The sequence below is a fragment of the Ambystoma mexicanum genome, chromosome 6q (genome assembly GCF_040938575.1).
Source record: "Ambystoma mexicanum isolate Mex_15411 chromosome 6q, UKY_AmexF1_1, whole genome shotgun sequence".
NCBI classification, from domain to species: Eukaryota; Metazoa; Chordata; class Amphibia; order Caudata; family Ambystomatidae; genus Ambystoma; species Ambystoma mexicanum.
In genome coordinates, this window is record NC_090937.1 from 235239322 (window position 1) to 235311410 (window position 72089).

Sequence of the window (72089 nt, forward strand, 5' to 3'; positions counted from 1 at the left end):
CTTGTCTTTAGAATGTATGAGAGTGGGAAAACTCGCTATCGTGTTCTGGGACTCCAAGTTCGAACTCTATTTTCATCCTTGGCCCACCTGACAGGAGAGCAAGATTTGGTCAATTTTGCAGGTTTAAAAATGCTTTAAATGAATTAAACTTGACACTCTTGGCACTCTTGGTGTTCTTTCTTTGCGCCTTAACGAGGCATGATTAATTCTTCTCACATTTGCTCCTTTGCAGAATAGACAGCTGACCATGGCTGCTTCAGTTTTCACTCCAGGCCAGACAACCTCGCCGTGCAGCTCCACAGTTCTACTTATTCTTGCTGTGACACAGTTTTCCCTTCCCTCTTCATCGGTCATGGCTTACTTAATTCATGATACCAATGTCCAGCTTGTATACAGTGGCGGCTTTCGCCCGCATTTTATTCACAACATATAGCCAGCTTCTATGATGACTTAGTCTATCCTGCGTTTCAGCATCTGTACAATTATTGAACAGTTTATTTTCTGCAGCACTTTGTGCATGTGTAATCTTCTTTTTCATATTTAAAAGATTCTTTACTTTGTAATGTCACTGTTTATTACACGGCACATGGATTAGGCCCACAAACCGTCTCAGACCCAACTTCCACAAACACAGTGCCACAATGGACTAGGAACCAGGCCGGTGTGTATCAAGAATACATTTATTAATGTATTATTCAATGTAAAGGAGTATAATCAAAATACAGCGGCCACCAAAGTTATGACAACACAAAATACAATAATCTCTACAACACAACCAGTTTAAGATATACTTTCACAGTTAATTGAGTTTTTTTATTGACCGAACAGAAAAAGAACAATCTACCAGCAGTTAAGCACTCCCACCTGCAACAATGGAAAAATGGGTTTTCAATGGTTCAATACTATTGCTATGGGACAGCACACAAGGGGACTTTGGGCTGCTTACACTAGAGGACAAATCTTGCTTCAAAACAGGGAATGGAATTCAGAATCCGTGATCAGGGTATGATAGAGGAAGAAGGATAGAGTAGGAGAAACGATATTTCAAAGGTGAAAAGAAAGAATTAGGAAAAACGAAAAGGCAAATCACATTAACTTTTGCTGGAGCTGGAAATGACAGGCAAGCCGAAAACCATAAAAATGAAGGCAAGGGAATGCCAAATCCGAGATCAGAGCATAATAGAGGAAGGGGAATACTCTTGGAAAATCGCTTTTAAAATGATGAATAGGAATTTTTGGAAAAACGAAAAGAGGGATCACCTTAATTTTACTGAGCCTTGAAAATGACACACACGCTTTCAACAATGAGAAAAGCACATAGGAAAATCAATTTTTAGTTAAAATGACGGGGGCAACTAACAGGCTTTGGGCAAGGGGATTACACACAATGGGAACAATGGTTTGGGTTTAATAGGATAGATGCAAATAGGAATGACACTGGCAAAGGAAAATTCGCTTAGCCGGGCATAATTTAGACACGGGGACAAATTTGGTTGTTATCTCACAATGGGAATAATTCTTTTGAGGCAACACTTTAATGACTATAACAATTAAATAAAAACACTAGACAAGGATGGTTGGTTTAGAATTTCAACAATCATGATCCGTGAAATTCAATGGGGGAATTAATTGATTTAGTTACAAAAATACTAAGGATTTACACAGTCACATTAGGGGTTTTTCAAAGGAGATATGCTAACATACACAGACAAACAAGGGATTCTTCTATGGGGAGATGACTGAACTACACGGGCAATTGGGTTTTTCAATGGGTACAAATGAAATGCACTGCTACCAAAATTGAAGGGCTAATGCAATTTAGAGCTGGGGTTATTGCTACTTACATAGCAAGCCTTTGTTTAAGATTCAGGAAAGCCAGCTGGATCTCAGGACACTCTGGAAAGATCGGGCAAGGGTCTGGTCACTGCACTCTCAAAGATGGTAAGGTTAAGCAGCCTTCTCTCTGTCCTCTTTTTTCTGTCTTCCCCGGTTGTCGTCTGTCTCCCCTGAGTCCTAGTACAGTCCCCCTTATATAGCAGATATGACCACTAATTTTACAATCTATGGGAAGTACCCTTCAATAATCCCTGCCACCAGGATTGGACAGTTTCTCTTTCTCTCTCTCTCCGCCCCAGTCAGGATTGGATTAGGAATTTTGGAGCACCATATGTCTTTTCCACTTTATTACCATCCTTTGTTCTCATTATAACTTTTTTGCAAAAACTAGTTATGTATCATAACTTCATAATTGTACTAGCCACTGCCAAATGAAATATATATTCGGTTTTAGTTGATCATGGGGAATTAGATAAGATGACCGCCAACTCCGTACGATGTAGTATGGCCATGTGTCACATTTTTGTCATTTTCATAAAATGTACAACACTTATGAATATGCAAGTCATCAAGCATATTCCCAATTTCATTTTCCACCTTTTCACCCACTTTTACATTTGTCACTTGTCAGATCAGCCAGAAACCTAGTCTAACTGGCCATTACAGTTCCCAGAGTCCCAGGTAAATCCAATTTATATTCCCAAAACCGCCTGGAAATTACATGAACAATGGCATAAAATTGAGATCAATTCTCAGTCTGATGGCTGCGCAAAATGCCTAAAACGAAAACAGTCTTTTTTATCACAATGAGTGTTTCGGTCAGCAAATGGGATGGCCCCTTTAGCCCTCACAGCCATCTGTTCCCCTGGGCTCAGCCTGTGACCAGAGATTTTTATGAGTCCCTTTGTAATTAGTGTGGGCTCTTTGAAGTGGGTGCAGCAAGGGTTCACACCTTTTTGTCATGCCTTAGCCAAGGATTGCCTTCTTTTGAAATCTCTGCTCTCCTGCCGGCCAGTCTGGAGAATAGGGAACTTTGACGCCTCCAACAGCATCACATTTTATTGCAGGGTTGTTAGCTGGGAAGTGTGCCATCCAGCTGGAAGCGGAGCATTTCATTGTGAAGTTTAAAACTCAGCTAGAACAGGTTTTTCCTGAAGTAAGTGTCTCTTCACAAGTTTATAGGAGTTTTGTGGGTGAAACATAACATACATTTGCTTTGGTCACCCCGACACATAATGTTTTGCTTTCCTGACATTTTTCTGTGAGCAGTGGTTTCTTTTTCCATTGTGGCTTTTTAAAGCTGTTTTTATTTGCAAATGCCTGTGCAGGCCATTTTTGTTTTTAATGTTTAAAAATCCTGTTTTCCATATAACAGGATTCTTTGATTACTCCTTCTTGGCTGAATTACGTTTGCTGCTGGTCCATTGATAATGACAGGTAGGCCCCTTTCCCCATGGTTCTTTAATTTTAAATGAACAAAATAAAAGCCAGGCCGTTTTTTGTTTGTGTTTAAATTGTTACCACTCATCTGACAGGGAAAGCATAGCAGGGCCATTTTTGGTTGCACTGTTTAAATGCTTGCCACTCATGTGACAGGGAAAGCAAAGCAGGGCCGTTTAAGGTTGCAGTGTTTAAATGCTGCTGTTCAGGTGAAAGGGACCTCTGTTTGGGGCCTTTTAATGCACCACACATGCCCCCCTGCTTTTCCATGACTCTTTGTTGAGGAAGAGTGGGGCAGAGTGGGGTTTCCTTCAACATAATTTTCCTTTATCAGGGAGTGGACACTCCAGTATCCCCTTCGTCTCTGGGTTGGGGATATGGCATGGCACACCCTTTTCTTCTGTCTTTTGGGAGTGGGCACTCCAGCCTCCCCTTCCATCTTTGGGTTGGAGGGTGTGGCACAGCATCTTTTTCTTCCTTGCCTTTCAGGTCCCCGGGGGTCTCCTCGGGCTCTGCTCTCCTCTCCAGGCTGGAATTTAAGGAGGTTAGTCTCTAATAGAAAAATTAAAAAAAACAAGTTTCAGTACTTTTTGCACACATTTTTCCCAGAAGATTTACAAGAATTTACAATGACAACAACCTCTAGTTATGCATAATCTTCTAATTTCATAAACAATTATCTTTCTTTTTTTTCTTTATTTGTACAATAACACCAAGTAAATTACTCCCTGTTTCATATATATATATATATATATATATATATATATATATATATATATATATATATATATATATATATATATATATATTTCGTCTGATCATTTGGCTCATCAATCAGTCGCTTAGCATGTATGGGATGTCCGCTTTTCAACTGATTGATGTGGAAACGTTTTTCTTCTGTCATTTCTCCTTTAGGGATGTAGATCTTATAGGCAACAGGTGAGATTTTAACTACAATTTCAAAGGCGCCACGCAAGGAGCGGAGGAACTTCCTCTCTTTGGTCAGGTTTCTTTGAAAATTGTACAAGGAAACCCTGTCTCCTACTTGATATTCTTTTTGAGTGGTCTTTAAATCGTTGTGGGTTTTCATCCCCTCTGCTGATTTTCCCAGATTCCGTTGAGCGTACACAAAAGCATGCTGAAGGTGTTTTCTCAGATTCTCAATATATTCATGTGTTGTGGACGCGTTAATCAGGGTCTGCTCTTGTGTTCTGTAAAGCAGGTAATGAGGTAGCACCATTTTTCGTCCAGTCATTGGCTCGAATGGCGACATTTTAGTCGCAGAAGATGGTTTCGACCTGATGGCCATCAGGACAAGCGGCAGTCGGATGTCCCAACTGTGCCCAGAGTCTGCCACAAACTTCTTTAGGATGCTCACAATCATTTTATTATATCTCTCAACTCCTGCCACTAGAAGCTAGGCGATAAGCAATGTAGAGTTTTCTCTTTACCCCAAGTATCTCCCACATCTTTGTCATCACCTCGTTGGTGAAGTGACTACCTTGGTCTGCCTCAATCCTTTGGGGAAGGCCGAAGCGTGAGAAGATGTGGTTGATCATTAGGGTAGCTGCTGTTTCTGCCTTGCAATTTGGGGCCAGGAGACATTCCATCCATTTGGTAAACAAGCAACTTACTGTTAACATTTACTTGTTTCCTCTAGAGCAGCGAATCACGGGCCCGATGAAATCTGCTTGTAAATCTTACCAGGGCAGTTTTATCCCCCTTTTCTGGAGGGGAGCACGGGGTGTGAGTGAGCTTGGCTGAAATTGTGCACACACAAGACACACCGTCAAGTATTGGTCGAGGTCCTGACTCATGTGTGGCCAGTATGCGACCTCTCGCAAGATTTCCAAAGTAGTATGAAACCCCCAATGACCGGCTGTGGCCGCGTCATGGCCGTTACTTAGGATCAGGCTTCGGAATGAGGTAGGTACCACCCACTGGTCACATCCAGAGATAGATCGCCGTACCAACAAACCGTCTTGGATTCAGAACATTTTGGGAAACTTCATCAACACCCAGAGATACTCTTTCCTGATGTAATCGGTTTCGGTCAGAGGAAAATTCACAAGGTCTTCAATGTGTTGCTAAAATTTCCCAATGATCGGATCCCCTTTTTGTGCCGTGATCAAATCAGCATCTGGTTTCTCACTCCACTGGGCAGTTGAGAGTTAATTTTGAGCAAATGTTTGGGACCAAGTGACAGCCGCAACCTGGATTTGAACTGTTTTTGTATGATTTTATTGATTCTATTAATTCATTGTTAATATTTGTGACAACTTGTAAAAAAAGAATGTGTAAAAAGTCAAGATTTTGTTTTGGCTAAGACACAATAAAAAAAGAAAATTTTCCTCAACAGGTACTCGATCTCAAGGAGCTACCCATGGATGGCTCCGGTTTTGGCTAACTGGTCAGCCAGGTCATTTCTGCATTTGTCTCGTCCCTCTATTCTGGAATGACTCTTGATCTTCTTCCAGTAGATGGTCATCTCATTACAGGTGACCAGATCACCAATGGATTGTATTAGTTTGCCATGCTTGAGTGGTTTATTGTTTGCACACAGCATGCCTCTGGTTTTCCAATTGATCAGGTGTTCCACAAACCCATTTCTGACATAATCTGAATAAGTGATTATTACTTGTTCGTGGAGTTGGTGTTGCACATCGGTGAGGATGGCCTGGTGAACTGCCATCAACTATGCCACCTGACTACTTTGGGGACCCATCTTGTACCCAGCGGAGGGCTCCGGGGCATCATTCACCCAGGCATTCCCAACACCTGCTACCAGTTCCTTTTCCCAGTTGTGATCAACATGGTAGGAGCACCCATCCACATAAACGGTGGGCATCCCCTGGCACATGTCTTCCTCATAGATTTTGTATGGGGAAGTCAGGTACGCCTCCATGTTATCTTGTGTTTTGAGACTTTCGTCCCTGAGACAGTTTTCTCGAGCACAATCATGCAAGTCAGCCAAACCTTGCACGAGGGGACTCTTCTTGTTTTGGTCATATCTGACCTTCACAGGAAAGCCTTGCATGGACAGAATCCAGGAAGTAATTCTGGAATTACTCACATTCCCCACCCAGATTCTGTCACTTCGGAGATACTGGAAAGGCTGGTAAGGAGTCTCCACGACGATGTGCACCCCCTGGATGAATGGGCGGTAATTTTTCAATGCCCACACTGTTGCTAGGAGCACCTTCTCACAATCGATAAATATTTCCTCCACTGAGTATAAAGTTTTACTCGCATAGGAGATGACCTTATTGACCTTGTCATGCTTCTGGTATAATAGTGCTGTTAAGCATGTATTTGAGAACCCTGTCTCCAAGAACAACTCCTTGTTTTCAGTGGGGCTAGCTAGACAAGGTGCTTGTGAGAGTCTTCTCTTCAGTTGTTTCACTGCCTCGGCTCGTTCTGGTCCCCAATCCCACTTGACCCCAGCCTTTAGTAAATGGACCAAGGGTCTTGTGACCTCTACACAGTCTTCTATGAACTTTCTACTGTAATTAGTCCGTCCAAGAAGGCTTCTTAGTGCACGCAGAGCTGTGGGGTCTTTTAATTTTAGTAATGCTTCTACCTTTTTTCAGCTGGGGACAGAGACCCTGTGGGGTGATTTAATGCCCTAAGAAGTTCACGCAGGTCTTACACCACTGCACCTTCTATAAGGACAGTTTTGCTCCGGCTTCCTTCCACTGGGTCAGAACATAGCGGATTTCCGCGATATGTTCCTCCACAGTTGAGCTTTTAATTAGAACATCATCCACGTAGGCCAGGTTTCCCCTTTTACCCAGGCCAGGCATGGCCTTGTGCAGAAAAATGTTTAATTAATTGCCAGAGTTTATATATTCAAAGGGGGTTCGGGACCACGTGTACTGCTGATCCCCGAAGGTAAAGGCCAGCTTGCACTGGTCTTCCCAACTCATGGGTGTTGTGGCTGAATAGAACATTAAATGAGGCAAGGGAAGCCTGGAGAATGGAATGGAGAATGAAGGGCTGGTGACAGCTTCAAGGCAGCTAGTGATAGACATTAAAAGAAGTAAGACTTACTTAATGTCTCAGAGTCATCATTGATATTATGAAGTATATATATGGAATTAGGGCCACAACAACTGGCGACGAGGAGATGACTGACCCATGCATCTGAAGAAAAAAAAAGGAGTAAAGCCCAAGGAGGGGGCCAACGAAAATATTGCCCAGGGAGGGAGCTGAAAAAAGAAACTAATAATCAGCCTATGGAGGTGGCTGAAAGGAAAATAATGAGCCTATCTAGATGTCTAAAGGTAATAATGATCGGCCTATGGAGGTGGCCAGAAGACACCTATGGAGGAGGTCGCAAAAAAACAAACAAGATAAAGAAAAACAGCCTGAGGTGGCTGTTTGAAAATTAGGAAAAGGACAAGTGGATCGAGTGACCTGTGGAGCAGGTCATAAAAAAAGGGATTGAGTGACCTGAGGAGGAGGTCATGAAAAAAGGATTGAGTGACCTGAGGAGGAGGTTGTGGAAAGTGACATAAACAAGGAGAAATCAAAATTGTGTATGAATTATGATAGCGAAGTAAGCAAAACAAAGGTAGCGTGTCGAAAACTGAAAGAGACACTAGTCAAGAAAGAAACTGCAGCATAGCTAATCAACAGAGACTTATAAATACATGAAGGCGGAGGACCTTACGGAATAGTGACTGTGAGCGCTAAATAGCGGGAAGGTATTGTGTCTGATAAAGGATCCAACCGATGTACAAGTGAGACTGACTTTGGATATGCCTTCAAAGAAGTAAGTGATGTGGGTATTTAAGTAACAGACTGTAGATTGGATTAAGCTGCGCGTATCTTTATAACTGATATCAAATTTGAAACTAAGATCCGCCTAACCACACCTACAAACATAGTGTAGAAATAATTAAGTGCATACAGAACGGAACTGTGAAACAAAGCATGCGATTGCAATGAGGAGTTTTGATAGGTATAATTGCGCACCATGAATTTTCAAGAACAGCACTATACAAAGTATTGGATGAATAAAGTTATAAACATTTGTAATTAAACAAAAACAAACAAACTCACATGGGCGAGCGGCTTTAGAATCATAACAAACTCCCATCTCCACATTGAAGCTACGACGCTACGTGGGGTTAGAGGCAAGTATCTCTCAATGTTCAGAAATGTGCTGCCATTTTGTTTTCTATAACAACCAACAGTACTGTATCTAATTGAAACACCATAGTCATAACTTATTCATTTCTGCAGCATATGGAAACATTAGCAGCAAAGAAATATGTACAAGCTCAATCTTATATTGAGAGAAAAATTGATCTTACATAAAGGATACGCATACAAGGAAATGAGTGGGAGGCAAAGATAAACAATCGATTTTATGTTTATTATGAAGTTAACTCAACGGTATGTGGGAACATTGCCGTTAATTTTCATGCTACATTTCATTACACTACTGAGAAAAGTTTTATTACGTGGAAGTATATTTTAAACACACATATACCGCAGTATAACTAGTGAAAAATATAGATAAACAGGGACGACTCCAAGATGGCGGCGGGTGTGTGAAGACGCATCGTCCCAAGCGCCCGCTGCGCAACTCTTAAAAAGCACGCAGAAACGGAGTTGAAGGTGAAATTGCCCTCCCCGGGAAACGAAGCGGAGAAGCCTGCTAGAGAGCGGGCGACCGCTGAATCAGCCCTGCCGGGACCGTCGCACTACGCGGTGAAACAGAGTTCCCCGGGGCCTGCCGCCCGGGATTATGGAGGCGGGCGATATGCTGAGAGGCGGCCGTGGGCCAAGGAGGGTCCGGCGGCCTCGGGTGTGAAAACAAAATCAAAATATCGAAGCTGAGCACCCCAAAAGGAAATACACCGAACACGGGTAACAAAGGAACATACAAAGTACTTTATTTTATACTGAATCCAGTTACAAAAACAGAGCAAAATCAGATAGCTATCGGCCCTCAGTACAACACAACGAACTCCAGCGTGGTTCAGTGTGTTCAGTGAGAAACGCTGTACATTAGAATGCATTGGCTTTTTATACACTTTGTGAGCACGATGTCCAGCCCCACTTCGGGTTAATATTCCACTTACTACATCACCGATCTGGGGTTCATGCCAAGTCTCGAACAACCGCATATACCTGGTTCGCTTGTAATACATGTATCAACAAGCCTATACAGCAACTGTGTAATCTGGGATTTTCCATGTTAGTCTTCTTAAACATGAATACAATGTGGTTAAACAAGTGTTCTATGTTCAGTATTTGAATACATTGTTTTTATAGTATACTCGTGAATTAGTTTCTTTACACGAGTAATCCCTTACACACAAGTCAACGAAGGACAAGGTCTCAGTTCACGACCTCAACAAGTGGCCTGCAGGCAAGTTACATATTAGCTATGTACAGAGGTCAAGACGGCCATGTTGTATTTTGGAATGACATCGTCCACCATTTTAACTCACAGGGTGACTTTTTACAAAGCAAATCCTAAAAATGGCAGATTGGCCTAAAATGGCGGCTTACACTGATTTAAGGTCAGGACCTTGCAACACGGATTCTTTCGCAAGCGACTTTCAAGCAGCTTAGCGTAGGCCAATATACATATATTTATTGCAATAGGAGGCACGATATAATTTCTCTTTTCACAAACCCTCCTTTTGACCTATGCCAAGTGCTAAAACTACTTTGGATCTCCTTGCAAATAACTCCATGCATCATCGTCCATGCACCCCGAATCACTGTCGGTAAATATCTATTGCTATTAGGTCATTTGCTAAAATTTCTTTCAACACATATTCTTTGGAAGTTTTATCTGGGGCATACACTTTATGTCCTATCGAACCTATCGCTTGTGCGCAACATCCCCCTAGCATCGAACACATACCAGGTAGACACTGAATACAGCAACAAAGAAACAACAGGATTCCCAAAATAATTAGCAGGACCGAAAGTACCTTCCAACCCCAAGATCGCAAGAAGTCCCAGAACCAAGCGCTTAGATCCCAGTTTCCCTCGGGAACATGCACTTCGGAATGAAGGACGTGCAGATTCTGTATTGCCTTGAAAATAGTTGGGGAGGAATCTAGTACGAAAACACAGCAACCGGACCCCACTAATTTACACACTCCACCACGCTCAGCCAGAATGACATCTAATGCCATCCGGTTTTGAAGCGCTACTAATCTTATCGCCTTCTGTTCTAACGTCATATTATAGAGTATGTCCGGGGTCCGGTTGATGGTTCTCTCCAGTACTCTGGCTAGTTTTCTGATATCTTCTGAATTTGCTATCTGGCCCCAAAATGGCACAACTGATTTAGCTATATCTCCCAAGATTTGTGCTGGGGTGTCACCATTCTCGTCCCACCGTGGACGAGCCTTTGAAACTTCTCTTGCACTATCTATAAACACCCCAGGTAACAGGATCCCTAAATAACAGGTTCCCTGCCAATCCCTGGGCAACCATGGGAATGCTGCATTACCGCAGACAAAGTAGACAGGTTCGCCTACATACAAAGTTCTGTTTTCCCCAGTGAAATTTGCAACGTTGGCACAACCTAGAAAATTTCCCATTGACTGAGTTCCATTCCTCGGTATGCAAAAGGAAACTGAATCGGGGCTATGATTAACAGTGTAAGAAGGAGGCATGGCATCCTTATTGCCTATCAGAGCCATCTTAAAGGAAATCAAAGATTGGAAGGGACTAGACAGTCTGTCAGAAGGCCCAATAGAAGTAACGTTAGGTTTACTCCTGTTTGCAAAAAGCGAGCATCCCAGGGGAGTCAAAACACGTTTCTCAAAACCATTCAAATTGGTGCCATCAAAGTTCCCCGAGATGCTATCATTCCATCGGCCAAAGAACAGTGCTCTAAGAGAAGCATTGCAAGCAGTCGTCAAAGGTAAAGGATGAATATACCAACCTAGCCCCTTATCCCCGTGTTGCGGTAAATGTGAACAGACCCAACAGGTAAACTTATTAAAAATTGCATGCGTAGCATTCATGATGAGCAGTAGAGTGTTATTGTGGTACCTTTCTCTATGCTGAGAGTCCCTAGGGGAAAGAGTATGCAAATGTACAAAGGGAGTAGGAACAATAGGTATACTTTCAGTAGGTATCAAAAGTTCTAAAGAATGAGTTTCCTCAAGGTACCACAATCCTAAGACAGCGACTATTGAAAACCCAAATATCATTATAAAAATACAGCAATACATTTTCGGGGCCCAGGCATTTTGTCAATTGTGCCGGTTGGTCACCCCCTTATTTACAAGTCCCATACCAGCGGTAGCGGTAGCAGGCTTTGTATTATTCAAACGGATACCCCAATGTTTGTTGCTGGCGACCTCCCGGTCGAGCGACTTCTTAGACCTTCCAGAACCCTAGCCAACAGAATCCCCTTTCTCAAATTTGGGCAAAAACAAGCCCTCGATGATCCTTTTCTTCTTCAAATGCACAGCCGCACCTCCCAGTCGAGCGACTTCTTAGTCCTACCAGAACCCTAGCCAACAGAATCCCCATTCTCAAATTTGGGCAAAAACAAGCCCTCGATGTTCCTTTTCTTCTTCAAATGCACAGCCGAACCGTGCCGTAAGTCTATTTTCTTGGACGCAAATTGTACCTTACTTTTCCCGGTACTGATTGATCCGGAAACAGCATGTCTTCACTTCCTGCTGGAAGCAACGTGTCGGAAACAAGTGAAGATGCCGAATTTGAAATAGCAGTTTCCGGATGCAAAACTTTTGGAGAGTGTGGAGACAAAATGGCAGCTTCCCCAAGCCTCGCGGGCTCAGAGAGAGTCTCCGACACACTCTTAGTACTACTTACTGCTTTGGGATTGTTGGTAGCAGTATCAGCGAGGGATTCTGTTTCTTCTGTAACGTGTGGCACAGGGTGAGGAAGTTTCTTGATGTGAGACACGTGGATCCAGTTCTTTCTCCCACAGACCTGCACTGCTGTCTTGGTGACCAACAGGACTTGGAACGTCCCACGCCAGCGAGGCGCAAGGCAGGAAGAGCGCTCAAATGCTTTGACGAGCACCCAGCTTCCAGGCCGTATGCTGTGGCCCGGGCCCTCGTATCGCACAGGTAAAGCTTCTTGTACCTGGTGATAAATCAAATACAGGTTTTTAGTCAACTGGCTGTAATAATCTGAAAGTAATACATTTTCAACATTTCTCAATGAATTGCATTTAGGAAGGTTCAAAATATTGGCAGGTCTCCCCATTACCACCTCAAATGGAGAGAGCCCAGTCTTAGTTTGAGGGGTTGTACACATGGATAACAACACCATCGGTAAGGCGTCCGGCCATTTTAGTTTGGTGCCAGCACACGTCTTAGCGAGCTTGTTCTTAATGATACCGTTGTGTCTTTCTACTAGTCCGGCGCTCTGAGCATGTCTGGTCGAATGGAACCGTTTGTCAATTCGTAATACCGTACATATCTGCAGAATTACAGCAGCGACAAAATGTGGACCATTGTCCGACCAGATAACTCTTGGTAGCCCGAACTGCAGGAAGTATTCCCTTAACATGATTTTTGCAGTAGTCATGGCTGTAGCATCTTTAACAGGGAAAGCCTCAACCCATTTACTTAAAGCGCAGATAACCACCAGCACATATTTTTTGTTCTCACATCGTTCTATTTCAATAAAGTCAAAGTGGATCACTTCGAAGGGGACAGAGGGTGGCCCAAAACTTCCCCTTGGAGTTACTGTCCCGTTTCCCACATTGTGTTGTAGGCAAATCATGCAATCCTGGACGTAGCGCTGGGCAATTTTTTTGAAATTTTGTCATTCATCCAAACTTTCTCTAACATTTTTGTCATATTCTGGGCACATACATGCGTAGGACTATGGGCCATGATGACCATCATCATTATATACGCGTCAGGGAGTAGCCATTTCCCTTCAGCCATATCACCCAACACCCGTCATCATCAAGTTTCCCCAAGCCTTCAGCCCACCTTTTAGATTCTTCTAACATGGCATCAGCTTGGATATCCCATACAGACCCAACACCCTCATCCATTGCATAAGCATTTACAGTCTCCCTTGAAACGTACATCTCCGTAAGAAGATCGGTAGCAGTTTGTTTAGCTATTTGATCAGCGAAAGCATTCCTTTTCCCTATATCACCTGTAACCTTTCGATGTGCTGCACATTTCATAACTGCTAACTGAGTAGGGAGCGCAAGCGCTGAGAGTAGTTGTACTATTAGGGAGCCATGTTGGATTCTGGTGCCATGTGAAGTTAGGAATCCTCTCTCTGACCAAAGTCTCCCAAAGTTGTGAACCACCCCAAAGGCATACTGACTATCAGTATATATATTTACTGCAAGCATTTCGGAAAGTTCACAAGCTCGGGTCAATGCTATAATCTCGGCGGCCTGCGCAGAATTATGCGTGATTTTCTTAGTTTCCACAACCGTGCTTAATGTAGTGATTGCATAAGCAGCTGTTGATGTACCATCCGGAAGTTTGAAGCAGGAGCCATCACAAAACAGTTCTTGCGGATTATCCAAAGGAGTGTCTTTCAAATCAATTCTACCCTTTGTCTCTTGTTCGGTCGTATACAAACAATCATGTGGCTCTTCATCGCCGCAAGTAGTATCTTGCGGGAAAGGTAGGAGTTCAGCCGGATTAAGAACACAACACCTCTTAATTTGAATGTGAGGAGCAAACAAGATCAATTCATATCTTGTCAACCGTGCTGAAGTGAGGTGTTGCGTTTGAGTTCGGTTCAGTAGAACATCTACAGAGTGAGGCACCATCAGGGCTAGATCATGGCCTAGGACCATTCCCTCACTCTATTTTACAGACGCAGCAGCAGCAGCGACAGCTCACAAACATCTTGGCAAACCGCATGCTACAGGATCAAGGGCCGAAGAAAATTAAGCGCACGGCCAATTCTTCCTTCCATGTTCCTGCGTTAATACAGCCAAAGCGCATCCATCACGTTCATGCACAAACAACACAAAGGCCTTTTCATAGTTTGGTGTGCCCAAAACTGGTGCAGAGCATAATGCAGTCTTAAGAAAGTCAAACGATTGCTGGTGTTACGTGTTCCATGGCAATGGCGAAGAAATGCCCTTCTTCGTCAAAGCCAACATCGGTTTGATCACTAGTGAAAAATGTGGGATCCACAACCTACAGTAAGAAGCCATACCTATCAAGGCTCTAACTTCCTTCTGTGTATTTGGGACAGACATGCCAGAAATGTGTTTTATTCTTTCAGGTGTCAATCCTCTTCCCTCCTTTGACAGGAGATAGCCTAAATAGGTGACCTCATGGCAACAATATTGACATTTTTTGAGGAAAGCTTTGTGACCATGCTTAGCTAGATGGATAAGCAATAACACAGTGCCCTCCTTACAGGCGCTCTCAGAGTCAGCAGCTAAAAGCAAGTCATCAACGTACTGAAGCAATGTACAGATAGAGGGCAATTCAAGGGTATCAAGTTGTTCTTTCAAAGCCCTACTTTAAATGCTAGGACTCTCTGTGTACCCTTGAGGTGCACGAGTAAATGTGAACGAGCGTCCTCCTAAGGTGAACGCGACAAGTATCTACTATCCTTGTGTATAGGAATACTAAAGAAAGCATTCTTTAGATCCACCACACTAAAGTAAGTAGCTGTAGCTGGAATCATGGTTAGGATTGTCATTACATCAGGCACAATTGGAAATTGTGGAGCCACGACTTTATTAATGGCACGTAAATCAATTATGAAACGGAATGGAATTGCATTATCGCATTTCTTGTACACGGGTAAAATCGGACTATTACACAAACTTCCTGAAATTTCTTCAATCACCCCGCGATGCACAAAATCGGAAACAATGCATTTTAAAGCTCGCTCGCCCTCAAATTAAATCTTATACTGGGGAATGCGTGGCAGCTCAATTCCAAGTTTCAAAACTATCTTAACAGGCTCAATCTGTAAAACACCAACATCATTGTCGTCAACAGCCCACAAGCTCTCTGGTATATTAATGAATTCTGGCAGCAAAGGTCTAGTCAAGAATTGCGAGACAGAAAATTGCTGTGGTGAAATCGTCAAACGTACTCCATCAGAAGAACAATAAATCACTGCATTTAATTCTTTTAGCAGATTCAACCCCAGCAAGTTCTCTCCACAATTCAAAGTCAATAGAAATGGACAGTGGTCCTTAAAGGGACCCAAAGAAATAGGTAGGGCTGTACCGAACTTCGGCTTCGAGTCCCTATTCTGCCGAAGTTCGGCTGAAATACAGCTATCCGGCTTCGGCAGAATAGTTTCTGTTTAGGGACTCGAAGCCGAAGTCCACTTTCTATGATTAGCTGCCCTCTCCCTGTTTGGGAGATGATAGCCAATCATAGAAAGTTTGACAGTGTTCAGGCTGCAGAAGCCAAACAAGCTGTTTGCCTATTGGCTTCTGCAGTCTGACCACAGAGGAACCAGCCTAACGTGTTGAAATAGGAAGCGAGGGAAGGGAACAGTTCTTCCCTTCCCTCGCTTCCTATGCCAACAGACGGGCTCCAGCAGATGCCAGCACCCGGACCCAGAGAAATCACCAGGTAAGTGACCCCCCCCGCCATCCCACCTCATCACGGTGAGGCCGCGGGGGTGCCCTGCACCCCCGCGGTCTCACCGCAGTAATTGCAGGTATGCTGGTCGGGCCACCAGTGCAAAGCCGGTGGCCCGACATTTATTTTGCATTGGGGGGCCGCTCCTACAGGAGCGGCCCCCCCAGACTCATGAGGCTGCCGGGGCACTTTGCCGACCCCGGCGGCCTCGCTGTGAAATGTGCCCCCCCTCGCCCCTTGAGCACGGTGAGGCCGCGGGGCCACAGGGAACCCCCATGGCCTCACCGCAATAATGCTTTGTTTATCGGGCCACCGGGCCAAAGCCGGTGGCCCGACATTGTATTGCATAGGGGGGCCGCGGCCCCCCCCAGAGTTATGAGGCAGCCGGGGCACTTTGCCGACCCCGGCGGCCTCGATTTCTAATGTGCCCCCCATCTCCCCTCACCACGGTGAGGACGCGGGGGTGCCCTGCACCCCCACGGTCTCACCGCAGTAATTGCAGGTATGCTGGTCGGGCCACGGTGCAAAGCCGGTGGCCCGACATTTATTTTGCATTGGGGGGCCGCTCCTAATGGAGCGGCCCCCCCAGACTCATGAGGCCGCCGGGGCACTTTGCCGACCCCGGCGGCCTCGCTGTGAAATGTGCCCCCCCTCGCCCCTTGAGCACGGTGAGGCCGCGGGGCCACAGGGAACCCCCGTGGCCTCACCGCAATAATGTTGTGTTTGTCGGGCCACCGGGCCAAAGCCGGTAGCCCGACATTTGTTTTGCATTGGGGGGCCGCTCCTACAGGAGCGCCCCCCCCAGACTCATGAAGCCGCCGGGGCACTGAAGCCACCCCGGCGGCCTCGCTGTGAGATGTGCCCCCCCTCGCCCCTTGAGCATGGTGAGGCCGTGGGGCCACAGGGAACCCCCGCGGCCTCACCGCAATAATGTTGTGTTTGTCGGGCCACCGGGCAAAGCCGGTGGCCCGACATTGTATTGCATAGGGGGGCCGTGGCCCCCCCAGAGCTATGAGGCCGCTGGGGCACTTTGCCGACCCCGGCGGCCTCGATTTCTAATGTGCCCCCCATGCTCCCTCACCACGGTGAGGCCGCGGGGGTGCCCTGCACCCCCACGGTCTCACCGCAGTAATTGCAGGTATGCTGGTCGGGCCACCGGTGCAAAGCCGGTGGCCCGACATTTATTTTGCATTGGGGGGCCGTTCCTACAGGAGCACCCCCCCCAGACTCATGAGGCCGCCGGGGCACTGAAGCCACCCCGGCGGCCTCACTTTGAAATGTTCCCCCTCATCACGGTGAGGCATCAGGGGTGCCATGTGCCCCCCCCACCCGCAATGTTCTCCAATGTTCCCCCACCCCCACAGTTGTCCAGCAATGTACTCCCATTTACCCCCACCCCTCAATTGTCCCATGATGATCTCCCATGTTCCCGCCCACCCCCACTGTTGTCCCGCAATGTTCTGCCATTTACCCCCACCCCCACTGTTGTCCCGCAATGTTCTCCCATGTTCCCCCACCCCCACATTTGTCCCGCAATGTACTCCCATTTACCCCCACCCCTCTGTCCCATGATGATCTCCCATGTTCCCGCCCACCCCCACTGTTGTCCCGCAATGTTCTGCCATTTACCCCCACCCCCACTGTTGTCCCGCAATGTTCTCCCATGTTCCCCCACCCCCACATTTGTCCCGCAATGTACTCCCATTTACCCCCACCCCTCAATTGTCCCATGATGATCTCCCATGTTCCCGCCCACCCCCACTGTTGTCCCGCAATGTTCTGCCATTTACCCCCACCCCCACTGTTGTCCCGCAATGTTCTCCCATGTTCCCCCACCCCCTCCATTGTGCCATGATGTTCCTGCTGGAGCAGCCCCCAGGGTTGCTTTAAGCCTTGCCCTCCATAGAGTTCTGTGTCTGAAATATTTTATGAGTGGATCTCAGTCCCGCTGGCTGTGATGGGACTTCTGCGTCCCAAAGAGTCTCATAGTTTGTTCCTTTTAGGCCATAGTTTCTTGATCTTATGATCCAGTTGTCCTGGGCCATGTATTTGTTCTTGTAGACTTGTTGTGACAAAATGTGATGAGTAGAAAAATTGTGCATTTTCTTAATCCTGCAACACTTGTCTAGCAGTAACATCGTCCTTTTCTTTACTTTAGTTATACCACTGCCCAGAAAAGACACAGCACCTACCAAGGAAGCTCACCCCTGAGACGGACTTACACCACCTTGATGCAGATGCCTGCTTAGTGCCTACAATCCTGGTGAGTACTATGGGGGTTTTACTATTCAGGGGAAGCTTGCGGTGGGAGGTTAACACTCATATGCCTGATTAAATGAAAGACTGCTATATTATGCTTGCTGCCGTCAATGGATGTACATAATGACACCAACTCCTGGCAATTTCAAGTGAGGTTTTTGTCGTTCATATTTCGTTTTTTTACATAGTTATTTTTGATAAAAGGTTTTTTCAAAAACTTTTTTAAAGGGAACCCTGATACCACTTCAGAGCCCAGAGCCATCATGCAGTACTGCCCTGCCAAAAAACTAAGTTTGACTTTTGCTTTACATTTGTTTGTCCCCAGTACGAGCTTCTGATTTACCTAAAGGCCCACAAGCAACAGCTAGGAGACGTGCCCAGCAGAAACCCTATCCCTCAGAGCTGCAGAACCCCCTTCGTTGTCGGCATGAGTAGCACCAAGGAGAAAACCAGCCCTGTGTGGGATTACTTTACCATAAAAATGGACGATAACTCCAAGGCAGTGTGTTCTGTGTGCCTTGCGGTTTTGTCTCGTGGATCTGCAAACTCGAGACAGTGCAGCACATCAGCACTGACCAACCATCTGCGGTCCAAACATCACAATGAATATGTCCAATATGAAAGGAAAAAAGAGGCAGTTGTTGGGAGAATCAATAGCAATGTGTCTCCCGCAAAGTGCAAGAGGGCATTGTCACAGCTGTTCATTAAAGATTGTCTGGACAAAAAACAAGCGTGGCCTCTGGACAGCCCTTCCGCACATGCAGTGCATCGCAGTATTGGCGAAATGATAGCGCTAGACTTGCAACCATTTTCTGTTGTTGAGGATGTCGGTTTTGTGCGTTTACTCCATAAATTGGAGCCTAGGTACAAGGTTCCATCACGTAAATATTTTTCAACATGCATCATCCCCGACCTGTATGAGAAAGTGAGCCAGTTTATTGCTTCAGAGGTTCAGAGGGCTGAGAAAATTGCATTTACTGTGGACATTTGGACATCTGATAACACTGTAAAATCTTTTATGAGCTTAACAGGGCATTGGCTGGCCAGCAACATGAAAAGGCATGGAGTTTTGTTGCAGTGCGAGGCTTTTGGCAGAAGCCATACTGGTGCCAAAATAGGATTAGCATTTCAAGAAATGCTAGAAAGGTGGCAAATTAGCCATTCCAAAGTGCACGTCATTCTTCGGGATAATGCCGCTAACTTGTGCAAGGCCTTCAGAGAAGCAGACCTAGCTAGTGTGGGGTGTTTTGCTCACACCCTACAGCTTTGCATACATGATGGCCTTTTTGTGCAAAGATCTGTGTCAGACATGATGGCACATGCAAGGAAACTTGTAGGCCACTTCAAACATTCTAGTTCAGCCACGTCCCGCCTGCACGCACTGCAAAAAGATCTAGGGCTGCCTGAATTGCAGTTGATTCAAGATGTATCTACATGGTGGAACTCGTCCTTTTTGATGCTGGGGCGACTGGTGGGGCAGAGGCGGCCAATAAGTTTGTACTGTGCGGAGGACGATAAAGTGTCAAATCTTTCTGCCTGCCAGTGGCTTTTGGCAGAAAATGTTTTTCTTTGTTGGCACCCTTTGCAGAGCTCACAAAGGAGATTTGCTCTCATGCATCAAGTATCTCCTTGGTTGTTCCTGCTGTGAAAGCTTTAAGGGCCTACCTGAGCTCTGGCGAGGTTAGGGACACTGGTGTGAAGCTAGTGAAAGCAGAGGTATTGAAGGCTGTAGAGGCAAGATTCAAAGACATTGAGGCTATATCTATCTACTGTGTGGCAACAGGCATCGATCCGCGGTTCAAATTAACATTTTTCAGCAATGATGTTGTGGCCAACAATGTGAAATGTTCTATGCACTCTACTGCCTTAGCTCTCTGTGAGCAGTCCTCCCCTCCTGAGGGGCAACCTGCAGACCCTGACCCACAAGAGGATGAGCCACCACCCAAGAAGAGCGTTCCACCATGTGGCTTATGGGCATTCTGGGACAGTGTTGTTGAGCAGTCCACGGCTGGTGTGAGTCAGTCCATAAGTTCCCTGGACACTGAGCTCGCTGTCTTTTTGAGAGAGCCGCTGCTCCCTAAAACTGCAAACCCGCTGGAGTGGTGGGACATGAACAGTGTTCGGTTTCCAGGGTTGGCAAAAGTTGTGCGTGTGTACTTGGCACCTCCTCCTAGCAGTGTGGACAGCAAGAGAGTGTTCAGTTCAGCTGGAGATATTTATTCCGAACACAGAAGTAGCCTCTTAGCTGAAAATGTTGAAAGGCTTGTTTTCCTAAAATACAACCTTCCCCTTACAGGTTACTCTTACTAAGAGTGAGGGCTTTTCCCATAACTTTTGTTTTTTTTCTTTGTCTTTTGTCATAAGCTTACAGAGATGTGTCCAATTAATAAATATGTACCCATGCAATAGAATGCCTCCTTAGTTTATTCATTGAAATGCTGATTTTTTATGCCCTAGAATATGTTTGCCTAAAAAAAAAACTTTTCGGCTCACTATTCGGCTCCGGCCGAATAGTTGACAAACTATTCGGTATCCGGCCGAATACTAAATATGCTATTCGGTACAGCCCTAGAAATAGGTACCAGCAAAGAAACCGGACAAACAACTGGTGTGCCAGAAAACCCTACAGAAACATTGTTTGCCCTGACAGTGGAATGTTTGGAACCCGTGAATGATCAATGGAACACGTCTGTGCTCCAGTGTCTATCAAAAACTGATGTTTTTGATAGACACAGGCCGCCCACAAACAGATTCAACTATACCTTGAATCGAACGCAATCCTAGGTAAAAGACAATCCGGGTTCCGCAAGGGACATGGTACTGAAACCGCCCTTCTAGACTTAAAAAACGAAATTACCTACATCCTAGACAAAGGCAAGCCCACCCTCCTCCTTCTTCTTGACCTTTCAGCGGCGTTTGATCTGGTAGACCCCACTACTCTTACCAGTCACCTGACACACGCTGCACACTTCTCAAAGGACGCAGCATCCTGGGTAACATCATTCTTAGAGGGAAGAGCGATGAAAGTGTTCTCTAACACAGCACATGCAGCACCCTCCATCATCCACTGTGGGGTACCACAAGGTTCCTGTACTGCCCCCACGCTCTATAACCTCTTTACCAAGCCACTATTTGATAAACTAGACGCGCTGGGGATCCCTTACACAAACTATGCCGACGACACGCAGGTTCTCCTCCCCCTGACAGGGAATTATCACCAAGACGCCTCTACCCTACAGCAAATCTACTCTACCATACAAGCATGGATGGCTACTAACGGCCTCTGCTTGAATGGGGACAAGACCGAAATCCTCATTCTAGGACAGAAATCCACCCTCTCCAACCTCAACCCACTGTACATAAATTTCAACATAGACAATTGTATCATCCCAGTCCTATCCTCAGTCAAAACACTGGGGGTTCACATAGACGCAACACTATCCATGGACAAACAAGTCAGCGCCATAGTCTCGGCCTCAGCACTGAGTACTAAACTCATTAACGCAATAAAACCATTCCTAACCAAGGATAGCTGACTCTCCATCGCCCGAGCAAGTATAGGAGCCAAACTAGACTATTGTAATGCGCTCCTAGCCGGCACCTCCCAAAAAAACTTATCTAGGCTCCAAACAACCCAAAACAACGCTCTCAGAGCAGCCCTCAGCATACCAAAAAGAGAACACATCACACAAGCCAGAATGGCAGCTCATTGGCTCCCAGTCAAAGACCGTATCTCCTTCAAAATTCTCACAACCACCCATAAATGCATCAACCTTACAGCTCCCTCTTATTTATCTGACACGATAGGTAGATATCAATCCACAAGACCTAGAAGAGCACAATACACGAACCAACTAGCAATACCTCGCATCAACAGAACCAAAGCAGGAGGCATAGGCTTCCCCTTCCTCGCACCTAAACTCTGGAATTCCCTTCCTACTGACCTCAGAGCTGATACATCTCTTTTCTCCTTCCGAAAAAAGCTCAAAACTGCCCTTTTCAACTAAACCCGTTTTCATGTACTCCTGCTGCTCTTGCATATCTGTAAAAAAAAAAAAAAAGTATATCTCGTCCAATGTAACCTTACGGACATGAACTGTATGTAACTAAGTATAAGCAACACTGTAACTAGCGCCACGATGCCTTCGGTCTGATGTGCGCTCAACAAATGCGAATAAATAAAAAAATGTTTCCTATTTCCCACCATCATTTCAATGTAGGGACCTTTCTGATTGACGGGAATAGGTGTAGGTCCCAAACCCTGCTTCGGGCAATCCTAACGAAACAAAATGTCATCAAAAGGAAGCTCTTCAGATAAATATGCAGCGGAGGGATGATCAAATATGTTCCTGGTGTCCACACTCGAAATCTGATTATCCTGTGAGAAAGGTTGCTGAGGATCCTGTGTAAACTGACCTCTACCAGGGCTCCCTACAACCGGGCGACCTCTGGATCGTCTAACCATATTTCCGAATGTATTATTTGACCTTTGTTGAAGGACGGGGCATTGTGCTCGCCAATGACCCTCTTGATGACAATAAGCGCACTGGTTAATGTTCACAGGACCCAAGGGCACATTCCCTTGTGGGACATACTGACCTCTAATCTGAGAACTACCCCCTCTGGGGCCTCTAACAATTTGCTGCAATAGGACTTTAGTTTTCAAATCGCCTTTTTGTTTTTCAACCCTATCTTTTTCATTATTGACATGGTTCTCATAGTACTGAGCCATGTGCAGTACTTCTGATTGCGATTTCGCCTGTTAAGCACTCTCAGAAGACATAATTTGTGACTGGATGTCAGGCAGCAATCCACGCACAAATTTGTCCACAAACAACCTTTTCCCAGACTTTAAGCCTAGGTCTTGTCCACTGAAATCCGAGAATACCTGTTCGAACCGATTAAAGAACTCGGTAGCACCCTCAGACTTTCCTTGGACACAGGCCATAAGTTTGTCCCATATAATTCTTTTCTCTAGAATTATGGTTTTCAATTTTGCAATGATTCTATCAGGCAAAGTTAGTATCACCTGGGGCGGTCTTCCACCAGCTGGCCTTTCTCCATCGAGTCTATTTATATTTACCCATGTATCTCCAACCCTGGCACGTCATTTATAGTTCTAACTTGCTTTCACAAATCTACGGGCAGGAGTACAGGGAATAACAAATCGATATCACCCAAGGTGAACACTGAGGATTGCAAGACAGACTCTATTTCTTTATAGAATCCTGTCGGATTTTTCCTAATATCAGGAATAGATTGCCTAATAGTATTCACTTCCTGTCTTGAGAACGGGACGTGAACGAACTGTGATACATAATGTGCAGGAATGTTCACAGCGACTATATTTCGTGCAGCATCGGCCACAATCTCAACCTTCAGGACAAATGTCGGAGGAACCTCTCTCATAGGCAACTGAGAAGTAGGTGACTCCGAACGCTTACTAAGCAACAGAGCTAAATCGAGCGCTAAAGCAGTCGAAAAAGTGTCAAGTGAAAAAGCTCTCTTTTAAATACTCAATAACTCTGTGGGACAACTAATCTTTCTTTTTACACAATCATCCTGTAGGTACTCTATCATTACCTGTATCACTTTCCTCTGCATTTCTGGCGTATACGGACTATATGTGTCATATACTTCAACTGGAGTTATTGACATATCCGAAATCCATCTAAGCGCGTCCTTCGTACAAATTCGTGCTTCCTCATATATCGATTTACGACAAGGAAGGAGCCGTTTCTGTACATACATACTTTCCTCCTCGTCGTCCTCATTCTGCAACTTTTCTAACTCCTTTCTACACCCAAATAACCTCTCGACATGCTCATTTACTTTCTCCACAGTGTCTCTAGAAAACGCTAAAGTATTTAGATCCCTTAACCCTTGCGGGAGATCTATATTATTTAATTTTCCCCACATTACACATAACTGAATCCCTAAACCTTCAATAAAAACATTTTTCTCAGGAAAATTATCCATATTACAAAGTGTGTCAAAAACATTAGCTTGATCATCCCTCTCCATACAATGCTTAGCCCATGCAATTAACTCACGTTTCTTCTCCGGTGGTACAGTATTGCGAGTGACAACCTTTGACCCTGCACCTCGATCGATTACAAGCGGCTTAGGACCACTTGGAAGAGAGGGAGCAGGCAAATTCAATGGAGGTACTGTAACTGGTGTGATAAGAAGAGGTGGAGGAGCTGGAGGAAGGGGAACATTAGGAGGAGCAGGAACAACGGTAACAACAGAAGGTGGAGCAGGAATAACAAGAGGGAGAGGCAAAGCAGCAGGAAGAGGAACATACAGAGGTGGCGCAGAGGCACCAGGCCTTCGTTCATTTAACAATTTATCTATAAATTCATCGGAAGCATGGAGGACTTTGGACGGATATATTTTTTGAATTCCAAGTGAGAAAGCCCTATCCATATTCCTGGTCGATTCAGAATGTTTATCTTGGTCATACAATAATGCTTTTTCGGCATTCGTCTTATGACGGCGCACATGCTTTTCTCTACTTTTAAGTTATTGCAACGCTTCTTTTTTCCAATTCTGCAAAACATCAAATGCTGCAGGTCTAGCCTTTTTCTTTAATAGAATTGACTCTGAATACTCAATACGAGGGATTTCGAAACTACCATTGATTGTCCACTGAAGTTTGGAGGCATGTCTGGTTTGTCTCTGCCAAATGTCATTAAATACTATACTTCCAATGGCATGCTTACAGTACATAGTACATGCCGGCGACCCCTCCTGTGGTGCCGGACGGCTAAATTCCAAAGATTGTCTATCGCTGCGGAACAATGCCCTGAAGCATGTAGACAATTTCCCAGGCAGATCAAATTATTGGTGTTATCTGGTCAATAATTGTGTCTGCAGATACAATGCGCCAAATTCAAATTTCCAGGGTCGAATTAAGAGTCGGGTCACGACTCACCTGAACAAACCTAAGGAGGTCCGATCGATTTCAAAGAATCTTACCTAACTAATCTTACCTCGTGTATGGTGATTTTGGCAAATCTGCCCGCCTCGATAAGTGGACCCTCGTCAAGATGCCATCTCGGACCACAAGCTAATCGTCCAGGGATCGGGTCGTGCAGCGCTGCTTAGGTGTTGCGTCTCGTTCAGTGGGGCCCCTTTTTGTCACACCGTCTGATCCCGGTCCGATAGCGTGTGTCAAACTTCAACAATCCGGCATCAATCTTGAGGGTCCCTATTCGGGCGCTAACTGTGAAAACAAAATCAAAATATCGAGGCTGAGCACCCCAAAAGGAAATACACTGAACACGGGTTACAAAGGAACATACAAAGTACTTTATTTTATACTGAATCCAGTTTCAAAAACAGCAAAATCAGATAGCTATCAGCCCTCAGTACAACACAACGAACTCCAGCGTGGTTCAGTGTGTTCAGTGAGAGACGCTGTACATTAGAATGCATTGGCTTTTTATACACTTTGTAAGCACGATGTCCAGCCCCACTTCGGGTTAATATTCCACTTAATACATCACTGATCTAGGGTTCATGCCAAGTCTCGAACAACCGCATATAACTGGTTCGCTTTTAATACATGTATCAACAAGCCTACACAGCAACTGTGTAATCTGGGATTTTCCATGTTGGTCTTCTTGAACATTAATAAAATGTGGTTAAACAAGTGTTCTATGTTCAGTATTTGAATACATTGTTTTATAGTATACTCGTGAATTAGTTTCTGCACACAAGTAATCCCTTACACACAAGTCAACGAAGGACAAGGTCTCAGTTCACGACCTCAACAAGTGGCCTGCAGGCAAGTTTCATATTAGCTATGCACAGAGGTCAAGATGGCCATGTTGTATTTTGGAGTGACATCGTCCACCATTTTAACTCACAGGGTGACTTTTTACAAAGCGAATCCTAAAATGGCGGATTGGCCTAAAATGGCGGCTTACAATGATTTAAGGTCAGGACCTTGCAACACGGATTCTTTCGTAAGCGACTTTCAAGCAGCTTGGTGTAGGCCAATATACATATATTTATTGCAGTAGGAGGCACAATATAATTTCTCTTTTGACAGGGGGAGCTGCGGCCATCGCTCGGGGAGATAGGTGGTGCCGGCCCAGGGTGCCGCTGCTGTTAATCACCGGGCCGTGGCACCCCCCGCGGACCAGGAGGTGCTGCCGGGACCCCATTGCGTTCAGAGACAGGAGGGCGGGTTGCTCGGCGGGCGGCTTCAGGACCGCAGCTCTCAATGTGAGGAGGGGCCGGCACCACGGGGGTGCTGCAGCAGCCCGCCTGCTGAGGAGACTGAGGACTCGCATTGGAGGAGACCGGCAGGCGGCACAGAAATAGAAGATACCTACCGCCGGACTGGTGCCTCCAGCTGGATATTTAAGTAAATGGGGGTGTTGGCGGGGGGCCGCGGACGAGTGGTGCTGAAGACAGGGCCCCCTGCACGCCCCCTCCCCCTAGCAGCTGGGACAATCAGGAGCCCGAATAATGTGTGAAGAAGTACTCCCCCTACCTGGGACAGGGGGACCGGGCGGAGGTCCCTGGGATCCAGCAACTTACCCCCAAAGTCGGAGCTAAACACCACAGGGCTGCCTCAGGCTAATGGACCCAGAAATTAACCCCAAGAAGAGGTTACCTTCAACCTAAGGCGGGCCTACATGGAAGACTGTGGGAGTGGGGCAGGGCCCCGATTTCCTGGCGCACCAATAGGCTGCTCGCCAGAAGCAACCGCCCTGAGATAAAAGAGGGGTGGCCCTGGTCACAAAAAGTAACGCCGGAATCCATATTGCAGAGCTGTGAAGAGCGGTGCCCTCTCGGGGGGTCTCCCTAGCCGCGGCAGGATGTCCAGAAGCAAGTCCAAGGACACACCAGCTTCCTCCAAGATGATATGATATGATATGGCATTTATAACGCGCCTATACACAAGTGTTTCAAGGCGCGACGAGGCAAGGGAGGGGGAAACAGGGGAAGACAGACAACGATCGTACTAGGCTAGGTGTCATTCAGATTGTGCAAGTGCAAGGGAGGGGATGGAGGAGAAGTGTGGGGGGGAGTGGAAGAGGAAAGTGCAGTACATGGGATAAAGAACAAAAAATAACAATAAGTAAACAATAATGAAGTACTGCCAGCAGGTGGCAAGTGAAAGAGGTAAGTGCAGATGTCATGTACGGGCGTGCGTGCAATATGAAAACACGGGGGCGTACACCTTAAAGGACTCTGCAGCCAGGTGCCTGGAAGTCCTTCCTTCATCCGACGCCAAACAACGCGCAGCGTTGTTACATGACCGGTCCTTCTTAAGCACCACCCTCATTGTTTCCGGTGCTTCTGATTGTTAATTAGTGGCGCTACGAAAGTTTCGTACTGTGTTTACCTTGCACCTTGTATTCCCTGTTGCTGTTCCCTTTCCCTCTTCAACCCCCGTGTCATCTTGAACCTTCTTGCCTCCTCGACCCGGACCGCTACCTGGAACTGCATATGGAACGCTTTGCTTTGGTTTTTGCCCAGCTCGTGTATGGACCTGGGATTGCCATCGGATCTTCTTTTGCCTACGCCCATTGAACTACGCCACTATCCACCTTCGGCTGCTTTCTGACCCCGTTCGTCTGCTGTACCTCTTCCTTTGACTCCTTGGGACTGCTTTTGGATTCGTGTTTTGGATCGTGTGTGAATCTTTTGGATTTTTGCAACTTTGGAACTTGGGACTTCCTTGTTTGTTCATTACACGGACTAGAGACTTCCAGTGTGTACAAGGCGCCCTAGTGGCGTCGGGATAGGCTGCTGGTTTTCCTACTTGGATTGTTGGATTTTGAGTTCCTGTTTCCCCCCCTACTTGGATTCTGCCTTGGCTGAGACAAGGACAAAAAATACGGTAAGCCATTACTGTGTTCATTAAGACAACGTGTATGCAAAGGGGAGGAGGGGCCTATTACTAAACTTTGATAATCCAAGAAATAGGGGAACGCACAAACGTTTGACTGCCCTTTTTACTTTGGCTGATCATGGGCTCTTGATCTTGTCTAGAAGTGGGGTTGACCTTACATTTCATGTTGTGTTAACCGCTCACTTCACTTGCAGGTCCAGCGCCTACCCTATACCAATTGTGTTTTCATCCGGTTTTCGCCTGTACCTGCTCCTGCGGCATCTGTCATCGTCTGCAGTACCTGTGTCTCCATTGGCATCCTTTCTTTTTTCTGATTGACCGCTCTGGTTGCTTGTTTCTTGAACCAGAGGGGTACACCAGGAAGAAGAATTCATCGGCTACACTACGTGGGCAACTAGCATCTGACAGAATCGGAAGCCTACAATGGATGCCAATGAGACATTGGCCACCATCTTGTAATTGGTGGCCGAATTGCGAATTGATATGACTGCAGCCCATTCAGCCACGCAACGGTGCATTGATGACTTGCAGGCAGGCCTGAAACCTCTGGGGGCAGAGGCGCCTCCTTTGGCGAGCGTCTCTGGGGCAGGTTCTGTCCCTCCTCAACAGGGTACTGGACCAGTCTACATGACTGCCCAGTTTCCATTGGCCCTGCCGGAACGGTTCAATGGAGACCCCAAGACTTATAGGACCTTCTTGAACCAGTGTAGGCTGCACTTTCTATGTCGTCCAGCCACCTTTCCAGATTCCACTACTAATGCAGCATTTTTGTTGTCCCACTTAGGGGGTACCGCGGCTGCATGGGCCAATCCGTTGTTGGAAGAAGGCAGTCATCTTCTTTACAATCGTGATGCTTTAATTGACGCCATGAGTCATGTGTTTGGCACACGTTATGCCATACAAGCCACTGATTTAGAACTCCTCTGCCTTCAGCAGGGCAATCTTCCCCTCTTGTCTTATCTGGCCAAGTTCAATCAGTTAGTGGCAGAGACTGGCTGGCCCGAAGAAAAGAAGGCTTCTCTCTTCTATAAGGGGTTATCAGACACCCTGAAAGACACCCTTGCTACAGTCCCAGTGATACCCAAGGCCTTTTCAGAACTATTGGATTTGGGTCTCCAAATCGATTCCTGGCAGGCAGCAAGGAAAGGCGAAAAAAGAACGGCTCCTCTGGTTGCCATTGCCTGATCATTCTCAGTGTATGCCCAGCAGTAAACCTTCGACACACGATGCAATTCACCATAAACAGTGCAACGTGTTCCAGAAAATTAGGAATAAACCAGTCTTCTGCAATATTGGCAGCACAACTTTCTCTACTTAAATGCTTGGGGGTAATGCAGCTGTTCAAGCGCAATCTTTTATAAAGTTATTGGCATCACTGGCTTTCCAGTGCTGTCCTGTCACCATAAAGTTTCAGTGGGGGATAAAGAACATCCCCTTCATTTCCACAGTTCTTGCTCTTCCTGTGGTGCGTTTCCCTGAATCTCTATTAATTGGGTTATCAACAGCATGTTAAACCCTTCCTGTAGCAACATGGTTGTAGCTGAATTTTCTTTAATATCTTCAGTATCAAAACTTAAAATTTCTGGAGAATATGCAACTCTTTTGGCTTCTACATCTGGGGATTATTTCCCACAAGAGATAAAATCTGTTTGTTTTATTATGCCCTGCACATTTTATGCCTGCTATGGCTGCTGGGAGTTGTAATGCCTTAATGAGTCTCTCCAATAAGGATGCATACTGCACTGGATAGCCGTCTGCGCGGAGGTAGCCCCTCCTCTTCCAACGTGCCAATCCTGCATGTACGGTTGATGTCACATAGGCGGAGTCACTGTACACCGTCACTTCCTGTCCTTCATGTTTTTCATGTGCGACAATAAGCGCTACTAATTCCGCTGCTTTCACTGAAAAATGAGACGGTAGCCTTGCACTTGCTACCACCTCGAATTCCCCATTTAATCTGTGTCTTACTAGTGTGGAGCCTGAATGCCTTTCCCGACTAGTCTGATAAATTTTTGAAGAACCATCAATAAAAAGAATCTCCCTTACCCCTAATGCATTCTCCTTCACACGGGATATATCATCGTAAAACTCAACATAATTGGTACAGTTATGCACACAATTACCTTCTTCTACTTGCTCAGCTATAAACATGGCTGGGTTCAATATTTTACATTTTACAATCTTAATCGCTGGGTTAGAAATCATTATCTCATAAGATGAAGCTCTTTGGGATGGCAATGTGCCCTTGGGTTTCTCTAGATTGGCAAATAGAGCATGCTCTACGTAAAGGGTAACAGAGCTGCCCATAACAATATTTGTTGACTTCTCAATTGCAAATGTAGCAGCTGCCGAAGATTGTTCGCAAGGGAAGTGTCCTCTCATAACTGGGTCTAAAATCTCACTGTAATATGCCAAAGGTTCTTTTGTTCTTTGTGTAGGCACTGCTTTAATTACTGACCCATTCATGTGCAAACAAAAAAAAAATCCTTGCCATAATTGGGAATTCCTAAAACTGGGGCTGTACAAATTGCTTTTTTCAATTCCTCAAATCCTTCCTCCATTTCTTCGGTCCATTCGAGTTTTGTTTGACCAACTTGTCCTTTCTTTAATGCTTGCAGGAGTGGCCTTGTGTATATGCTATAATCAAACACCCAGGCTTTATTGTAATTGCATAAACCCAGAAACTGTAGCATCTGTCTCACTGTGTTTGGTTTAGATGTTTTCATGATTGCCTCAGCTCTCTGTGTCACTTTCTTTCCTTCATGCGAAATCAACTGACCTATGGATAACACCTCTTCTTGACAGTACTGTAACTTCTCCTTGTCTACCTTATATTCCTTACCTGCTAAAATAGCAATTAATCAGACAGAGTCATGTCTGCACTCATCCTCTGTTTTACTGCAAAGCAATAGGTCATCTACGTACTGTATCACCGCACTTTCTAGATTGATATTGTCTACATCCATCTGTAGGACTCTGTTAAAGATTGATGGGGACTCACAGTACCCTTGAGGCAAATGAGCATGTTTTAGTCTTTTTTGGTGTAACGTTAATGAAGTCAAGTCTTGGGAGTCCTTATGCAATGGGATTGAGAAAAACACATTTTTCAAATCGATCACCGTGAAGTATCAAGCTTCTACTGGGATACTACACAATATTGTCGCTGGATTTGGAACTAAAGGAAACTCAGCATTTACAATCTGGATAATAGGTCTCAAATCCTGGATAAATCCCCCGATTCTGCAGTGCTGAAATAGTATGAAATATACCTTCATCAGCTTCTCGAGAAATGGGGCACTGTTTTGCTCGGGGTAAAATTGCTCATGGCTTAAGCTTTATTTGAACCTCCCCTATCTCCTTCAATAAACCTATGTCATAGGGGCCTGTGGTCCATAGGGCACTTGCCACCTTTTCAAGATCCTCCTGAAAAAATGCTGGTTGCTGCCGTATTATCACCATTCTTTGTGGAACTTCCCTTTTCTCTATCCTTATCCAGTATGTAATGCTCATGAAGAACACTACTTCGTCATTGCTTCGGTCTTCCCTGAACATATCATCATCTGTTATATCAGTCAATCTGTACCCTTCCTGAAGAGCTATCACTGTTCTCCACGGTCTACCCTAATTGTCTATTCCTTCGAGCATTGCCATTTCTTTCGTAGTATAGCTGCTTCCAACTCTATAGCAATAATCTGTCCACCCTCCTAGGTATTTGTGGTCTAAATAAAAACTCACAGGTATCCTCACAATCTCACAATCAGTAAAATGCTTACCACATATAGAAAAATCACTGGATCTACTGGAACGCCTCACAGAGCCACTTGCCCTGTGAACGCCAGTATAAACTCTCTCACGTTTAAATAGTGTATTCCTGGAGTGGAGCACCCTATTCCTTGATAAGTAAATGAAATTGTCATGTTAAGTTTTGTCATTAAATCTCTTCCTAAAATGTTAAGATGGTGTCTGTCGTGAATATAACAGAGGAACGGACATGTCACATTCTACTATGGAGACTAGTAATTTATCAGTAAAAGTAACCTGACTCATAGCTCCAGAGAACCCTTGAGCATTCATGGCAATACCTGACATTGTATATTTTCCCTCTCGTATACAGGAACAAGTTGCTCCAGTGTCTACAAGAAAAGAAAAGGATTTGCCTCCTATTGTCACATCGACCTTTGGTTCCTCTTGGAGGTCTGGTGTCTCCTTTTTCATTCTATTTCTTCATCTACTTCCCTTTGCTTTTTTGTATCCCTTCTAACTCTTTCTTCCTCTTGCCTTTGTTCTTTTCTCCTTACTCCTTCCCTTCTTTCCTCTTCTTCCCTCTGCTTCTGTAACCTTTTGTCTTTTAATCTTTATGCTTCTTCCTCCTCTCTCTCTCTTTCTTTCCTTTCTGTCTCTTTCTTCTATCGCTCATTGTCTATTTACAGCCATTAAGGATGGGACCCGCAAAGGGACCTTGGAGGTAATTACGATACCGCAATTTGTGGTACCGTAATTACCGCCTTCCCCATTCCCATTGAGCCCTATGGGGGCAAAAATAGAATGGGGAAGTGCCATGGTGAATGGGGAATTACCGCCCCCACACACCTTGGAATAGGGCGTTAATTCTGCCATTCACCATGGGGGACTCGGTAAAATACCGGCGGCAACCATGGCGCTAATGTCGCCATGGTTACCGCCGTCCGTGTAATGAGGCCCTAAGTCTCTGTAACAAAAAAGACCACATCGCCCTAGCTCCCTTTTCCCATAGTGAAACCTTTGCCCAAGTTCCCGGAAACCCACCATTCTCCCCTCCATCAAAATGTCCCCCACCCTCAACACTCCCTCATGATCCAGCTATGCCAGAACAAGCATACCTTAACCACAGACACTGGTAATTTTCCAGCAATCAAGCAACCAGTGCTGCACTGGTAGCAAATACAGTAGGTAACATAGCAATTACAGTAGTTAACGTATTCTTCACAGATGGCAACTTCCCCATTGAGTACAAATTACCAAGGTCATATGGCCTGCACGCATCTCTCTCCATTCTCAACCAGAGTGGACATGCGCCTCTGTCTAATGTGAAATAATAAATATGAACCCTTTGTGGTATTTTTCAAGGTCTGGGTAATCAAAGCCCCCCTCCTTGACACTGCAGAGCATAATGAATTGTGGAAACTCTGGACGTTTCCCAATATGCCACAAAACATTCTGAAACCGCCTATCAACTTTCCACAGCAGTGACTTTGGAACCTGCAGTGGCAGTGATTGCTTGACATACAATATCTTCGGCAATAGCAGCATTTTAATTGCATTCACCTTGGTCCATATACCCATGGTCAACCTCTCCCACTTCCTAATATCAAACACAATTTTTTCTCCCACCTTATTCACATTGAGTTCCATTATTTTTTTTAAGTCTCATATAACATGTACTCGCTGATGATGCCCAACAAGGCTGAAACAGGTGTATGGGGTTGCTGTTGGTACTCTTGTTCAGAGAGGAATTGCCGTAGCATTTTGGTGCTGGACTGCCCATGTGGGCGGGACAAAGACTGATATGCAAATGGATATTTCCCATCTGTGAAAGGTACAGTGAGCAAAAAGCAGATGGCTGCGAACTCTCAATGTGGTTAACAACCACTGAACAGGTTATCATGCCTTGTTCTTCCGAGAGAGGGGCGCCTGCTACCTTTGTTGAATTCTTTGAAGGAACTTGGGGTTGGTCACCCTAGGTTACCTGGGGCCAACCAGACATGGACTCCCTGCTCACTGTGCTTACAGAGGCTCAGCTTTACCTCACTGATGATGCCCAACAAGGCTGAAACACGAGTATGTGGTTGCTGTTGGTACTCTTGTTCAGAGAGGAATTGTCATAGCATTTCGGTGCTGGACTGCCCATGTGGGTGGGACAAAGACTGATATGCAAATGGATATTTCCCATCTGTGAAAGGGACAGTGAGCAAAAAGCATATGGCTGCGAACTCTCAATGTGTTTAACAACCACTGAGCAGGTTATCATGCCTTGTTCTTCCGAGAGAGGGGCACCTGCTACCTTTGTTGAAGCTACATAACATAACATCTTCTATAAATATGAAAATTTACATCAGTCAGTCCTGACTTTGCTGTGCGTTTTCATACGTATAGTAGTGTACATGTATGAAAGGTGCATAAAAGATGAACATTAATTTTGTGCACACATGATATAGAGATAAATATTAAAAAGTGAATGTCTGGAAATTGGCAAGTTTGATGTTTAATTTTTTTCAGTTAATCAGTTCATGATAAGATATAGGTGTATGTCAAAGCTCTTAAAAATGAAAGTAGACGATTTTGAGATAATTGGGCTGAAATTCTTTTCTCACGTATGAAAATTCCATTCCAAAGTTTTTCGAAATGCAATCAATTGTTTTCTTTTTTTCAAATATGAAGCCGTCCATGAAACATTCTGAAAAGTTCCATGCCTGGATTGCTGCCTCAAAAATTTACTGTGGAATATTTTCTGATTTTTTCATGAGATATTAAGAAAAGTTATTTTCTGAAACGCTATAGGCAATCATAGTTAACCTTAACTATGCCATGCGCTAGCGTAATGGCATAATATATTTGACATTTGTTTTGAAGGACACATGTTTTCCTTTGGCAGTAAATCCATTCAGATTTACAACTTAAATTTGTTTAATTAAGAGGTCACAGGAAGATTACTCTGACTTCTCTATCTGTTTCCAGGAGGTGAGCCTCTGTTAGAAAAGAACCAAAGAAAGGCATTACACAGTCTTCCGTTTAGATCATGCCAGGGCATGTCCTGATATGCCATTCCAATCCTTGGCCAAATTGTAAACCTTTTATAACTTGTTAGCAATGGAAGTGTTATTATTATATTGTAAGTAACAACCATCAAAACCCACTATTCCACATTCTTGGGATTCCTAAATTATCTCAGAGAAACTGGCACACATTTATTGAAGGTATACATCCTTGTCCGTTGTCTGCAAAACTCTCAAACAAAGGTGTCTTGTGTGGAAATATTGTGGGGTAATTATGAAATTCCTTGTCTTCGATAATATGTAAACCTACAGTATTTAGCAAGTAACTCATATATTGATCAGTATAGGCCACTAAGCACACTCAAATCCAAAAATTGCTGCAGTCATTGATTGTCAGGGGTGGATTGGGAACTAAAAGAGGCCCTGGCTATACTTTTCAAGTTAGCATCATATCACACATTTTCGTCAAGCCCAACCCTTTCCCTATGGGAACATTTGGAAATAAAGTAGGTTAACCCACAAAAGAGTCCCAGGGTGCAGAGGTTTACCAGGAAATCTGCAGACTTCTCTATAGGCCATTGCAGCCCGGATCATTGTTACTTTGCTAGATCTGGCTGTACATCTGCTGTTCATAGAGACCCACACGATTTCCCAACAACGCTGCATTTAAAATCCAATCAAAAGCAGTTTGCTTCACTTCAAAAGTATTATAAAATGTTCACAAATGAATAATGCATTCTTACAAGTTTGCAATGCATCTTGCACATAGAAATACCGCAAATGGTTGCTCATGGCATTCACCCATTATGTAAACTCATAGAGGCCAATTTCAAAATTTGGAATCGTTAATTTATATATTCTTATTGGCTGGACTAAGCTGTTGCAAATGTGTCTAGAATACCGAAAATGCAAAATATTAAAATCCCAGACACACGGACATGTTTCATCTTGTGCAAATAAAAATAAACAGTGTAGGGATCCATAGAGGAAGGAGCAGCGGGATTGCGATTAGAGCGGATTATCAGCAGTTGACAACCGTAGCCATAAAAGCTTGTTAAAAAAGATAAGATACACAAACCTTGCAGAAGATTATATATATAATTCTGTTAGAGTGATCCACAAAGTAAAGTAATGTCATCTCATACTCACAGCAAGGAATGCCATCAGTTCACCCGACGCACTTATTACAAACACAAAAAGGTTTACAAATGACTGGGAATTACTGAAGGACCCATATGATGGCCTTATTTTTATAATTATCCTGTTGGGACTCAATTTCTTATGGGAGGCCTCAGGCCTCAAACAAACAAACAGCCCCATGCTTTTTTAAATTTCCTGTCCAGGCCCCTGCCGCCCCCCACCCCTGCACTGTTTGAACTAAAATATCTTTAGTTTGGGGTGAGGAATTCTCTCAGATTTCATTTTAGTATAAATAAAACAAGATCGGGTTAAAAAAAAAATTGGTAGACCAACCATCACAAGGGCAAGAAAGGATTTTGTGATACTTATTTCTCCCCAACGTGGACATTAATTGGTGAAACCAAGCTTTAGCTATTAGTCCACTTTTTTTGAAGACCAGGTGTATCAAGTTAGCGTTCTCTGCCAAGCAATGGCTTGTAGGGAGGTTGTCTGCAGTTTGCCTGCATTGTCTAGAGGGATGCTGGGTTACCAGTTCCACTCAAGTACTTATGGCCTGCTCCAGATCGGCTTTGAGTTTTGCTTATCTTGGCCCTTTTTTCAAAGATGTATTTCTAACCAATGTCCACTCAAAGTGTTTTTTTCGTAAACCAATCAAGGATTTTTTGTTCCTAAATTTGAGTTCTGATTTCACCCAGAGGCCGCCATCTTCTGCCTGGATCCACATGTCAGAGAATTCTTCCTCTGCTTGTGAAGAGTCTGATCCCCTGTCCTCCCCTTCCTCCTCACCTCTGATCTTTCGATGTGAAGCAAGCTTCGGATTGTCTTGTGTGCGATTCTTTCCCTTTTTTTTTTTGCAGGGAAGGACGACCGTGAAAGGACGCCACAGTGACACCCAATGGGTGAACTGTGGCTACCCTCCTCAGCCGTAATACGGTGGGGAAAAAGCCGGCGGCATAAAAAACCCCAGAAAGGAATGTTTCAACTGAAGAGATGAGTGAACTCGGAATCTCTGGATCAACCAGGGTAGGTCCAGTACAGGAAAAGGCAGGCAGTCCGTAGGCAAGCAGGAGTCGGTGCACAGGAAGAGCAACAAAGTCACTGGGATAAGGCAAGGCAGTCCGTTACACAGAATGTGGTCGATACACGGGTAAACTCGTAGGTAAGACTGGAAGGAGGAAATGGAGGGAGGTAAGCTGAAGAAAAGGAACACCAGACGGGAGGACGGGACTGGAGGAAGAAGGGAGCGGAAGGTAGAAGGATAAGGGTAAGGAACGGGAGGAAAGCGAGGCGAGAAAGATAGGGCAAAACTCTGAAGAGCGAGTACAAGGAGTACGAAAGCGCAGGCGATCAGGAAAACTGTTCGTTGCAACGCATCCGACCCCGGAAGTGAGCGGCTTATAAACGGGCGTCGGAATGCGTAAAAAAGACTAGACTCGTACTCTGCGTTTCGTTGTACGTAAAGGAACCAGTAATGGAGGACGCAGCTTCCATTTAGTCCACAGCCGCCAGGTTCCTTGAGGTATGACAGTATGCCCCCTTCTAAGGTCCACGCCTCCTGGCTTGCTCGGATTATTGCGATGGAACTTGAACAACAGCAAGGGGGTATTCAAATGTGATCTAGGTTCCCAGGTGTTTTCTGAAATAGGGTATCCTTTCCAACGAATCAAGTATTCTAAGCGTCCTCTATGATACCGGGAGTCACATATCTGGGCCACCTCATAGATATCATTAGAAGGGTCGTTGGGTACAGAGTTGCGGCTTGTCTTTCGGGTCCATCTATCTTCAACAAAAGATTTTAGTTGAGAAGCGTGAAATACCGGATGAACGCGGCGTAAGCTTGATGGTAGCTGAAGACGAAAGGCCACAGGGTTTATAACCCGAGAGATTTTGTAGGGCCCAATATATCTCGGGGATAGTTTTGAAGGATGTACCCAACGTGGTAGGAATTTGGTTGACAGGAGTACTTTAGAACCAACACCCCATTCTGGAACTGGTCTGCGGCGTTTATCTGCTTGGGTCCTGTTTCTTTCTTGGGCCTCCCTCAATCCCAGCCTAGCTTGGTTATGTGCCTCTCGGATAGTTGCCAATGAGACCTCGGCCGAAGGAACAGAACCCTCTATGTCAACTAATGGAAGTAAGGTGCGGGGATGGTAACCATAAGTGCAGAAAAAAGGGCTGATTCCGAGGGCAGAGTGTTTGGCGTGATTATAGGAAAATTCTGCCATAGGAAGTATCTGGACCCAATTGTCTTGCTGTTGGTTAACGAAACACCGGAGATACTGTTCTAATGTCCCGTTAAGGCGTTCTGTCTGTCCGTTGGATTGTGGATGGAATCCCGAGGTGAGGGCCCTCTCTATACCCAAACCTTTACAGAGAGCGGACCAGAAATGGGATGTATACTGGCTGCCTCTGTCCGAAATGATCTTAGTGGGTAGACCATGTAACCTGAATATGTCCTTCAGGAATATTTCCGCCATACTGGAGGCAGAAGGTACTTTGGGCAAGGGTGAGAAATGTGCCAACTTTGTGAAAGAATCAATCACCACCATGATACAGGTACAACCTTGTGACTCTGGTAAGTCAACGATGAAATCAGTAGATATAGTGGACCAAGGACCCGTAGGAATGGCACAGGGTTCCAATAATCCCAGGGGTCGTTGCGTGGTGGATTTGTTCCGAAGGCAGGTGGTACAAGACTGTACATATTGTTTGGTATCTTCTCTCATGTTGGGCCAGAAGAAGTGTCGTATTAGAAAATCCTGTGTACAACGAATACCACGATGTCCGGCAAACTTTGAGTCATGACACCAGGATAACGCCGTCTTCCTTAATGCTGGCGTGGGTACGTACAATTTATCTTTTACCAGATAAAGTCTGTCTTTAACGACATACTCCGACCGGTTGTCATGCATTTCATCCTCGAATCTTCCTCTTGAATTGTCCCTGACACGTTGTAAAAAGGTAGAAACAACTCCAATTCTTTGTGTTCTAGGAAACATCAACTCCTTTGTGGATTCCGATTCAGACAGATAATCACTGCGCCGGGACAGGGCATCAGCTACCAGGTTTTGTTCACCTGGGATATAGGTGATCTCGAAGTCAAACTGGGCAAAGAAATGCGCCCATCTTGCCTGCCTAGTGTTATAGCACTCAAATTGACGTAACACTTGCAGATTTTTGTGATCAGTCCGAAGGGTAAAAGGATGTTCCCCACCTTGGAGGAGGTGACGCCATTCAGCACAGGCTAGTTTCATTGCGAGTAACTCTCGCTCTATAACTGAGTAATTCCGTTGACTGATGTTCAGGGTTTTGGAGAAATAGGACACCGGGTGTTCCTTACCATGGTGTTCTTGTAGTAAGACCGCTCCTACAGCGGCTGAAGAGGCGTCAGTCTCCACGATGAAAGGACTGTGCTGATCGGGTTGTCTCAGGACAGGAGCTGAACAAAAGGTCTGTTTTAGTTGTTGAAAACTCCTCTCCGCCTGAGGAGACCATTGAAACGGAGAGGAGGATTTCTTCAGAAGAGTGGTCATAGGAAGTACCTGTAGAGAGAAATTTGGGATGAATTTTCGATAGAAGTTAGAAAGGCCAAGAAATCTCTGAATGTCCTTAACCGTCTTAGGGGATGGCCAGTCAAGGATGGAATTGACTTTTTGAGGGTCCATTGCAATGCCCTCTGAGGAAAGGATGTAACCTAAGTAGGAAATGGATTTCGCCGAAAAGACACATTTTTCAAGTTTAACTGAAAGATGGTTTTTTTGCAACCTGTGGAATACCTCCAGGACGTGGGCGACATGTTCTTCTTGTGTGCGAGAGAAAACAAGGATATCATCTAGGTAGATGAGTACTGAATGACCCAAGAGATCAGAAAAAAGTCTGTCCATGAAGCGTTGGAAAATGGAAGGGGCATTGACAAGGCCAAATGGCATTACTTGATATTCATAAAGTCCAAAGGGGGTCCTAAACGCAGTCTTCCACTCATCTCCAGAGTGAATACGAAGCAAATGATATGCGTTCCGTAAATCTAGTTTAGTAAATATGGTGGCCGACTGAACGGCGTGAATGATTTCTGAGATGAGAGGCATGGGATACCTGTCTTTTGTAGTTACCTTGTTTAGTCCCCTGTAATCGATACACGGACGCAGTTCTAGTGTGTCTTTCTTGGGAATAAAAAATAAAGAGGCACCAGCAGGAGATCTAGAAGACCTGATCAGGTCATTGGCCAGATTCTTATCAAGGTATTCTCGCAGATATCTTCTTTCTTGGAGTGTCAAAGAAAACATACGACAAAAAGGGACCAAAGCCCCCGGATGCAGATCAATTTTGCAATCTTCAGGTCTGTGAGGAGGAAGCTCAAGAGGTATCTTCTCTGTAACTACATCAGTGTATTCATTGAGAAAGGAAGGTAAACAATGTATTGTCTTAGATTCTGTACCGTTGGTGGTTTGGATAGTAGTAAAGGTAGGTTTGGGCAGACAGTTCTTTTTACAGAAGGTGGAGTGAAAACTTAAAAGGTTACTGGTCCAATCTATAGAAGGGTTGTGTCGACGGAGCCAACCTATGCCCAGAATGAGAGGGAAGTGTGCTGCTCGGATAATGTCAAAGGATAGACGTTCAGAATGTCCCATGATGCACACAGTGAGGATCTCTGTGGAATGAGTAATCAGGCCTGAGCTTAAAGGTTCTCCATCAACACCTTCCACTTTCTGATCTTCGGTCTTGGCTACTCGGATGAGTCCGTGGCTTTCTGCCCACTGAGTGTCTATGAAATTGCCAGCGGCCCCACAATCCAGAAGAGCCTGGGTCTGAATGGAGGTCTTGCCGATAAGTAGGGTAACTGCCATCACCATGAGTCGGTCATCATTACTTCCTTCCAATGTAGTGATTGAAAGGGTCACAAAGGGACTAGGACTCATCCCTCGGTAGTGAGTCCCCAAACTTACCGAGGGTGCCCGTTTCCCGAGCGTCTCGGGGGTACATCTGGGCAGTCTCGAAGTAAATGCGTCGAAGATCCACAGTACATACACAGACTTCCTTCCCTTCTTCTTCTGCGTTCTTCCACCGTGAGAGGGGCACGAGTCGTGCCTATCTGCATAGGTTCTTCTCGCGTGGAGCGTGTCGAGGAAGGTGATGTCAGAGGGAGGGAAACAGGAGGTATAGGGATTCCCATCTTTGTCTTTCGACGCTCTGCTCGTCGTTCGGTTAATCGGAAATCAATCCGCAATGTAGCTGTGACGAGATCTGTAAAGGTGAGAGGTCTTTCTATGCGTGCTAGTTCGTCTTTGAGTTCTTCTCGCAGACCTCTCCGGAATATGGCGTATTGTGCCTGTTCTTGCCAGCCCGCCTCAGCGGCTATCTGTTTGAACAACGTGATGTAGGACATTAAGTCGGAGTTCCCTTGTCTAATGTCCAACAGGTCCTCCGAGGCCAAATACGTACTCTCAGTACGTAGGAAGGTCTGCTTCATCAATGTCTTGAAAGCTTCATAGTCTTGTAACACGGGATCTGCTCTGTTGACCAGTGGTGTAGCCCAGGCCAGAGCATTGCCTGACATGTGAGTAATCATGAATCCGACCTTAGCGTGTCCGGAAGCAAATGCATGGGAACGGAATGAAAAATGTAAGTTACAAGCATCCAAGAACTCTTTCAAATTCTTGGGCGTCCCTTCAAACTTCCCCGAGACTAAGGGCAAGGGAGGAAGATCCGAGGTAGGTGGGTCCCGTTCCGCCATCCTCTGCTGTAAGGCGGCATTAGCGCCCTTAAGATTTTGAACTTCTAAGTTCAGGCTCTGGACCGCTGCCACTAACTCCTGCACCTGTTGTGGAGTAGCCATAGGGATTTGCGGGCGTTGCAATCTGTCAGAGAATTCTTCCTCTGCTTGTGAAGAGTCTGATCCCCTGTCCTCCCCTTCCTCCTCACCTCTGATCTTTCGATGTGAAGCAAGCTTCGGATTGTCTTGTGTGCGATTCTTTCCCTTTTTTTTTTGCAGGGAAGGACGACCGTGAAAGGACGCCACAGTGACACCCAATGGGTGAACTGTGGCTACCCTCCTCAGCCGTAATACGGTGGGGAAAAAGCCGGCGGCATAAAAAACCCCAGAAAGGAATGTTTCAACTGAAGAGATGAGTGAACTCGGAATCTCTGGATCAACCAGGGTAGGTCCAGTACAGGAAAAGGCAGGCAGTCCGTAGGCAAGCAGGAGTCGGTGCACAGGAAGAGCAACAAAGTCACTGGGATAAGGCAAGGCAGTCCGTTACACAGAATGTGGTCGATACACGGGTAAACTCGTAGGTAAGACTGGAAGGAGGAAATGGAGGGAGGTAAGCTGAAGAAAAGGAACACCAGACGGGAGGACGGGACTGGAGGAAGAAGGGAGCGGAAGGTAGAAGGATAAGGGTAAGGAACGGGAGGAAAGCGAGGCGAGAAAGATAGGGCAAAACTCTGAAGAGCGAGTACAAGGAGTACGAAAGCGCAGGCGATCAGGAAAACTGTTCGTTGCAACGCATCCGACCCCGGAAGTGAGCGGCTTATAAACGGGCGTCGGAATGCGTAAAAAAGACTAGACTCGTACTCTGCGTTTCGTTGTACGTAAAGGAACCAGTAATGGAGGACGCAGCTTCCATTTAGTCCACAGCCGCCAGGTTCCTTGAGGTATGACACCACACCACTCACGCCGATCAGATGGGGATGATCTTCTGAGCCCAACATGACTGGCCACAGGGCGTGCCAGCGCTCCTTGCAGGCAACCTCTCCTGCCCTGGGCTGCACCAGTTGCATGGCCCAGGATGCCGCCCTCTTCCCCAGACTGCGCCACACATGCATCTCAGGCGCATTCTTCACCCAGACTACACCAGGCATGGAGTCCTGGCTCCAGCTTTGGCTTGGCTGCCACTGGCAGACATGTCCAGCTTAACAATGGCTGACGCACTGTTCTCTTGCTCCTCTCCTGGCAGGCCAGTCCCCTGTCGCTGAGAAGGTGGGGCCTGCCCATTGATCTCTGCATCTGAAAGTTCCATGTGTTCCCTGTAATGAGGACTCTTACAGTCTGTATTCCAGGTAAGCATTGCAGTATAAAACATCAATATACCTACACTAGATACACTTTGATGACTAAACCCCTAGCGTCTGTGTGTGTTTATTAGTATTCCTTCCCTATCGTGTTAATATGTAAATATAACCCATATCTAGCCGGGCCCAGTTTGAGCCAGGGGTAACATTTGCGTATTGCTTTTGTCTCTCCGGCTTGCAGTTGGATGCAGTGCGTTTGACGTAACACTGTGCTCCCTGACTCTGCTTGGCTAGTACAGTTGTACTGCTCCCTGCCTTCTTCTACCCCACCAATTAAAACCTGCTCACTAACCACGAGCTTCTTCTCTTGCCCTTTATTGGTGCCATATCCAGAATCACCTGACTGATTTCCAGGAACTGCAACACCATTCGCTATCCTCAAGGTTGCACTTCCAAACAGGCCAGGAAGAATACGCAGAAACGTACACAATCACGGTATGCCTGTAGATGACACCTATACTAAGGTAGCACCTAGTGAAACAGTGAAGAGTACTCTTATGTCAATCCTGACCCAGATGCCTGGAAGCCATTCATGTTCAGGGGCAACGTGCTCGCCCTAGGAACAAGACGAAACGGAGCAACACAGGTTTGATCCCCAGGTCCGCGCTTAGAAACCTCTGGGTAATAAGCCCATTATAAATAACCTGTTACAATTACATTACAAAAAGATGAGTAGGGCAATTCAGTGCCGCCATCTAATACAGCTCAAAGTTGGGGGCTGCAAACCCTCCCCTGTTGAATGGTCGTGTTAGTATGTCCCACTTCAATTGTACCGCCCCAGAGTGCCATACGAATTTGCAGATCTTGCTCTCCAGTTCCAGGAAAAATGGCCACCTGGGTATATTAAGGAAGAAGTATAGCAGTTTCGGAAGGACTGACATTTTAAGGAGCGCAATTTTGCCTGCTATTGTTATGGGGAGGTAAGCCCAGCTCATACGCTTAGCTCGCAGCTGAGTCATATATGTATTATAATTGCATTCATTCAGTGTGGGTCCATGCTTAGTTACCGTCATGCCCAAATAGCGTATAGATGCCGGGCCCCACTGGAACCCCTGTAGGTCTGCGGGTTGGCGAGTGGTATCTGTTAATGGGAAGAGCTCAGATTTGCTACAATTCACTCAGAGCCCTGATATTTCTCCAAAATGTAGGATATCATCCATAATGGGCTGTAAATGTTCCTGGGGATTCGGAATGTATATTAATGCATCATCTGCATATAGGGAGATCATTTGCTGATTAGTTGCCATCCGTATCCCGCGGTGTCTGTGCTTGAGTCTTCTTAAGTCTGCCAGGGGTTCAATTATGATGGCAAATATAAGAGGTGACAGGGGGCAGCCTTGATGGGTGCCTTGGCCTATCAGAAATGGTGAGGAAAGTAGCCCATTCATATTGACCCTGGCCACTGGGGCAGTATAAAGGAGGTGTAAGGCTGCGAGTAACCCCTGACTGAACCGCACCATGTCAATACGGCGTACATGAATTGCCACGAGACAGAGTCGAATGCCTTTTGAATGTCTAATGTGGCTGCTACCGCGTGGGCCTCAGGGTCGATCTGCGCCAGTATATTAAAGAGGCGCCAGAGGTTAATTGCTGTCTACCTGCCAGGGTGAACAATGTACGGTATAACCGTCATCAACCGAATAGCTAGTATCTTCGTGAATATTTTCACATCAGTATTGATTAGGGACAGGCGGCAATTTGACCTGCACTGGTCTGCAGGGTTACCCTGTTTCAGCAAGACCGTGATAAATGCCTCGCCTGGAAGTGATTGGGACTCAAGAGACTCACGCCCAGACCTGGAGGAGGTATGGTATTTCAGAATTCAGCGGTTGGGCCATCCGAACCTAGAGCCTTTTCAGTTGGCAGATGTTCAATTGCCTGGGTGATGTTGACTATCGAGATTGGAAGTTCCAGTAGGGCCTTAGTCAAATATCACAAGGCACCAAGTGGGAGTGTGTCAAAAAACCTGTCAATCTCTTCTCACGTACATGTGTCTTTATTGGTATAAAGGTCCTGATAGAACCCTGTGAATACCCCGTTGATGACTGCAGGCGTGTGGACCACGTCACCTGATGTGTCCCGTACTAGCGGGATACATCCACTACCATTCTCCTGCTGTGCCATACAAGCAAGCAGCCTGCCGGGCCTATCCCCTTCTTCATATTTCCTTTCAGAGATCAGAGTATTAAAAGATTTTACTTTGCGTTCTGCATGGGCCTGAAAGGAGTCTACAGCCTCTTTAATCTGTGCAAGTATAGCTGTGGGGTGGTCGCAGGTCAATTGCCATTCCTGTTTGTGCAGTCTATCCTCGCATTGTGTGATGCTATATCAGATTGCCTTGAGGACACTGCACTCTGCCGACATCGCGATCCCCGAATGTAAACCTTAAAGGCTTCCCAGAGTGTACTGGATGAGGGCACCAAGCCTACATTCCTTTCAAAAAACGAATGTACGTGATAATCAATAGTGGAAGCAAATGCAGCATCTTGCAGAGCCAGTGATTTGAAGGCCAAGGTGCTGCGAGGCCTGAAGAGCATGGGCAGGATCAAGGATATGCTAACTGGAGAATGGTCAGAGTAGGTGGGAGGAAACATGGTGACATCTGTCATCCCCCCTGAGCAGTGTGCTAGAAATGATTCACATGTCAATACGGGAGAGGGAGTCATGGACATTGGAGTAGAAAGTGTATGAGCGGACGTCAGTATGCAGTATGCCCGCACTCATACTTTTTTTGACGGTGGAGGCGGCTCAGAAGAGGGCTCTGTGAACATGGGTGGATCTGTCTAATTCCAGACTTAGGATGGTGTTAAAATCTATCCCCCATAAATAGGAACCAATGGGTACCGAGCAAGATCATGCAAGATATCTGCATAAAATTGGGGATCATCCACATTGGGGCTGTATACATTCATCAGCAGCACCTCCCTGCCCGCAAATGTTCCATATACAAAGACGTATCTTCCTAATGGGTCTGCTCCCGCATGATTGCATTGAAATGGGAGAGACATGTGAATCAAAATCATAACCACCCTCGACTGTGATGAGTAGGATGTGTAAAATCGGTTCTTCCCCCAGTTTTTGGCAAATCCTTCACAGATCGCTGAGAGGGCATTTGTCTCTTGTAAGTATAGAATCTGAACCTTACGTCTTTCGACATACAAGTGCATTTTCATCATTTAATTGGGTTACCTAGGCTTGGACATTCCAACTAAGGCAGGTTATCTCTCCCATCTGGATGCGAGGTGATTAACGTTGTCCACCTTCGTAGTGTCCAGGTCTAGCCATTCCCCCGCTGCCAGCCATCCACTCCCGCTCATCTTTCCATTGTCTGTGAGTGTCATGCTTGCCAAGTGCAATTTTAACAACTTTAATAATCCCAACCACTCCTTGCCACCCTCCCTCATCCCCCTAGAAACATGGGAGATGCATCCCACAAATACCACCCCAATTTATGAACGCAACATTGCATGGGGGAAGCCGCCACTCGGACCAGCTGGGCCAACTCAGCACTTAGATACAGATAGAAGGATAAATGTTTGCATGCTTCTTATAATAGTAACCCCAATCGGGGTAACCTACTTATTATCGGCTGGAATTAAGCAAACAGAAAAGAGCGTGCTTGCAACATCCCCAGGGACACCAACATGAAACAGGAAGTGTGGAACATTTTGTCACATAGTTCGAACCACAGGGCGTGCAAGTAGGAAGGATAGTCAGGCGCATCTACAGGGTCCAATCTCGGGTTGCATTTTCGGTGGTCATTGTGTCGGCAAGGCCTCATCAAGGAACTTCATAGCCTTGGCGGCAATATAAAAAAAGAAAGTCTTGCTGTTCCATTCGATACGCAGTTTCACCAGGTATAGCATTGCATATTTTAAGTTGCCCCTAGAAGTCGCTTCTTGGCCGCCAGGAAGGATTTCCTCTCTTGCTGGATGGCCACCGAAGAGTTACGGTAGATGTGTATCCTGTTCGAGCCCAGCATCAAGTCTCCCTGTTCACGAGTCGCACGAGTGAGCGCCTCACGATCCCAGTAATTGAGGATGTGGGCGATGATGGGTCGTGGAAGTGCACCGTGTCTGGGTTTAGTGCCAGGGACCTGTGTGCCTGCTCAATTGCAAATTGCGGCAATAATGTTGAATTCCCCAGCAGTGGGAGTAGAGTGGACTCCACCCACTGCTCCAGTGACGTTTCGGCGTTACTCTCGGGGACACCTATGATACAGATATTATTGCGGCGAGAGCGAGACTCCATGTCGTCGTTCCTCTTCTCCACCTACAGCACCTGCCTGGACAGAGTGATAAGTTCATTGCTCATGGTGGACACATTGTCTTCTACAGTGCCCATCCGCACCTCAGCCAGCTGCGGGTCGGTTTGCAAATACACATTTTTGTGGAATAAATGGTGCTGGTCGGTGTCCAGTTAAAGGATCGACAGTCAGAGGATCGAAAGACAAAGGATCGACTACAAAGGGCCGAAAACAAAAGGATCAATGTATTTTTTAAATTATATATATTTTTTTGGGTTTTCGTTTAGGGGAAAAAAAGTGGTTTTTACCACAAAAACGAGTTTTGGGGGGGGACACCCCCCCACCAAAAAAAAAAAGGTAATAAAAATAACATTTTTCGATCCTTTTGTTTTCGGTCCTTTTGTGTCGATCCTTTGACCATTCGATCCTTTGTAGTCGATCCTTTGACCTACAACCATGCTGGTCATATCATTGAGTTTGCTGTGCACTTTGGTGAACCTCTCCTGCATGTACGTCATCATGCGTTGAGTCTCAGTGGGTTCCGCAGGGAATGCTGCCACATCCACAACTGCAGATGGTTGGCCAGTTGTCAATGGTTGGGAGCAGATTTGGAATATTTGTTAGTGGAGCATTGATTTCTTGCACTCCCTTTAGTGATATTGTACAGAGTTCAGAACAACAGCCCGTGGGTCGGGGCCTCGCCCGGGGTGGTAGGTGTCACAGGCCAGTTACTGCTCACCTGTGTCACGGGCTCCGTCCACAGGGTCTTGTACCACCCCGCAGCAGTGATGTGAGGGAGGTGAAGTCAGTCGGGGAAGAGTCTGATTGCCCCCACAAGGCCGAACAGAGTGGGAACAGGTCCAAACCCCCCAAACCAGAATGAGCCACTGTGCCGCCTGCAATGAGACAGCTGTCGAGATCTCAGAACCTGAGCTGGGCTGTGTCGCCGATGTAGCATATTGCAGCAGAGTAGCAGTAGTGGCCCATTCGCTGTTCGCCAGTGTAAACAGGCCAGTATCTTTTTGGTGGGGGCCTGCACAGTGTGGTAGACCAAGGTCCTAGGGTGGCAAAGGTTCATGTAGGCCCAGAGTGAAGTGATGTTCCTCAATGGTGAGTTCCAATGGTGGGTTGCCACACTGTGATTGCTTTCAGGGAACCAGCTGGATTGTGTGGCCAGCATAGTGCATGGCGCCTAATCGGCGATGCTGGCTCAGAGGGGACCGGGTGGACAAGTTGGGACAGCCCATTGAGCAGGGAACTTTCCCAAGGCAGTAGATGTTCCAGTTATTGGCCCACCACTCTAAGCATGGGGTAGGCCGGAGCCGTGAGGAGGTAATGGGCTGGGGTGTGCTACCTTAGAGTGACGTTTTCAGGTCTGGCGAAGTTAGGAGGCAGATGGTGTCCAAAAATCAAGCATAGGGCTGGGGAGAGCCTGTTACAAAAATGATTGCTGGGAGCTGAGCGGGACAACGTTCTCGACTACCATGGAGTTACACCCACCTCTGCCCGCTCCAGGAGCTCCCTGTCTCCGCCGGCCTCGCCTGTTCAGGTGCTGCATGGCAGTAGGAGGTAACGGTCAGGCCGGTGCATAGAGGTCAAGGCATCCCGCATCCAGTCTCCAGTAGCGGCAGCAGGGAACGCAGTAGTCCCAGGCAGCAGATCTTTGGAGGTGCGCCTCGGGCGTGAAGAAAACACTGCAGTGGGCAGCCCGAACCAGATCTTGTGGCTCGGTGACTGGGAGCGCCTATCAGCCGACGGGCAGTGCGCCAGGAGTCCAGGCGTAACGCCGAATCTGTTGGTCCCCAAGGAGGGAGAGGGGGGCAGGAAGGCCTCAGCGGGCCTCAGCGGATTGCACCAGGTATAAGGACCGAGTCAGCTGGTCTCCGCGGCTTGCCAGTGTATAGCCATTACGAAATGCGTGCTGTCCCTCACACGCGCCGGGACACCAACACTCACCACTGCGGCCTCCGATCAAGATCGGGAGTGGACCGATATGTCCCTGAAGCAGTCCGCAACACAATTCTTGCTCTGAGGTTTTGCAGGATTAATAAAAGCAGGAACATTTTCAGGAACGGCTTCTGGAGCTCTAAGCAAGAGCCGCCATCTTGGTTGCGGTGCAGCGGCACCCTCCTCAAACGCCTTATATGAATAGAAGGATTATGATCATGTTTGCTGTTTCAAGGTACGCAGATTGCAAGGCATAAATTGGCTGGCAGTGGTGCCAATAGATCAATATTATTCTTAATAGTCCATGGAGAGACCCTCGGGGCCTGGAGCTTTTTGAGGACTTTCTTCTCTCTGTAAAGAACTCAATCTGTATAGTATTTGGCAGCACACATAAATGCCTAATACGGGCCTGCTCTGCATTGTATAGAGATCTACATTTGTTCACCCTGTTTCCTCTAGACATCAACGGCAATAACAAGGTTTTACTTTTCTCCTTGTCCAGATTGCAGGCTACCGGTGTCCAAATTTGTTTGAAGTCTTTTATTTGGCAAGCTATTTTTAGTGCCTTCAAGACATTAGTAGCAACACTGATTTTGTGCACTGATTACATAATATATGTTGCACCGTCCTCCATTATTGCTTTGTCATCTCTGCCTGGCTTTTGTAGGGAAGCCAGAATTTGATTTATTTTGTTTCTGGCAATTCCTAGAAAAACAGTTAATGCATTTCCTTGCAGAGTATGCAGTATGTTTTGGCCTAGGACAGGATAGCCAATCTATGATGTTTAGGTGACCCTGTATCCAATGCCAAATAGTTATGAGTCAAACAGATAATTTCATTACTGGCTTCGGATAAAATGTTATCATGGAAAATCTCTTTTTCCACTACGACCCAGGTGAGTCTTGTACTAATATCAATAATTTTAGGAGGCATTACATATGATTGGAGGGTTGCCTCTGCAGTTGGCCAAGGTGCTCTCATTAATATTGTTCACGGGTCATTTCTACTCTTGTCTCTTTTTATCATCTGTATGGGGCTCATTACGTGGTTGTCAGTAAAACCCGCTGGTAGGTGGCAGATTACCGGCAACCCCATTACACCCTTACCGCCGCCTGACATCCCGGGGCAGTGGCAGTAATGGTAAATCTCCCTTTCCATGGAAATGGTGTCACTGAAGCACCAGCACAGTTGCTAACATGCCAGTGCTTCAGTGACAACCATGACGGCAGGGGCCTGAAAACCCGGCAGGTCAGTCCTGCCGGGGGTTCCATAGTGCCTACCGCCATTGTTGCAGTATCGCGGTCCAGAAAGGGTGGCGGTAGGTTGCTACCGGCACCTTTATTTCCAGACCGCCATACTTCTAATGAGGGCCTATGTCTTTTATAAGATGTCAGTTTTACTTATTGATATGATAATAGTTTATATGAGTTTCAGAAGAGGCTTTAGAAAGCATACTTACTTCTGGTGAACGTCAGAGAGTTTGTCCATTTACAATTCATAAATTGAACTTGGCTTTGATGTCTAGCAATTTAAACCCCATATGGTCTGACTTTGATGTGGGGGAATTCCCCTCGTATCATCTTACTGCCAATGAAGGGACACAGGGCTACAACTTTCCCTCTAGTGTCACAAACCTCACATATTGCCAGTGGTGGTCTACCTTGGTGTTCGCTTATGCCATCACTTTGCAGTTAGCACATATAACTCTCCACTTCACCCTCTGCATCATCCACAAGGCTTTCTAGGGCCTATGACCACGCTATCTCCAACATTCTCTCCCTAGATACTTCCCTGCTAGAGCCCTCTGCTTCTCTACCACCAATTCTCTGTTTGGCAAACGCTTCTCCAAGCAGTGAGTGGGGGGCAGGTCTCGCTCCTCAACTGGTGCCTCTCTTTGGAACAGCCTCCCTGCCCCTCTCAGACATGAGCCGGGCCTCCTTAAATTCAAGAAACTTCTCAAAATTCTGCTTTTCTCTACCGCCTTCCCTCTTTGCCATCCCTGCTAATCACCCCACTGCTGCTGTGACTGGCGGCCTGGCCCTTCATGAATCTCACTGGTTACCAGACCCTCTGCCCAGTAAACACCAGCACTCTCCCCCCTCAGTGCTGCCTTTGTGGGCCCTCTGACTGGTGGCTGTGCATCACACTCCTGGGATCCCCCCACCCTATCACTTAGCCAGTGGCCTCATCCCCTGGAACCCCTTGGCCCTTCCCTCCTGGGCTCTCACCAGCACTTGCCCATACCTTGCTCCCCCCAGCCCCTCTCTACCTCTTGCAACTCTCTTCACTGCACTTGCACATCCGAATGTCACAAGGCCGGGTAGAACCATGATTGTATATTTATTGTTTTTTTCCATTGCTATTTACTCCCCTTGTCCCTTCCCTACTTTGTCTTGTGGTGCTTGGAAACACCATATTGTTGTATAGGCAACTGAGAAATGCTCAATAAATAAATACATAAAGATGCACTCCAGAGATCAAAGTGTTAGTTATAAATATTGACCAAATTCAGACCTAACACAACAGACATGGCAACCTATAAACCTCTGGTGTTCCCCCCCTTTTTCCGATCATTTTGCTCCACATTATGGGCCTTCTAGTAAACACCATTTATGCTCCCAGGTGACCTGAAAAAAATAGCAGGCCACAAGATTCAATAAATGCACCCCAATCTAAATCCTATTCTTTTTTGACACACCTGTCAAATTATAAGCACCACAATGGTGCGCTTCTGATGTTCGTTCTCCTCTGTAGTATTAAATGTTCACCCATCATTGATGCTTGAGTATTATCCGTTTGTACATCTATTACATCAAGTCTGTCTCCTGCAACCAGGGGGGTAAATGTGTTCAATGTCTCAATTGGGGTTCTGAAGGAACCCTTTCTTGCTTGCTGGGTCAGAGAGTGATGGTTTAAAAAGCATGGCGAGAGTGCAACACCTAAACTCTGATCAGATAAGATAAGGGTTCACCGGCTCTGTGACTGGTACATGCTCTAGTGTGTTCTATGCCCTCAGTTTAAACCATTACGCAGTTTCTCAATATTTTAGGACCATTTCAGAGACATCTGTGGATATAGAGATGTACAGGCATTTTGCTGTAGGCTTCAATATCCCTGATTCATGAAGATGGACTTGGGTGTGAATAAGTGGCTGGTTGTAGGTGCAAAGAACTCCCAACCAGCCACTCTATTCATCTTCAAGTGTCAGGCTTGATTCCAAAACTTAAACATGCATTGAATCATTGAACCAGGTGGGCTCAGTTCCCAACCCACGTGAGGTCGGTGTGTGTATTTGCAGTGGCAGCCTGAAATAGCCAATCACTATAAATCTATTTTTAGTTTTGGCTAAAAGGTGAGCAGAGGCGTAACTAGATATGCCCACCGCTGTGACATTAACATCTGTAAATGCTGACACAGCACTGCTGAGTGGGCATTTACAGAGTTTGAGTGGGCGTTGCCCTCTTAGGCCCTACCTTGTCTACGCCTCTGAAGGTGACAAAGCCATCTGTGGCCAACATTTGTCTGTAGCGTATGTCTTGGATTACGGTAAGGGTACAGCTGTGCTTTGGCAGACTGTTTTCTTCCGGTTGAGTATTTATCCAGGCAGGATTTGTGTCACTCTTACATGGCTGCACCAGATACATTCTGATTGAACTGATATTCCTGTAACTCCATTCCTAAAACCACCTCTGGCCTTGCCCAGCTCCAGACTAAAAGTCCAAATTCCTATCAAGCAATGAGACATAGCGGTTCAGGCTGGACTGTCACTTTTGGGGTGGGACCAAGCCTGATTTGCATATGTTTTGTCCCCTTCTGTAATGGCTTGGCAGGCTGGAGAACGATGATCTGGAGGGTTGCCCAGAGCAAAGTCAGAGGTTTAAAAAAAAAAATAGTTTTTATTTTATTTCAACAAAAACACCCAACAAACAGGTACACAGTGCATGACATGATTATCCAATTCAAACTTATTTCGTAATATGGTCACTGTATACCTTAACCCTCCCCCTTAACTTGAGCTTACATCGCTTCACTTCCCGCTTCTAACCCCTATAGGGGTTCGTCTTCATCTATATTATCTGAGGAGTCCTGATCATCTGGGCGACCTTGGGTAGTTCCATGCAACGTGGCTACCAAGTGTATCCAAGCCACTAGGGTTCCCGTCTCCTCCTCCCCACCAATGTTAGCCGCATCCTACCACACCACTGTTTCCGCATCTGCCCATTTCAGGAGATCGTACCACCACATTTCTATTTTGGGTCTATGGCGCGCCTTCCAGCTCATAGCAATCCTTCACTTAGCCACTATGTATGCTAGGTCCTTCAATTTGCTCACATTTCTGAGGTTGCGGGGTCTGACAAAGCTCCCCACCATGCATGCCCATATATATTCCACATCCAGCCGTATCCCTTTCTCAGTCAGCCGGTGGGTGACTTCGCCCCAGAATTTCTGGATCTCTGGGTATGCCCAGAACATATGTACCCTCCCAGCATTAAGTTCCCCGCACTTAGGGCATGCCTGTGTTTCTGTGCTCTTAAATCTGGCTACTTTCTCAGGGGTCATGTACGGCCAATGAGTTATGTATAGTTGGAAATGCTGAAACATCGCATTTCTGGACACCTTTTTATGGTACCTTTGGGCTCTTTCCCATAGCCCGTCATGCATTAGCTCTCCCACTTCCTCCTCCCAATCTCATCTCAACTGGGTCACCTCCTTTCATAGATTCGGTAGACTTCATGTCCTCCATCCGAGATGTCATAGATTGTCTCTCGTTTCGTCAGGTTGATTTGTAAGCACCGATTCAGGCCATGACTCTCTCACCCTCTGCTCCATTCTGGTATAGGTAATATACTGTCCCTGATGTAGTCCGGTTTCATCTACTAGCTCCCCAAATTCTACTGCTTTTCCTTCTCTCCATAGGTCTCCCAGTGTCGCTACGCCCACAGGTTCGAATCATGTTCCTAAATTGCGCACCGCCCAGTGCCACTAGTGGCATCTGCGGGGAGCATGGAGTCGGGTTCTCCACAATCTGGCAAGCCCTTCGCCATACCCTCCATCCCAACTCCAGCAGCCTTGATCGCCCCCTCAATTCTGGTTTGAGCACCCATTTCATCTCTTTCAGAAAGAACGGCGCGCATTCAGATCTTAACAGTCTGAACTCCGCTGTGGGGTCTTCTGACAGCCATTTCGCCACATACCGTAGTTGGCAGGCCAAGTAGTAAATCTCGAAGTTGGGCAGTTTTATACCTCCCCTGTTATACGTGTTCTGCAGTTTCCACAGAGCTATCCTATTCCTAGTGTCATGCCAGATAAAGCCTCTCCACAGACTATGTAGTTTGCTAAAGAAACACCTGGGTATCATAAAGGGGATGTTCACAAAGAAATGCAGCAACCTGGGCAATGCAACCATTTTCAGTAGCGCCACCCTCCCTACCATGGCCAGGGGGAGTTTTGCCCAGAAGCTCATGCTATTTTCCAAGTTTGCTACTGCCCTCTCTGTGTTCTGTGTATGCTAGTCGTTCGTTTTATGATATATGTTTACTCCTAGGTACCTGAAAGTTTCAGTCTTCCAGGGTATCTGCAATACTGGTAGATTCTCCAATGGGATCTCTGTATATCTACCTAGAGGGAACAAGCTCGATTTCATGATGTTGACTGCAATGCCCGAGAGCGACGCAAATCGTTCCATCACTTCCAGAATGTATTTTAGGTTCTCCTCTGGATATCTTAGGTATGACAGTATGTCATCGGTGTACAGTGATATGAGATATGGTCCCCCCTTCGTATAAATTCCCACTGTTTCTTATTGCTGTCTTAGATATATTGCTAGGGGTTCCAATGCCAGGATATACAGCATCGGGGACCAGGGGCAACCCTGCCTGGTGCCCCTGCTGAGCTGCCATTTATCCGAAATAGTCGTCCCAGTCTTAACCCTGGGTATTGGGGAGCTGTACATCAGTTTAACCCATTTTAGATACCCGGGCCCTATTTTGTACTCCCTCAGGGCTGCCATCAGCCAGGGACATCTGACTGAGTTGAAGGCCTTCACTGCATCTAGTGAGGCGATTGCTATTTCCTGCGCATCCCCTTCTGATTGTTCTATAACTCGGAGGAGCCTTCTTAGGTTGTCAGATATGCTCCTATGTGGAATGTATCCAGTTAGGTCCGGATGTATGAGCCTGTCTATGACATGTCTCAATCTGCCGTCCAGCACCGCAGTGAGGATCTTGCTATCTTGGTTTAGCGTGGATAGAGGTCTATATGGCCCGCAGTCCATGCTGGGTTTGTTGGGCTTGAGGAGCAGGACAATGATTGCCTCCCTAAGGGATTCCGGCCATCTCCCTATATCCCATGCAGTGCTTAATTTGTAAAAAAATAAGTGCCAGTGCCCAAAGAATCCTGGATAACTAAAGCCAGCCCCGGCGGCGCTGCGGTGCCAGCGGCCTGGCTCGGTGCTAGATCGGTCCACAACCAGCCCATCACACTGCTACTGTTCCATGTCACATGCTTAGCGCTGCAGCATCTGCTGGCAAAGGCTAGTAGTGGGATGGATGCGGAGGGAGCACTCACATCTATCTTTGTTTATTTCACAATTTATTTTATTACATGTTTTAAATCCCTGAAAGTACTGTGGGATTAACTAGATTTTTCAGGTTGGCATTATCTTGCATTCTGGGAGTTATAGTTTAACATTAAAACCACAATGATATTCTTTTGGCTTAAGATGTTGCTATACAGATTTACATGCTGTCATGTGGCTTTGATTAGAAATGTGTTTTTTGTAAGTAAACTCTACAAGACATTATTACTGTAGACCTTGAAATTCAACTATTTGAGCCAAGGTTTGTGATCCTTGGCAGACCCCCCCCTCGACATCCCCTGCTATGACCTGGGATATGGCTACTGGCCTCTACATGTCTTTTCTATGTAGGTTTCCTATTCATATTGAAGTGGAGGTTATGTTCGGGATAGCCCTCTTATCTTCTGCCTCAGCACCCGTAGTGCTGCCTTGCACAAAAAGCAGGACAGGCACCATGCACACTTCACTGCATGAAAATAAAGGTCCCGCTGCTACGTAGACTTTCAAGGTGGAAGTTATACAGAAACTACAGCATCTGGGCATTTGATTGGCAGCTCCATAAACAACCCAAATAAATGTATGCCTCCTAATTACCTACAATTATTTTAGCTGCCACAAGTGTTCCAGTGTTTCCCAGTGCTGAGTAGTACCTTATGTAACATCTTTCTGCTTTGCACTCAGTTTCCATATGGGCCCATCAATTTACATGCTAGCATTGTCACAGAGAGCTAGGTGAGCTTTGCCCAATGGGTAAAAATCACTGGCAATGCCAACAGTTTGGGCTTTTGTGTAGGCATGGGAAAGGCACTTGCCAGGCACTGCCATAGTGGTATTACCTGGCTATAGATGGTAGCAGGTGAAAATGGCGCAAATACCTGGGCATCTAATAGTAGTGTCTGGCAAATGTAATACCTATACAAAAGCCAAAACTGTTATCTTTAACATTTCTTGTTTTTTACAGGACTTCAGTGAGGGACATGCATAGTGCTTATAAATCAAGTGGCTGAAGGCAAACCTCGTTAGCACATTTTTATTACACCAGTAGCACGCCTACAGTGCCAATTAAGTCATTAACTCTGAGAAGTACTGGCAGGCGCTTCAAGTGCAAAGTTCGATGGTAAGGCTCCATTAAAGCAAGCTCAAAGAGTTCCAATGAGGTGGTGTTTTTGGCGAGCAGGGATGCCAACCCACTGAGTTATCACACTTGCCATGGCATCTCATCATTTACATCCATAGAAGGCTACGGGGGGCAATCCAGTGTCAGCATCTATTCTAGACCGAGTGCATGTTGCATTTCGACATCAGCTCAATGTTTTAAAGAAAAAAAACATTGCATGTTTTGTTCCCATTTCTCCCTAAAGCATGTCTGCGTACATAATATTCATGCGTTTGAGGTTGAGAACGTACTTGGCACAATGGTATTCAATTAACATATTTGTGTTTATTTGTTTATTGCTATTCTCATCCGTGCATATTTTTTTTAAAGAAATGCTGCGAAACCCCAGCAAGGCAAGCAGCATTCCATTTCCACAGCATGCAATTACGCCACTATGCCACACAGGGAACACACAGATGGCTGCTGATATATAGTGAGTCAGATAGCAAATTCTCACTTTAAGTCTGGAAAACGTAATAAAATGACCGACAGCGGGGCAAGGCAAACCTACCCCCTCACGTAGATGGGCTCCCAATGCCCAGGCTCCTTCATGAAGCAGGGCTGCAGCCTGCTCAACTTGTCGCTGACTTTCTCTCCATATCTCTCTGCAGCTCAGTGCTCGGCACCGCCCGCCAAAGGCGGGCGAGTGGTTGCAGGATGTTACTTTTTTACAAAACACTTGGAGCGGGGCCGGCTGAGGCCCGCTCCCAGTGTTTTGTAAAAAAGTAACATCTTCCTTCACTATCAGTTCACCTGGCACCCTGGTGTCTCGCGCCGACTCGCTGCCTGCAGGCCCTGATCATGCAGAGCAGATCAGAGTAGAAAGGGCCTGCAGGCAGCCCTGAGCTGCGCGAGACCGTTCCATGCATGTGATTGAAACCCGGCCCCTCGCTCACCTCAGTCAGCTCCCTCATGAATGTTTCACTTACCGCAGCTTGTTCCGCACACAGGCATAGGTTAGTCGATGGAAGCGCCGTGTACCAGGCCCTGCAGGGATCCCCCAGCCGCACTCTGCTTCTGTGGCCATTCCTGTGCGCTGTGCCTGCAAATTGTTCCTTTGCAGCACTGAGCAAACAGAGCAGCAGGTATTGGGGTGGGTCTGGCTTGGGGGAGGCTGTCGGCCCAGTCTTCGTTCGTAGTCGGCCTCCTGTCAGTCATGGAGTCCACCCACGCACTGATCCTTTTTTCTGGCGCCCGCGCCGCGGCCCACCCAAACGTGCACACTGTGCGCTGCTGGCAGCCCTGCCCATGCGCACTAGTCAGTGCCAGAGTGTGGCACGCACCGGTGACGTATGGTCACACACACCCACCACGTTAAAAAAAACAGGCGGGGTGACCCGGCCGTGACCTGTCACCTGACCTGCAGGCTGCATGCAGCGCGTCAGCAGTCTGCAGGCCAGGTAACAAAATAAAAAGAATAAGCTTGTGTCCACGCTGCCGTGCGCAGGCAGGCTGGAGTTTTGAACTCAACTGTGCCGGTGCCCAAACGGTGCCCAAAAAAAGAGTGCCGGTGTTGGCCACCGCCAAACACCGGCACAAATTAAGCACTGATCCCATGCCTCATTCAGCATATCCAGTAATGGGAGGAGTACCTCTGTCCCATACAGTTTGTAAAACTCGCTAGGGAGTCCGTCAGCTCCCTGGGCTTTGCAGGTGGGTATCAGCTTGACTACAGCTTCCAGTTCTTCTAATTTTATTGGGGCATCTAAGTTCTCTCTCTCTTCTGCGCTCAGTTTCAGCAAGCCTATATCCTCCAGTGTTTCCACTATCTCATTCAGTTCCCCCCCTTCCACATCTTCATACAGTTGCTGGTAGAATTCGATGAACCCGTTGTTTACTCCCTCTTGGGTGTCTAATATCCCCCCATTCTTCCCGTTTATTGCTCTGATGGCTAGTCTCGGCCACTCCTTTTTATATAACCATGCCAACAGCCTACCTGGCTTGTCCCCCCCCGCATGCTTCCTTTCCGTATACTTCTTGTAGTTTAAGTTACTCAGCCCCTCCCAGTGCCCTCCACACGCCTTTTGCAATTTATGTATAGCTTCAGCGGCCTCTGGGGAGTTCTATTTCACCCTGGAGCCCTTTGGATTTTGCTATAGCTGATCCCCTCACCACCACCTTGAAAGCCTCCCTGAGAGTGCCGGCAGAATCTACGCTTCCAGTGTTCTTTTCAAAGTATTCTATAATGTCCTCTCTCAGGTCCTCCATGAACACTGTGTCTTTCAGTTCCTCAGCTCTAAGCCGCCACGTGGGAATCTTTGCCCTGGGGGGGCAGATGTTGCCATGTTATGATCAATGGGGAGTGGTCTGAAAGGACCCTTGCTTTGTATTCTGCCTGCCCTATCTCCCCAGTCATCTCAGAGGAGACAAACACGTAATCTAGCCTTGTGTATACATTTTTTGGAGCCGCATTGTGCAAGTAATGTCTGTCTTGAGGATGGCGTAATCTCCATATTTCTCCTAGTTGGAATTCGCCCACAAGGTTCATTAGGGTTTTGGCTGCTGGAGTGGGTTTGTTTCGTTTCTCATCTGATCTATGCATTGCGGGCTCTAGTGTATAGTTAAAGTCACCTCCCCATATGACTACTCCTCCCAGGTACGTGCTGATTTTGCCATATAGGGTCTTGAAGTATTGTATTGTATTGTTTATTTATTTATAAAGAGTCTTAGGTTACAGGTACATAGATATTTTACATTTCTTATGTTACAGGATCACATATCAAGCATTTCTTATGTTACAGTGTCATCTGACTTACAAATAAGATATGTTACAGTTTCACATATTATACATTAAATATACAGGATATTCAATATAGTTGAGGCTTTTAGCAGTCGTTGGTGTGAAGCCAGAGTTTGACGTTAGCTTTGAACACGTGGAAGGAAGGAGTAGCTCTAAGTGAGTCTGGGATGGAGTTCCAGAGATGAGCTGCTAGTACTGGGAAGCTGGACCCTCCAGTTCTTTTCAGTTTAAAGTTGGGGATTTTGATACTATTTGAATGGGCCTTTCTGATGGGACGTTCGGAAGTGTACTTTGTGAATTTCTCTTTGAGGTATGCAGGTGCTTTATTGTTCAGGCAGTTGTGTGTAATGTTCAGAGTTTTAAGATGGCCAGCCGGTTGACGGCTCTTCTTTAGTCACATATGTGTTGCCCTTTAGGAATTCCTAAAGCTGTTCTAAGGGCATTGTTCTGCAGGGTTTGGAGTTTGCTGGTGTTGTTTTTACTGGTGCCTAGGTACAGTGCATTGCAGTAGTCTAATTTGGAGAGGATGAGGGCTCGCGCTATGGTGGTACAGCTGTCTGTGGACAGGTATGGTTTGCAGGCATGAATAAGTTGGCAGGTGTAGCTAGTTGCTGAGGCTGTAGCATTTACTTGCTTGTCGAGCGTGAGGGCTGAATCTAAGTAGAATCCTAAGGTTTTAACTTCCTTGGTTACCTTGATTTTGATGCCATCAATAGTGATGGAGTTGTATAAGTGGGATAATTTGTTAAGTTTACTGGTAGACCCAATGATTAAGAGCTTGGTCCTGTCGTTGTTAAAACATAGGCCATGTGTGGCCATCCAGGTTTGGATGATTTGGTAGATTTTGTTTATGAGGCTGGTGTCCTTGTCATAGTCTCCTTGGATTGGGATAAGAATCTGAGTGTCATCAGCGTAGTTGGTATATGAAACCCCTAGTTTGTCCAATATGTCAAAGAGAGGCTTTGTAAAAATATTGTACAAAGTGGGGGAAACACATGACCCTTGAGGGATTCCATAGGTGATGGGGACTGGATGCGCTGCTGAAGTAGGTGAGAAGATTCTTATGGTTCTCTTATCTACGAATGAGTTTATCCATGCCGTGGCTTTTGTGGAGAAGTTGGCAGCCGATTTGAGGTGGTTACAGAGAACCTTGTGATCTACCAGGTCGAAAGCGGCTGATAGGTCTAGGAGTAAGCTACAGTATCTTGGTTGGGGGCATATGTGTTAACAATGCACACCTCTTTATTTTCGATCAGTCCCCTGATCGCTACCATTCTACCATCTGGGTCCGCTGTGGACTGTATAAGCTGAAAAGGCACGTGCGGGGCGATCCAGGTGATTACTCCCCTAGTGTATGCTTAATATGTTGCCCCAATTGTGGTCCCTGTCCATTTTCCTCGTATCACCTCCATTTTATCCTTAGCGAGGTGGGTTTCTTGGAGCAGGGCTACATCTACCCTTTGTCTCCTCAGGTGCATCATAATCTTGTTTCTCTTTAAGTAACTGTTGAGCCCTCTAACATTCCAGTTCATTATCTTAAGGTCTCTCATTATCAGCCATATCCTCCCCCTCCTCTATCTCTTCTCCTCTTTTATGCCGTGCGCAATAGCATGCGTGTGTAAGCTTGTTCAAATGCACGATTTTTAAGGATCAGCTTCAGCTTTGCTGGATACATCAACATGTATTTATAGCCCGCCTCTTGTAGTCTCCTTTTCACTGTTGTGAAGTTCAGACGCCGTCTCTGCACCTGGAATGTGCAATCCGGGTACGCGGTGATGGATGCAGAAGCCCTTTGTATTGTACCTCCTTTGCGGAAGTGTTCCAGAATCTAGTATTTTGGCAATGATCGGTCTTGGGGGGGCTCTCAGGGGGGGCCTTCTTGTCAGGGCCCTGTGCGCTCTTTCCATCACAAATCCTTGGGTGAGTGCCCCTCCTTCTATTTCTTGTAACAGCTTTGTCTCAATGTACTCGGTAGGGTTAGGCCCTTCCTGTCCCTCCGGGAGTCCCACAATGCTTATACTGTTCCTCCGTGCGCATCCCTCGGCTTCCTCGGCTCTGTTCTCCAGGTTGCTGACTTGTTGTTGCAATGCATGGATCTCCCAGGATTGCGATGCGCAGGTAGCTGTGTTTGTTTTCACCTCTTTCTCTAGCTCGCCTGTTCGTTCCGCAATTGTCCGTACATCTTGTATTAGTAAGTTAACATCCACTTGGACTGCATCGATTTTAAACTCTAAAGACTCAACGTGGTCATTGTGGCCTCCAGTTTCGTTTCCCATGTCTTTTTCAGATCTGCGATGGCCTCTAGTATCTGCTGATTGCCTCGCGCTGGGGATGTTTCCGCCTGAGCACTTCTCTCTTTGTTCCTGGGCCCTTTCATTGATTGTGGTGTTTTGGTGAAGTCCTTCATTGTGGATCAGTCTTGATTAGTCTTGGGCTGCTTGGATGCCATTGCACCCCCGTTGTAGTTTGGAATGGTCGGGGCCAAGGTACTCGATGTTTGTGCTAACACCCTCCTGCTAAGCACTAGGTTCTGTTTGGAGCAAGGGACCACTCCGGACCGTTGTTCGTTACGCCTCTTGCCAGTGGTCTTTGCTCTGCAGTACTTGTCAGCCGGGTATTAAGTTGTGGCCACGCTTTTTCTAGCTGGCTCGTTCACCGTGCACCCGCGGACCAGTCCCAATTTCTGTTGTGTGTTCACCCTCTCGCAGCCCGCCTTCCCCTTGGAGTGGTACAGCCAATGGGGTGAGGCTCATCCAGGCCTCTCAACAGCCCTCAGTAATCCATACCTTATACCATGGGCCCGAATGAGTCCAGGGGTGTTGTAATGTATTTCTGGCCTCACAGACAAGGAGTCTCTTGTGCTTCCGGGGGTGCTATACTTTGCCCCTCTTATGTGTTATTTCTGATTGCTGGGGGGTCTCAACTGCAGAGTCAGGGGCAGTCAGCAACTCTGTTCTTGGTTTCAGGCGTATTAATGAGGGCAACTACTACGTGTGCTTCCGTGTGCAGCACATGTTAAACGGCATCGTGTTTCGGGCACCATCCAGAATGCATACACGATTCGTGTGGCTGCTCTCTCCTTCAGCGCTCAGTTAATTAATAGCCTTGTTCTCTTCGCCCGTCAGGCATGTCGACAAACGCTGTGAGCTTTCTGCTAGATGTGCAGCCAGTGTTCCCCAGCAGTGTTTGACCACCGTGAGTTGTGCGGAGTTCCTGGAGAGAAGCGTTATATAGTGCCCTCAGGCCAATCCCTTACTGTAGCGAGCTCAGAGCGAGACACGCTTGATACATTAGTATCTTCCCAGCTGCGGGCTTCGCGTCCGTTCCAAGGCCCGATCCGTATTGTGGCAGCTCGCTTGCATCACCTTCAGGGCTGCGTCTACTTTGTCATATTCAGGCCCAGTCACTACGTCGCACGCATCGCTCTTCCAGTGTTTTGATCTGCAGCCCCCGAAATCAGCCTCCCGCGCGGGTCGTGTGTCTCTTGGTCTTGACCAGGGTGTGCGATGTATTCTGTGCCTGCGGCTCACCCGGCAAACAACGTTCTCTGTCCCGGGCACTCCTGCTATGCGCTTGCTGGTATTTTCGTGGGGTGACCTTCACTCTGTATCCGCTTGTTAATGCCTTTGTCTATCTGACGGTGGCCATCTTCTTCGCTGCCTCAGTCAAAACTCGGGATCTTCTCCTCCATCTGGCGTCGTAGGCGCAACATAGATCTGCTTGAAACTGTATTCTCCCATGCCTCAGAGCATCCGACACACAGTCCTTCACTTATGGGACATTTCAGTGGGTATTTACGCCGTTTCTTGCAGGATGATGAGCGGATCGGCAGGAACGCTAACAAGAGCGCGTCCTCCTACATGGCTCCTTAGCCACGCCCCAGAGCAATGTCAGAGGTTAGGATTAATTCCAAACCTTTCAGCCATCACCTCTTTTGTTTTGCATAAGTCACCCCAATTGGGACCGGTATGTCCAGATGTGGGTCCTGAGCCTTCTGGGTCCAGAGACTCAAGGACTCAAGCTACTCCACACTGATGATGCCCAGTGAGGCTGAAACGTGTCTGGAGATGCTTGCAGTCTCGTGCAGAAGGGATGTGAGCTAGCAGTTCGGGATGGACTGCCCATTTGGGGTGGGACCTAGCCTGATTTGCATATGGTCTTTCCCTTTCTGTAAAGGCTTGGCAGGCTGAAGAATGATGGTCTGAATAGTTGCCCAGAGCAATGCCAGAGGTTAGGATTAATTTCAGACATTCCAGCCATCGCCTCTTTTGTTTTACATAACATGCTGTTAGGACAAACATTTGTTTTGCTGGGCAGCTCCCATATTAAGTGCAATAACCGTGTGTTTCACTGCACTGCCATACTGCGAATTTGGAGGTAAAGTAGAGGAAATACTTCAATCACTTGGCTGGATGTATTTCCACCACTGTACCCCCAAAACTGGTGGAATTACCATGGGCCTCATTACCACTTGTGGCAGCTCCTCCATAATCCCAGTTTTGTCCTCTGGGACTCCATGAATGGGGACTAAAACTGCCTTAACTCAACTCATAATATGGTATATTGACCTTCAGACTGAGTGGTGGTTATGGTAATTTAGTTTGGTGGCAATTCCTAAGCAAATCTGTAATGAGGACCTTAATATTGTTCAAATGTAACTAGATGTTTAAACTTCATGTGGACTTTCTAAACCAAGGAATTTTTGTAAATGCTAGAAATGGCCAGCTCATCCTCAGGTGTAATAGCTTGCAATCCCTAGTTCGGCAGTGGAGCACCATTTCTTTTCTTCCTTGGAATCATGGGTTCAGGGAGATGTATTCCTGCTACGATGGGGGCAACGGGGGACAAAGAGTTGCAGGGATAGATGAGGTTAGTAAAGTGCCAATGTCTAGGAGACAGATCTGTGGTGGAGGGTGTGAAGGTGCCATGGGTGATGGTGCCAAAGAGATAGACATCCTCATGGTTTTCTTTAAGGGGGCAACAGCAACATTGAAATTAGTATATCTTCCATTTTAATTCCCTTTCCTGAAGTAACTGTACCATGTAATCGAGTCGGTAAGTCCTCTAATGCAGTGATTCCGTGTAAAGCACCAGAGGTGTCTCGTTGTACTAACAATGTAGGGTGAAAACTTGAGCAGGTCAGAATGGAAAGTTACAGGTGATGGAAGATGGCGATTGTTTGTTTCTTGGGTGGAAGACTTCCAGAAGGATTTGAGTCATGTGATCAAGACAGCTGAGACATCTGCGTTTATGACAGATTTATGAGCACATCTAACATCAATTGGACAGGGTAGGTACATGTCATCTTAGAGACTGGATGCTACATTTTGATTCTCAAAGGTAATTTTCACATGACCTATGTAAGTGGAGGTCTGGTGGAAGGAGGTTTGTTTGTTTGTTTGTTTGTTTTGTTTAATATTTAGTATAGCGCTCCAGACCCAGGGGTAAATGGGCGTTTAAGGACAGGTTACATAATTACAGTATATATAGACATTTTTTTGCAGTTATACAATTGTGGCGGTAATATGCCATATGCAGTATATACAAGCAGATAGTTAGATTTCACGGTTAAACATTTCAAGGTATGTACAAAATATACAGTTAGTAATGAGATTAGTCTATCGAAGGATTGCCTTCTCCAAAAGCCAACTAATGACTAATTTTCTGAACAATTGGAAGGATTTGGTCAATTTAATATTCAGCGGTAAGGTGTTCCAAAGTTGAGAGGCAAGGACAGTGAAGCTCGAGCCCCTAGCTCTTTTGGCGGTGAATCTAGGCACGGTGTGGCAGAGAGTATTGGAGGATCTAGTGATTCTAGTGCTAGGTTTTAAAGTGAGTTTGTTGGTGAGATACGGGGGCTAGGTGGTTTAGAGCTTTATAGGTGAGGCAGAGGGTTTTTAAGTCTATTTTTTGTTGAATGGATAACCATTTCCAAGATGTTCTTATGTGGGAGATGTGCTCTCTCCTGGGAATATTTAATGCTGCTCTCAGCGCATTGTTTTGGAGGATCTGAAGTTTATTGATTATAGCTTGGTTGGCACCAAGGTAGAGGCTATTTGTCATGATGCCTACCTCCAAGGAGCCAGGTCCAACCCAGCAACCCCAGAGGCAGGCATCATTTCCCCCAGGGGAGTGCCAGGCTCATAAAGCTAGACATATGTTCAAGTGTTTTACTGTGCACCTACCTGATGCAGACCATGCTGCCACATCCAGGCCCTCTTGAGGCCTGAATGGAACTACTTTACCTGTGGGACTACTTTCCACCCGGGTGTGGTCGGGCAAGGATACATACCTGATCGGAGGAAGGATACACACTTGGAACTTCTTCCAAAGCTATTTAAACCACACCCGATCAGCAACTCACGCTTCGCATTGTTCTGCTCCTCGCAGCTGGACGCTCACCGTGTCAGCTCCTGCATCTGGACTTCAGCCACGCCTCTCAGCATCCTGGGTCACCTGCAAAGGGAGACAAGAGACCTTACCAGCTAAATCTGCACCACGGAGACATCACACCGACGATCCTGAAAAGGAAGACATCATTTTTAAAAGCATTTCGTTACGATCGCTGCAGCACTGCATTTCACTCACCTTTCCTGGGTGCCTCCATCTTCAGCAGCGATCATCCGGATACACAGCCACTTCCCAGAGCCTAGAGAAAAAGACAAGAATAAGAGGTGAGAGAAGGAAGGGAATAAGACTTACCTGTTGGGTCATTCCCATTTCATTTCGGGTCTTGCAGCTTCCAGGCATTTTCCGGCCCCCGGCCCCTATGGGGAAAAAAGACAAAGACATTGAATGAGCGTATGCAAAGACAGTTCCCGAGCGCTCATCCAGAACTAACCTGCCATTTACTGGAACTGGAACTGCACGTTTCACTTCGGGTCGGCGCCATATCTCCGGCATTCCGAACCCCGGCCCCTAAGGGGAAAAAAGACATAAGCATTAGCGCTTGCTGCAAAAAGACAATGAACATTATTATTAAGCTTGGACTTTTGAACTTGCAACAGAACTTTTACAGAGCCTTACCTGAATAGTCAAGCTTACCTGAACTCCCATCAATCCTCAATCCAGTGAAGTAACTGGGTTTCAACGCGCCCCTGCATCAGAAGCAGGATGGAGAGCTCATCCTTCCTGACCCTAAGGTGAGACTTCACGGGGAATCGTGGAAGGGTATCGTGGAGGGTTGGAAGAGAGTGGGAGGCTTGAGCATAAATCAGTCAGTAGGTAATACTCCCTTTTCACGCACAGGGGAATATTCCTGCGAGCCGGAGAAGCCAGAGTAGAGGGCCCTTCCTGTCCATCTTCAGAGTCCTGCGCTTCACCATTGAAGAAGCATCAGCACTCGAAGCCAGACCTGCGCCTCCGTGGGAATCAGGTGAGCCTTACACTATTGCAGTAGTCAAGCTTCGATTGTATGAGGGCCCTAGCCAGAGTGAGGCAGCTGTTCGTAGATAGAAAAGGTCTGCAGGCCCTGATTAGTTTTCCAGTGTAGGCAGTGGCTGAGGGCTACAACCAAAAGACCAGGGGCTATAGCCCTCTTAGCCCCCCCCTAGTAACGCCTCTGTCTGAGTGTCATCTGCGTAGATGGTGTAGGTGACACCCAGATGGTCCAGTTTATCAAAGAGGGGCTTTGTAAAGATGTTATAGAGGGTGTGGAAGACGCAGGACCCTTGTGGGACACCGCAGGTGATGGGGATGGGGTCTGCTGCAGCCACAGATGAGAAGACCCTCATGGTTCTGTTGGCTAGGAAGGATTGTATCCACATGACAGCAGAGGGGGAGTAGTGGGCAGCAGATGAGAGGTGGTTGCAGAGTATTTTGTGGTCAACCAGGTCGAAGGCTGCTGAGAGGTCCAGAAGGAGTAGGATAGCTGCTTTGTTTTTGTCCTTGATGTCATCAATCTGACTTTTGAGGTCAACAAGGGCAGTTTCTGTTCCGTGTTGAGGACGAAAGCCAGATTGACGCAGGCCTAGCAGTTGATTGGACTCTAAGTAATCTTGAATTTGCAGGTAGGCAACTCTGTCGAGGATTTTTAGCAGGAAGGGGACCGTGGTAATAGGCCTGTAGTTGGTCGGAATGGCAGGGCCGAGAGACTGTTTTTTTAGAAGGGGGAGAACCCATGACTGTTTCAAATTGTTAGGTACAGAATTGGTCGAGAAGGATAGGTTTACTAGTTTGGAGATGAAGGGTGCTAGGTCTCGCCCAGCATCTTTAATGATCTGGGCGGGGCAGCTCTACCCTTTGCAATTAGAGGGTTTGAGGGATGCTATGATTTTTTGGATTTCGGGTATAGTGACCATTTTAAATGTGAAGCCGGAAGTGTTTTTGGTAGGGGTCGGTGTGCTAGGTATGAAGGCGAAGGCGTTACTGTTTGAGAGTTGTAGTCTTTTGGACACGATTTTGTTTTGAAGACCAATGATTTTGTTAGCCAGGGCATTTTGGATGCTGGTGCACCATGGCTTGTCCTTCACGCAAGTATCGGTTGGAGGGTTGGGATTTTCTAATTCCTTCAGGATGGTGAAGAGTTCTTTAGCAGAGGATTGGGCATTGTTTATTCTAACATTGTGGGCTTCCTTTTTAGTGTGGATTATCTCTTTCTTGTAGTGGGAGGAGATGGTCATGAGATTGGATTTTTTTTCTACTGAGGGGTTAGTTTTCCATAGGGTTTCCATATTGGCTTTCTTTTTCCTAAGAGTTTTGAGTTCTGGTGTGTACCAAGAGTTCAAATGAGCTCTAGGTTTACCTTTGTGTAGCTTTAGTGGGGAAACGGCTTCAATGGCGCTAGTTAGGGCATCATTGTAGGTGTTGACTAGAAGGTTAAGGTTGGCGGTGGCTGGGAGTGTGTTTAGGAGGAGGAGGATCAGTGGTGTGAGGGTCTCAGCAGTGATGTTGTGCTTGTTTCTAGTCAGGCAGGCTGGTGCGTAGGGGCTCTGCTTAGGGTTAGGATTGTTTAGGATTGTTCTTGTAGAGCATTCATGTAGCTACATATTGTTGTCTTGCAGGACAATAAAACTGTCTCTGTCTTTGCTCTGGACCGAAAATTATGGCGTGAGCTCAGTAGGGAGTGCGTACATAGAATCTCCGAAATGTCAATTAATCACAGCTTTTGATTTCTTTTAAGAAATCAAATTTTCCAGTTCCATCTCCCACATTAGGTAATTCTGTTAGATGGGCCATGACCCCGACAGGCCTTGACACTTCGATTTTTGGTGTTCATCCCAGACGAGACATAGCATTAAAATCCTATCTTGCCGGAGGCTCTGTCCAAGAAATGTTTAGATTGGCTGACTGCTGAAGTGATTTCACTTTCAAGGTGTATTGTTCTTAGGCAATTCTGGATGCCTCGCAGTAGGTTGTTGATTTGCTTTGAATACACACCATCGCAGCCACTGAGTCTTGGCCTAAAATACAGTTTTTTCAAAGCAAGTTCTGTAGAAATGACCACAGCGAAGTGCTGAACAAAGTGTCTGTGTGGCTGTGAGTTTGGCTACATTATTGCTCTACTGTCCAAAGTTGTCTGGTGTTTGCTGCAGAAGGAGTGCTGTCTACAAACTGCTGACTGCCATTATTGCGAGTTTGCAGCATTGCAGCTTTAAAGAAATAGTGCGCTCAAAAATATTATTGTCCCGAGCGTTTGGGCATGTGGTTTTAAGTATACATTGATCGATCGTAAAAACATTTCCTATGCACCTTACCGTAGTTTTCCTCACTTTTACACATGCGAAATCAGGCAGCAGGGAGCAACCATCTTGTGCTAATCTTATCCATTTATCCATCGCCCTAAGGAGTACTGCCCTGGCGGCACTAAATCATATCTCCCACCTCTGAAGCTGACATCACCATTCCTAGCGATATTCTCCACCTATCTCTATGACGTTGCTGTGGAGCGTAGCCAAACGTGCCCAGTCATCACCTACGTCTTGACGTAAGTTGACGCAGAACCTGGAATATCAACACACATCCTCTCACAGCAGAGCGTGTCCCAATTCTGAATACAAAACACTATTTTTAAAGGAAACTGGAATACTCTGCAATTTAGAATGTACTTTTATTCCACAATAAATGCTCCGAGAACATCCGCTGATTTCCATATTCAACCACATTGGTCATTTCTATCTTTGTTCTCGATCCACCAATGTTTATTGTGAGTCACACAGTGTTCCTTTGGGTATAAGAAGCGCATTGGACGCACCGTGAATCGCAAGGCTTCGGCATCAGCTTGTTGCTAGACCACCGTAAACAATGTCAAGTTGCTCTGTGTCGCTGGCACCGCGAAAGGGCATATGGGCCCGGGGCGATCGTCCAAAAAACAGCGTGATGGAAAACCAGCCATTTAGGTGTATCTGCAACTGCCTGCTGAATAAGCCATCCACTGGTATCTGGAACTGATAACATTTGCAGAATTGGAGGATGTAGCTGTATAGAAAACATAACAGAAATGTGTCTTAGTAGCCGTTCTTTATTCTAATTTACCAATTTACACATTAATTATGCACTGTGTGAAAACTAATGATGAACACAAACGTGAAACAATGGAAACACAGAGAAAACATTGTGGAATGTTGGAGTCTATGATGTGCTTGAGAGGTTAGTGCTATGGAGTATGTTAAGCTCGCAATGGGATGCCGATGCGGAAACTGATGGGAGAATTTCAAAAACACATAGAAGGCATTTTAATGGAATATTAGCATAGAATTTGGCATTGGTGGAACGTGTGGGAACCCAAACGTGGATTACATGCATTTCGTTGCTGGACAAGCCATGTGCCCGGGACAAAGACAAGTACACACAGGTTGTTTTTACGCGTTGTTAAAATATGCCAAAAACAACAACCCATTACAATGTTAGCCAGCAATACCGGTCATAAAATGAAACCTTGGCTCGTTCGTCTATAAACTCGTCTACAGTAAAACGTACATAATATTCAGCATTTCCATTCTCTCGGCGTAACGCAGATTGTCCGTTCAGTTCAACGAATTTTCATAAAATTAAATTACATGTTCCATTGTCAAGTTTTGGAATGGTGAACCTTATCATATTTGACTGTATTACATACCTCCCTTCATTCATTCCATTGCAAATCCTCCCTTTCTTCCAAGGACGAAAAACAATCAATCCTGCTTAGAAGTGCCTATGCTAAGTTTGCTTGTGGTGAAGAGAAGCCACAAATCAGAAACATACAGTGTATGATGCATGGGTGTGCACAGCTCACAAGCAAAAATCAAACGGGGTGACCTTCACTCCCATGGGAGGAATTAGCCCTGCAGACCAAAGTGGTATTTGAAATATTTAAAAAAAAAAAAAAAATTGTTTGCTGGCATTCACCAATGCCACGTGAAGTTTATAGTGATTTACTTATTTTATGAAAACAGTTCCCGTTAGTGTCCTCCCCATTGTCACATCTGTGTGTGCCCTGTTTTTGAGGAGGAATCTACTCTGTGGATAATGTGAGACACTCACAAGTCATAAATAGAAGTGCCCTTCTGTCTCCACTGAACTTCGCATGCGCTAACAAATGTTGGAGGAGAGGCGGTATAGCCCGCCTCCCTGAACCATTCTTGTACCAGTCAAATGACGTCTAAGCTGAGGTGGGAGACACCTCAACCACTCCTGTACCTGTTTGCATCATCTATGTTTCAATGTGTATGTATTGAACCTCGATTTGTTTACCTTCCAAATGCCTTATTTTTAGAGTCCCTCTGCCCCTCTGGTGAACTGCTCAATCTCCCAGCACCTCGCACAACCAGCCCCCACCACATGTCAGCTCAGCCCATCTCCTGTTCTCACAGCAATGCAGCTATTCATTTTTGCAAGTAGTGATTCTCGAACCATGACAAAATGTGCTCGTACGAGAATGTCAGACTAAGTCCTGCACCAACCTTTGTGCACAATCCATCTCTGCTGACTGACTCATGCCATCTCCAACCCCCTCATGACAGGCCGCGATCCCCTGAACCCATGACCCCTGTTCCCTTTGAACGCATCTGTTCCCCAGACCCTACCCTCGCATTATCTTAAATTCACCTCCCATATACCTAATCTGGAGTGGTCATATAGTTTGGTAACACTAAGACCTATTCCACTGTGTTTCAAATTGTTAGACTCCAAAGGCCGCAAATCAAAGATCGGCTCTTCTGATAAGGCATCCGATAGCAATGACCCCTAACACATGCCCCCATAAAAACATATAGGTGAGAATGCCCCTATTTCACACCAACAGCCCCCTTTCATGTGTTGTTTTGCTTACAGTCAGTAGTTCTTGCATGTGAAGTTTGTTATCTAGCCTAGGTCTCATTTCTTAGTGGGACGCATATTTATTCAGCAATTTGGACACTTTGCAGACCCTACATTTGCTTTCATGCTGACCCATCTGACCCTCCCCCGATCAGTGAAGGACCCACAAGAGCTCGATGAAAGAGGGGAGTGTGAAAGCACAGAGTTACACTGTATGGCATCCTCAACAGGCACGTCTTGCAAAAAGAAATTGAGAAAGAGGA